Source organism: Dermacentor albipictus, chromosome 2 (assembly GCF_038994185.2).
Source record: "Dermacentor albipictus isolate Rhodes 1998 colony chromosome 2, USDA_Dalb.pri_finalv2, whole genome shotgun sequence".
NCBI classification, from domain to species: Eukaryota; Metazoa; Arthropoda; class Arachnida; order Ixodida; family Ixodidae; genus Dermacentor; species Dermacentor albipictus.
In genome coordinates, this window is record NC_091822.1 from 85360638 (window position 1) to 85432726 (window position 72089).

A 72089-nucleotide genomic window follows, 5' to 3' on the forward strand; every position below is an offset into this window, starting at 1 on the left:
GGAGCCAGGTTTTAAACCTTCGGTTGCCCCTCCCGAATCCCCTCACGGCAAATCACGACACCCCAGTGACCTGATTGGGTCAACTGGGCTGTCACTCATTGGGCATTCTCTCTCTCACCCTCTCCCTGCGTTCCTCGGAACATTCAGATAGATAGAGGGAGAGAAAGTAACCACCAAACAACAAATAATCAAATAACATCCCAACAGTTTCGCCTCCGCGACATACATGGAAAAGTCTCCCGACACCTTGAAAAACACTTACGGGGAAACGGCCATCTGCGTCGCCCCGTCCTCGCGCTTTCACTAATCCCATCGCGCACTGCGTGCCGCCGCAAAGGACAGCCCTGCCGACGTGCGCCCGCCGATTCGCAATGCCGTCTTGTGCATTGTTCGTCTCGTCCGGCGGGCCCGCAAAGCTAAGTGCACCGGTGGATTTGTCTCGGTGGCGCCAGCCTACCTTTCAAGAGACTGCGCGTCGGGTCACCGATCCCTCGGGTTATAAGCTGCCGCTTTGTACCCCCCCGGCATGACCATTGACATCCTAACGACGCTTTGCCCGCACGCGTGACAGGTTAAAATGTCCCGACGCGTCGGCGCGGGCTATCTGCCGTCAAGGAGCGTCTCCCGACTCATTAAGAAAGCGCCCGGCTGGCTTTACTCCCGGCTAAGCCCGAAAACGGCGACCTCCCCCAATTCTAGGAAGGGAAATGTCCTCTCAGCGTCCACGCCGTTTGGCAACATCCTTTACAGAGGCATTACGGAATCAGGGTGTAGAGAGCCGTATGTAAAAATACTGGAAGATATATATAGCGGCTCCACAGCCACCTTAGTCCTCCATAAAGAAAGCAACAAAATACCAATAAAGAAAGGCGTCAGGCAGTGAGATACGATCTCTCCAATGCTGTTCACAGCGTGTTTACAGGAGGTATTCAGAGACCTGGATTGGGAAGAATTGGGGATAAAATTTAGTGGAGAATACCTTAGTAACTTAATTGCGATTCGCTGATGACATTGCCTTGCTTAGTAACTCAGGGGACCAATTGAAAGGCATGCTCACTGGCCTGGAGAGGTAAAGCAGAAGCGTGGGTATAAAAATTAATCTGTAGAAAACAAAACTAATGTTTAATTGTCTCGGAAGAGAACAGCAGTTTACGATAGGTAGCGAGGCATTGGAAGTGGTAAGGGAATACATCTACTTAGGGCAGGTAGTGACCGCGGATCCGGATCATGAGTCTGAAATAATCAGAAAAATGGGCTGGGGTGCATTTGGCAGGCATTCTTAGATCATGAACAGCAGGTTGCCATTATCCGTCAAGAGAAAAGGGTGTCAATTTCCACATACTATTTGGGGCGGTTTCAGGGCACTTAACGAGGTCTGGGGCAGTTCACATACATTTGCTTGTGGTGCTAAACTGGTGAACCTTGTTGCAAGATACAATATAGAGCTGGTGAATGATGGCAGCACAAGATACCTAAAAACACGAAGACTGTTAGCTGCACTGACGTCACATTCGCATAAGAGAAGTTGCCTATATGTGCGTCTGGTGTCCAGATTTCGAGACTCACAGTAGCGATCCTACCCGATCCTAATCTCTGGCCTTCATTTTCGGACGTCGTCCGGAAAAGCGAAACTGAAGTCGTAGACTGGGAAGCTTGCACAGCAGCCGCAGACATCACAGCCTCGATTACGAATGCAGAAATAATACCGAGAACAGCTCACTGCTTCAAGGTATCCGCTCTGCCACTAAGCATCGTTATGTACCGGCTAACGACGAAGAATTGGAAAGGTTATGCGCCATTCGAAGGCGTGCCGAAAGGTTGGCTCTACGTGCTAATAATACGGAAGCCCTCAGAACTTGTCGACGGGCCGAAGACACATGCGGCGTTGCCTCGCCATACTGAACCAAAAAAGGTGGAGGAACTTTTTTGGGTACGATGGGCATACGGAAACCACTGAACAAAATCTGGCGAGTTGTAAGAGGTATTCGCAAAGAGCCACAACAGCTTTACCCTTTTATAGCGCTGTCATTACCTGAGCCCGCATTATTGAAAGAGGTGACAGAGCATTACTGTAGGTTGCTCCCAAGGGAGGTAAAGCTTTCTCTACAGATTGCAAGTCTTCAGCCTATCCCGCCTCCAGCGACCCTTACTGACTTAGAATTACCATGTAGAATGGAGTAAAAATTTGTAAACAGGGATAAGGTGCCACAGAAAAGCTGGCCAGTGTTTCGATTGGAGGACCTATCTTCGTCAAAGGCGGCCTCGCTGTCCTCGGCATGATAGTTTTAAAGGGTCAGTGCAGCGACGTCACTTGCCTTCATCGTCGGTGGCGGCTGGTTACAAAAGGGAGAGACTTCAGAGGTAATGACCGCTGTCGCTCGACATCTGTGAGCACCGTTCCCAAGACGAGGGGACAAGAGCAGGGGAGTGGGAAGGCGGTAATAAAAGACAAGAAAAAAAGGGGAGGGGGTAGAAAGAACACGAAAAGAAGGAAGGGGGCATGGGAGGGTGTTGGGGAAGCGAGAGGTTAGGGAGCATTAAGAGGTGTCGTTGGAGGCATGTTCTTGTGGCATTAGAAGAGCCGGTTAGGCGGTCAGTGCGCGACTAACCCAACTGGCAAAAAAAGAAACAGAGTTGAAAGCGTGACTCTAGTAGCATAGCAGCAATGCGTCGAGTAATATTGAAGTAATTAAGATGGCGACAAGGAGTCTGGGATGCAATGTATGGCGTATCTGGAAGGCAGCGGCAAGGTCTTTCAGGGCCGTTAGCCCCTGCTCAACGTAGGTGTCGTTACGGCAGTACACAGAAATGGCGATACGCTGTGCGGCTCAGGCGACGAGAAAGGTATAATGACCTCTAGGACTTCTAAACGTGTTGGTGAGGGCGTTTCAAAAACATATAATAGGAAATAGACAAAAAACAGAAATAAGTGGGGAGGAACCAAAACCGGAATAACAAATACGAGGGTGACGTGCGCAGAAGTGGGCGGAGGCCGCTGTACGTGGGAAAAGGGAGTCGTACAGTTGATGTAAACGTAAAAACATGAAAGAATATAATGAATTGAGTAGTAGGCAGGAAAATTTTTCGAAATGGAGGAATAGCTGATGTTAAGGATTAAGGCTAGCTGGTGGCATAATGTGTGCTGTGTCTTGCTTGATAATGGGAGAATTTAGGATTTAAGTTACCGCTTTTAATGATTCTGCACATATAGAATGGAAGATTTCATGGTAGCATGCGGCGACACAAACAAGCGATCATCACCTGGCCATAAAGATGTGAGTTATGAAGCGCTCGCAAATCCATGCCGGACATCTCGCCTACGTTTTCTGGAGTACTACAACGCTGCATGGACAGGTCATGGGGTTCCTACGGAATGGAATCTTGCAAAAGGTATTCCTATACTGAAGCCAGGCAAACCGCCAACAAATTAGGCGTCCTTGTGACTCATATATCTGCTTAGTTGCATAGGGAAGCTATTAGGGAAAAATGATTCACAAACAATTAACTTGGTTCCTGGAAACTATAAAAGTTTACCGGGACGAAGTCAATCGCTTCCGTCAAAATAGGTCCGCAAATGATGTCATTGCCTTGGTCTCATGAACTGAAAATAATTAGTTTGTGGGAACACGCATACTGCGGAATGTTTGCACATTAAGGCAGCATATGACTCTGCCTATCATAAACCAATAGTTGATGATATTAAAACCCTTGGTCTTGGAGGACGGCTCTACGCATGAATTGTTGGCTATCTTCAACGTCACCAACTTTTCATGTGTACTCCGGGTGGCCCGATGGCGCTTTATGCCATTGGAAACGGAGTACCAGAAAGAGCTGTGTTAAGCAAGCTATTATATAATTTAGTCCACACCCATATGAAATTACACCTGCCTCTTGGTGTCAGCATCACAATTTATGCGGTCATTTGCGTTTGGAGAGTGGCGCACTCCCGCAGTACCAATCAACATCTACAGTGAGCAGTGGCACATATATCGGCGTAGCTAAATTCAAAAGTTCTGAAATTGTCGCCAGACGAATGCGTTGCTGTGGCTTTCGCAGGGAGGCGCATGGAGTAATACCCATTAGCACGTTGCCTTTGGTTCTCATGCTCCATCGCGGCATATAGTACTTATAGTCAGCCCGCGAAAGCGGTTGCCAAGTAGATAATAATGTAGTGCTGTTGAAATCTAGCTAGTGCATCTTAGTCAACTGCAGTGTACATGCTTTGTGTGCGGTGGCTAAACCGCGTCACACTTGCCTGCTGCACCGCGGTCCGCACTTTAAATTGGCTCTGAAAGCTAGAACAGGAAATATGTGTTCAGCCTTTCTCTACTCAGCGTTGTGGACTGCAAACATATGGCTCGTGTTGGAGTACTCATTCGAGCACCCGACGGCCCCGCAACGCATCGGCATTCTTGCAAGAGCTCAAATCACAAGGGCAGCAGGGAGAACGCTCGCCCAGAGAGTCGCCCGTCGACTCGCAAATCATGGGCGAGCAATGCGCCTGGCTGCCTAGGCGCAAAGCGGTCCTTGCGCCACAAAACACACATTCGTCAACATGCCTAGGCGCAACATGGGGCAACTAAGAGATCAACACTTGCGCATGGTTCTTCAATATTCGCCATATCCTCATCGATACCGCTTTGTCGCCAGGTGCACGCGTCGTCTTCATAGGCGCTATTTATTAGCTGCTTATAAGAAAATTATGGAATTACCAGCCTTGCGAAATTACCAAGATCACTTTGATAGTATACACTCCGCATGTATAGTCATTGAAGCGCAAGTGAAATTTCGTAGCAGTCGGCCTTTAAGGAGGCTCTTGTGTATGTGCTTAGACAGCATCTGCTAAAGACATAGGTGAGATTCACGGATTCGAAAGAAGCCCTACAAAGTATTTGGAACAGGCACAAGTGACGTAATAATCAACCTCCAGCATTTCGCATTGCCTATCTTCGGTACAAAGCTAAGATCGCTGGCCAATGCATCACGTTCCGGTAGATACCTGGCCATGCCGGTATTTCGGGAAACGAAAAAGCGGATTGAACTGCCCGAAATGGAATCCAATACGGAAATTTCCGAAGAATATTTTTTACTAAAGCCGACGCTTTGCAGATAGCAAAAAAATATGAATATCAAGAAAAAGACCGCCTCCGGAATAGCTTTCTGGCTTATATTGATCCTCAAGTGAGACAAAAAATTCCACGACCACTTCCTCGACACTTAGGAACATCCCCGCAGGGGCGTCTGCGTAAGCAGGCGTTTGGTGTTTTGCGACACCACGTACCCGAGCACACGATGGTTGGACCCTCCCGCGTGTAGCCGTGCGCGGCTTAGCCGTGTCCGGGGAAAAGGGGATCCTGGGGGTTGAGCCGATGCCGGGTGTTTGGACCGTTAAGGCCCCCCGGCGGAGGCAACACACCTCTTTGGCCTCTGCTTCACGTAGACGGCACCCCCGGACTGACCCACCCGGGGGAAATCGGTAGTCACCTTTTCCTGTCTTCTCTCTCTAAACGCCTTTTCTTTACCCTCTTCTTTCACACCTGTCCTGTCTCCTTGTATCTTCTGTTCACTTCGATTTTTCGTAGGTGGCAAGGGTTAACCTTGTGTGGCTAAAGGCCGATCCACACGACGGACCGAATTGCTCTTTTGGACCGCGGTCCGCGCATCACGTGATAGGACGTCACCAGTTCGTGCGTACCACCGTTGGCCCGCGCAAGACCGCGGCCCTCGCGGTCCAACAAATCGCCGAGGCTTTTCCCGCTTCCGTTTTGGCGGCGGACCGCATGCAAACCGCAGTGATTTTGGCGTAGCCAACGAATGTTGTCCGGCAACAGAGGGTCTTCAGCCAAATTACAGTGTACTAGCCAAATCCAATCTAGTTTTCGGCTCAGCAAAAGCCAGTCAAGCCAGTCGTTTCATGTCCGCCGTTCCGCCTACATGTGCGTGCAGCGGATATATTTTTAAACACCGTGTCCTCTTGGAGTGACGAGGATGTTTTTTCATTTTGTATGCCTCGTTGAGCAGTTCCTGGCTTTGTGGGACTCGAGCCGGAATGATAATGGTAACACTCTGGCCGAGAGTGTAGCTGGTTGGTCTGCTCTGCCGTCTGCTATGGCGGTCCGCCGTGTGGATGTGCTCTGCGCCGGACCGGACCACGGCGGTCCGTGACGTCGCATCACGTGACCTAGCGGCCCGCGGACTTGGTCCGTCGTGTGGATCGGCCTTAACCTACCTTGGTTATGTCGTATTAGGTTATAGTCTCGATGTACAGCTGGCGTGTGCAAGACTTGTTCACATGTTCCTGTCGCGTCCCCTCGTTGGGCTCCATGGTGGGCGGCTGGCACCGTGGCTGAACAATACATTTTTTTCATATGGCTCCTCCTTTCCCCCAAAATGATCGCCCCTCTTATAAAAGAGGGCGGACCGAAGCAAGTGAATATTTCGAGAAAAGAAAAGTTACCTTCCCAAAATACCATGTAATACGTAGCGAAGTGCAAGAAAAGCCAGCAAGAATCTTGTCCCCATTCACAGTATCCAAGTCCTTGACAGAAGCCCTCGGCCCTGGCTACAAGCTTTCAAAAATGTCTAGTGGCGATTTGCTGCTCGAACTTCGAGACAATGTGCAACACACAAAACTGTCAAACCTCGCGTCCATTGGGGACACCCCTGTCTCCATTACATCCCACCGATCCCTCAACACTGTCCGCGGTGTTATATCAGAAATCGACTTCGTACACTTAACAGAACAAGAAATGCTCGAAGGGCTCACCGACCAAGATGTCATAGACGTTCACCGAATCAAAATCCGGAAAGACAACAAAGAAATCAACACAAAACAGCTGATCCTCACGTTCAACAGCAACACACTTCCTGAACAAATAGAAGTCGGCTACTTGAAAATACCTGTAAGGCACTACATCCCCAACCCCCGCAGATGCTTCAATTGTCAGAGGTTCGGCCATGGCTCACAGAGTTGCCGGGGCCGCAGAACTTGTGCAAAATGTGCTTCTAAAGAACATACTTCTGAAAACTGTGACGGTTCAGCGCGTTGCGTAAACTGTGAAGGAGAACATGCCGCGTACTCCAGGGCGTGTCCGTCCTGGAAAAAAGAGAAAGAAATCATCACGTTGAAAACTACAGAAAACATTTCATTCAAAGAAGCAAGAAGACGTATCACGCTAACAAACGCATTCTCCTTCAATGGAAGAAGCAACTTCGCCGATGTGGTGCGATGGGGCGTAGCGCCACACCAACCTTCGGCACCTGCTGAGGCCACGGTTATCGGGCCTCCGGCAGAGCCACCCACGCCCCAGGCAGAGACAGCACAAGCTGTCCTGCCACCTACTAAACAGAACCCGCCGGCCCTCAAGTCGGCCGCCCGCAAGGTTTCTCCGCAACGGGAGAGGCCTAAAACACACACACCCGCGGTGACGCGGAGCTCCAATGCCTCTGGAGAGGCCATGGAGACAACTTCTAGTCCGCCCCCGCAACCGTGGAGGCACAACTCACTTGAAAAAAAGAAAAAAGAAAGAACCCCAATAACAGGTCCTAAAACACGAGGGACCTAATTATTTATAGCCGCACCCCTACAAGAAATTAAACATGGCGTTCCTAGTTCATTGGAATTGTGGACTTATCAAAAACTATAGCGACGTAAAAGATATCTTAAACACTTTTTCTCCTGTGGCTTTATGTTTGCAAGAGACAAACTTAGGGCCACAACATAAGAATATTTTAAAAAACTACAAAGTATTTCGGTGTGATAGAGAGCAAGCGAGTAGGCTCTCTGGAGGTGTCGCGATAATAGTGAAAAATGGTGCTGCCACTCATGAAATCAGGCTTCAAACGAAATATGAAGCTGCAGCAGTGACCGTCCTGGATTTTAAAACAATTACCATATGTACTGTGTATCTAGAACCACATCTAAATGTTACACTTCATGATTTAGAAGCACTTTTTAAACAACTACCAGAGCCATATTTAGTAGTAGGGGATTTTAATGCACACTCGTCTTTTGGGGGGAGCGACCAAACAGACACTAGAGGCCGTATCCTAGAAGATTTTATTTTATCAAATAATGTCTGCCTGCTCAATACAGGAAAGCACACATACTGCTCTGCAAGCTCAGGAAAAATAAGCTGTTTAGATTTATCTTTTAGTTCTCCATCAGTTTTTACAGATTTTAAATGGGATGTTGTTGACAACCCCTACGGAAGTGATCACCTTCCTGTAAAAATTAACCTATCATCCGCACCACAAATAATCCCAAGCAAACCACGTCATTGGAAGCTACACTTAGCAAACTGGGCACTGTTTCAAGAACAGGCCAGCCTGGAAAAACTTTTTTCAAAGAATTTAAATGTCGATGATCAAAACGAATTATTCACAACCTGTATTATTAATGCCGCGCGGCTAGCTATTCCTCAGTCCTCAGGAGTGGTTCGACGTAATCATAAAATCTGGTACACGCAAGAATGTAAGGAAGCAAAAAAGAAACAAAACAAAGCGTGGGGCATATTCCGTAGATACCCAACCCATGATAATCTCGTAAACTTTAAAAAGGCAAAAGCCAACGCACGCCGCATCCGTCGAGATGCTGAGAAAACTTCCTGGAAGAACTACATATCATCTATTAACAGCTCAATCACATCAAAAAAAATGTGGGAAGAAGTCCATAAATTAAATGGCAGCTTCTCCCCTTTCACAATCCCGTTTTTAACAGCTCCTGGCACACAAACAAGTATAGAGGAACAGGCAGACGTACTAGGGGAACATTTTTCTAATGTTTCAAGTTCCTCACACTACACTCAATCGTTCCTGAAGCACAAACATACAACCGAAAAACAAAAACTTCCGACAAGTGGCTATACAAATGAGTCCTATAACACATTAATCACACTTCATGAAATCCAAACAGTACTGTCCGCAGGTAAACAGACGGCACCCGGCCCTGATGAAATACATTATGAAATGCTCGCTCACCTCTCAGACGCTGCTGTGAACGCACTTCTGCAATTCTTCAATAAAATATGGGTATCGGCAAAAATTCCGGAGGCTTGGAAAAAAGCCGTGATTGTACCGTTCCTGAAACCCGCAAAACCACCAACCACCCCTAGTAGTTATAGGCCTATAGCCCTCACAAGTTGTCTGGCAAAATCATTTGAAAGTATCCTGAACGTTAGGCTGACGTTCACTCTTCAATCACGTGAACTACTTGACATCCACCAGTGCGGATTTAGAAAAACGTGTTCAACGACTGATCATCTCGTCCGCCTAGAAAATACAATTCGAGAAGCATTCGTACACAAGCAACACTGTTTAGCAGTCTTTTTTGACATCGATAAGGCTTACGAGACCACCTGGAAGTTTGGTATTCTCCGCGACCTAGCAGAACTTGGTATTCGTGGTAGGATGCTGAACTGCCTGAAAGGTTTCATGTGCGACCGTTCATTTCATGTGCGCCTGGGTGCAACCCTTTCGAAGAAATTCGTCCAGGAGAATGGAGTGCCGCAGGGTTGTATTTTAAGTACAACACTTTTCATAGTAAAAATGAACTCCATAGCAAAAGTCATTCCTAGATCCATTATGTATTCTGTATATGTCGATGACCTTCAAATAGCATGCACATCCTCCAGCTTACCAACATGCGAGAGACAGATACAACTTACATTGAATAAACTAGCGATTTGGGCAGACAAAAATGGGTTTAAATTTTCACCCCAAAAAACAGTTGCTGTCCTCTTCTCACTCAAAAGAGGCCTACAGGTTGACCCCACCCTACACCTAAATGAAACCATACTTCCAGTAAAGAATGAACGAAAATTTCTAGGTGTAACTTTCGATAAAAAGCTCACATTCCTACCACACATAACCACTCTCAAAAAGAAAGCTTCGCAGTCACTAAATATACTCAAAGTACTGTCATATAAACATTGGGGGTCTGATAGAACATGCCTTCTACACATTTACCGTTACTTAGTACGTTCCTCCTTAGATTATGGCTGCATAGTGTATGGTTCAGCAAGACCGACATACCTAAAAAAACTAGACCCAGTACATAACTCAGGCTTGCGTATTTCATGCGGTGCATACCGAACGTCCCCTATAACTAGCCTTTATGTAGAAACAAACGAACCCCCACTAGAAACTAGAAGAACCGCTCTAACCTGTGCATATATCCTTAAAGTACAATCTCTACCAAAACACATTTGCTATCCCCTTGTAACAAAATGGCCTTCACGAGTACTCTTCAACAACAAACCACAAACTACAAGACCACTGCTCCTGCGATTTGAAGAGATGTGTCGGAATCTTGGCATAGCGGACACATTACCAGGCATTACCCACAGACAAAATCCACTACCCCCATGGTTCATCTTTCCCACAGTTTGCGATCTCACTTTAACACAGTTCCGTAAAGCACAAACTCCGCCACAACACATAATTCAGGAATTCCTTGCACTAGAAGAAAAATACAGCAGCTTCACAAACTTTTATACTGATGGTTCAAAAACGAATGAACATGTTGGAAGCGCAGTTATACAAGGGAACTGGGAAGAAACAGTAAGACTTCCGCAGTGCACATCCATTTTCACTGCTGAATGTTACGCCATTTCTGTAGCCATAGACAAAATAATAAAGGAGAACCTCGCAAACAGTGTCATATATACAGATTCTCTGAGTGCACTCACAGCTCTTCATGCCAGAAATGCAGTCACACCATTATTAGGAGGGATTATACACAATTTAATAAACGCCACCACACAAGGATTGAACATTCAATTATGCTGGGTTCCGAGCCACGTCGGAATTAGTGGCAATGAGAGAGCAGATGCATGCGCGGCACAAGCCCGGCACAAAGAAATCACAAAAGTAAAGATACCTCCTAACGACTGCATGAAGTTAATACATTATAAACTAAGGCAAAAATGGCAGTCTGCTTGGAACAATGAAGTGAACAACAAATTACACCTTTTAAAACCCGTGTTAGGTGAATGGAAATCTTGCACACACCACGAACGTTTCAAAGAAGTGATTCTGTGCCGTCTTCGCATAGGACACACACACCTAACACACAACTTCATTCTAACAAAGCAAGACAAACCCCAATGTGAACTATGTGGAGATGAACAAACAGTAAACCATATCCTATTTTCATGCAGATAACTTGAACCATTGAGGAAGACGTTTTTTACCATATTTTACAAAGAAAAGATCCCTTTTCACCCAGCTTTGATTTTAGGAGAAGATGCGCTCGTTGATGTATCATGTGTTTTTAGCTCTTTAAAAGAAGCAGCAGTTCTCATAAAACTTTAAAACTTCGCAGAGTGCTCACCTACATAATACAGAACACCTCATCCACCTTCTCATCCCTGAGAAGAAGGCCGAGGTCTTTAGCTAATTTGTTGGGACTCTCCGGGCTCTTGCCCAGACAAGGACACACTGAGGTGTCCCAACTTTTAAAAAAGAATCTATGCCTAGTTTTGGCGCATGATAGCCTCAGCTGCTTATGTGCCACTAAACTCAACTCAACTCAACTCAACTCAACCCAACTTAGGAACATCGTACCATGGTCTTGGACTGATCGTGCCATGCACGAACAATTATCTATACCGCATAGGGCGTACCACTAATGCCTACTGTGATAACTATGGCAGCTCAGAAACAGTGAAGCACGCGCAAGTTGAATGCCCCGCGTACCGCAAAGGGAGACAATAGACAGCTTTAGAATAGCGTTTGTCGCCTTACGTGCGTTAAACGTTGTTAGATATGGAGCTGTTTCCTGCGATTACTTCGAGTTCCCCAAACCACTTCGAAACGCAGCACAGCTAATTGAGGAATGCAGAAGCAGGAAAAGCACATTCCAGAGGAGCGGCCGAGCCAACAAGTTTAAGGCAACAAGTTCACGTGCCAACAAGTTCGTGCGCCGCCGGGATTAGCAGGTGGGCCTCCGACAATGGAGCATGAGCAGCCCTCCCCTTCTCCTCGTTAGAAGTGCATTGCCAGTCTGCGAGGCAAGACCGCAGCGAGCCGCCAGGTGTGACACCGCGACACGGGCGCCTACCATTGGCTGAAAGTGGCGTCATCGGAGCGGACTCTCCTATTGGTCAAACATGACGTGACTTACAGTGCTCGAAGGGTTTATAAGAAGCCTTCCAGAGAGACCTGAGGATTCTGGAGATGCCCTGATTCCCTGATTCACCTCTCTCGAACGTCTTGCCGCGGGCCGCAGCGTCCGAGTTGCTGCCGGCCCGTAATGACTGTACAACTGTTACTTGACGTCTCACCTCCTTGTATATAATGTAGAATAAATTCCTCCCAAGTTTGTGGTTTTCATCCCGAAGTCCCGTCCTACAACCCCTACATCTGGTTGGCAGCGGTAGGATCGCCTCCGAATGCATCAGCTGGTGGCAGCGCTACGGATCAACCTTCGTCGAGAAAGATCATAAGGAACCGGGCAGAACGAAGAAGAGAGAGCCTTCGTCGAAAGAGGTCCGAAGAAACTGGGAGTAGCGAAGAAGGAGCGAGCCTTCGACCCAGGGCGTCCGGAGGAACCAGGAACAGCGGACGAATGAACCGGATGGCAGGGTGCTGCAACCGTAAGTGAGCGCGTGGTTTTTTTCCTTATGATTCGCCAGACTCAAAGGTTGTGTGTTCAATTTTGATAGTTCTGGGAATCGGGAATTTGTGGCATTGTGTGTTTGCACAAATTAATTAAGGAAAACAGTTTTAACCACCTGTCGGGGCAGCTGCCATGGATCTTAGAAGGTTGACGAGGTTAGACTTGTTGTTGGTGTGCGACGATTTGGGCGTTGAGGCGGACGAACGGATGGAAACGCCAGCTATCATAAAGGCGATTCAAGATAGTGGCAATGATGACAAAAGCATTGAGCTTGCTTGGGAGGTGATACAGGAGCCACGGGAGCGGGAGCGTCGTGAACGTTTGCGAGAGCGTCGTGAAGTTAGGAGTAAGCGTCAGCGTGAAGAACGCGAGAATGAACGGAAGCATGAGCTTCAAGAACTTACTCTTAGGTGTCAGCGTCACGAACGTGAGAATGAACGCAAACGTGAGTATCAGGAACGTAAGCTTGAGCGTGAACAAAAGTATGAGAGAGAGAAGGCAGCACTGATCAAAGAGATACAGCATTGTGATCAGTTATTGGCACAGAGACAACGGCTTGCTGAGAATTCTGTAGGTAGTACAGAGAGAAAGAATGAGGCAGCATCGAGCGGATTTTCGCCAAGAGCCGACGAGAAGAGTAGTGCCTGTGAGATTAGCTGCAGAGTCATAAGTGAAGGGAAAACGCTAGCTGCTAACGATGCCTTAGTGGCAACAGAGGCCGTTAAAGGCCGCAGAGAGAGCGACGAGGTGCTGTGCCAACAGATGACTGTAGAGACAGCTAGGCCAGCTGCGAACAAATTGGCACAGTTACCGCGTGTGTGCGTCGCTGGTAATGTTAGCGAGGTTGCTAGCGAAGAAAAGGGTACTTCTGAACCGACAGAAGCGAGCACCCATGTAGAGCCAGATGTGCGTGCAGAAGTGAAGTGCGAGCTGGACGATGCAGTTGAGAATAGCTCTCGGGGTGGCGAGCTCCGTAGCTCACGAGAGAACAACTGCATTGTTCAGGGATCGGTGCGGCTCTCCGCCAGTCTAGATGGCCTAGATAGGGATGATTCAGTTGTTAATCATTCGGACTGTGCGCGTGAGGCAGCGATCGATACCGACGGGCTGTGTGCCGATGCACAGCGTGAGCTGGGCAATGTAGTAGAGGGCAGTTCGCAAGAGTGCGAGTTGTCTTACTCGAGTAAAGCCTGCTGCATTGTGCCAGAGTCGGTTGAGCTGTCCGCCAGTCGAGGCAGAGAGAGTGTTGATTTAAGTGAGAATCACACAGACTGTGCGGGTAAGAGACCGATCCGGGCCGACGAAATGTGTACCGGCCAGCACGAGGCACGAGAAGGCGACATGAAGGCGAGTGCAAAGAGAAAGCGCCGTAAAAAGAAGCGCGGTAAAGACCGAAAGTCGGTAATTAATGTAGCGCCGCCAAAAATGGCGAGAAACCCAAAAGGGCAGGGCGCGAGGAAGAAGGTGCGGTCGTCTAGGACGATGTTGACGCATCCAGAACGTTCGAGCCACCGGTCAAAGGGGGACCGCGAAGAATGTTCTGCACGGACGCGGACAGAGGGCACGAGGCTGTTAAACTCCTCGTCGTTCCGTAGTTCTTTTCATAACTCAGCGTGCAGTTCGAAGAAACGCAAGGTGGCAGGACGAGACCAGGTGGGGAGTAGCGACGCGGTCAATCGAGTTTGTGTTGAAAGCGGGGCGCGAGGACGCAAATTGGCAGGAGACCGTAACGTCTTGGGGGAGCTGATAGTGAATCAGCCCTTTTGTTGTCTCTCGGCAGCCAGAGTAGCTTTGAAACTTCGCCCACCGCGGGTCAGGCTGAAAGTATGAGTCAGTCGTAAGCAATCGGGAAAGGGAGGCCAGGAGCGCTTCCGTAGAAATGAAGCGTTTTGTTTTTTTATTTTGAGCATCGGAAAGTTTTCGCGAATTGAGACTAGGATTTCTTTCAATATGCAAGGTATGAGCTCTGTTTATGATTTGTTTGAGAAGCTCGATATTTGAAAGATGCGTTTTATGTAAACGTGTAGTCTCGCGAGATGCTCATTAATAAGTAGATAGGCTTTTTTTTGTGTATGTGTAAGTAACCTGAAGGTCAAGGTTATCGTCGAAAGGCCTACGGTAAAGCGCGTGTGTTATTTAACCTTCTTTCTTTTTAAGTGTTTTTTAATTTTCTAAGGTTAAGCGCGTAGATTTTCAGTGAGTGCATGATTTGCACGGAGAAACGTTCTTAGTTCCATTAGCGCGTGTCCTGTGTGGACGGAGGTAAGCAGACTTTATGACTGGGTTGCTAGTGTGTGTGGAGGGCAGCCGTATTCTGACTTCTCTGATAAGTACGCGTGGAACGAGTTATTAAAAGACGCATTATTTCAAGAGTTCTGCGGAGTGTGTAAGTCCCGCAAGTTTAATTGTTCGTTTATGTCACGGGTCCTGTAGGACTTTCAGGAAAGAAACGTGAGTAAGCGTAAATGAAAAGTTTGCCTACAACGCAAGTACGCGTTCTGTTTAGTGACCACAAGGCTAGTGCGCTTGTGATTACGTACTTGTGAGGTTGACCAGATTGTTCAGTGGCACCAATACATGAGATAGGTACGCCACTGCGATAGATTGGAAACATGCTGTTCGTGTAGTTAGACCACTTAAGTTATGTTCGGCTGTTTTCATTTGTTGTTCGCATCGTCAACGACCCTCTTGTTTTGCAACAACAATAGTACTCTGGTCTTGTCGGCAATCGAGGAGAAATGGATAGCTGTTTGGAAGGGTGGTTGGAACTGCTTTGTCAAAATTGGGGAACTAAAAGATCAGGGTTGATTTTGACTCAGTAATAGCCTGGCGAGTCAGGGGTGAAGAGCCTGCGCTTACGCGTGGTGCAGCGCTGTGTTGTTTGGTTTGTTTGACGTATGTTCTCCAGGGCCCAGGATCCCGAGGGTTGTCAAACGAGGCTCGACCCCAGTACCCTGCAGCTTCTTTCAGCGTTCCTCATGGCCAGCGAATTGAGTTCACCGGCCATTCAGAACAACCGGGGCGAGGACGAGCTGTTAGATATGGAGCTGTTTCCTGCGATTACTTCGAGTTCCCCAAACCACTTCGAAACGCAGCACAGCTAATTGAGGAATGCAGAAGCAGGAAAAGCACATTCCAGAGGAGCGGCCGAGCCAACAAGTTTAAGGCAACAAGTTCACGTGCCAACAAGTTCGTGCGCCGCCGGGATTAGCAGGTGGGCTCCGACAATGGAGCATGAGCAGCCCTCCCCTTCTCCTCGTTAGAAGTGCATTGCCAGTCTGCGAGGCAAGACCGCAGCGAGCCGCCAGGTGTGACACCGCAACACGGGCGCCTACCATTGGCTGAAAGTGGCGTCATCGGAGCGGACTCTCCTATTGGTCAAACATGACGTGACTTACAGTGCTCGAAGGGTTTATAAGAAGCCTTCCAGAGAGACCTGAGGATTCTGGAGATGCCCTGATTCCCTGATTCACCTCTCTCGAACGTCTTGCCGCGGGCCGCAGCGTCCGAGTTGCTGCCGGCCCGTAATGACTGTACAACTGTTACTTGACGTCTCACCTCCTTGTATATAATGTAGAATAAATTCCTCCCAAGTTTGTGGTTTTCATCCCGAAGTCCCGTCCTACAACCCCTACAACGTGAGCACCTTTACGGTACGTTACGGTGCGTGGCCTTTCAATTCATTTAGTTTACCTCACGGAAACACAAACGTAAAGAAAACGTTATAAAACAGGGCGCCGTCTGGCGCCTCGTGCCGAACGTATCCAAGCCAAGACGGTCCATTAGGAATGATCCTGCTGTTGCTATGTGGACGCGTCTCGCTACGCGTGCAGGCGCCAGAATCGCCGAACGATCTCAGAAATCGGACGCGCTATGCACTCAGAACTAACCTTTCAGGTGAGTTTAGAGAAAGCGAAAGCTCATTATAATAGTTACTGTCGATCAACACGAGCAAGAGCCTAGCCATCACGAGAATTCACGCTGAAGCGGGAGCCATGGGTGCCGCCATGTTCGACATTTTTTCTTAGCGTCGGTAAACGCTACGGACGTTAAACTAGCCAAATAGCATACGTTATCATAGCGCACGTAAACCGCAGAAACCCAAAAACGTTCCGTACTTGCGCAATGGGGACGACGCTATTGCTTTGCGTACGTAATGCTTTTACGTTCGGTTGCAAACGCTAAACTAAAAGTGTCAAATTATTTACGACGATCCGTTAACGCTACCCAGCAATCTTAGGTCCGATGCTCGGACCTTCCAAACAGCGGCGGGTTTTGGATTTATAGTTCGAATGCCTGTGGAAAATTCATCTAGCTGGAAAGCTTTAAAGATACTCAACATTTGATATACAAAAGCCTAAGTTTACCGTTTTTCGTTTATTCAAGCGAGAGCCTGCAAAATGCAAATGCAAGAAACCTTGCCGCTCTGCCTGTTTTTGGCCGCTTAGCTGTAGTCACACTGCCACGTGAGAAAGAAACGTTTACTTTCAGCACACTAGATTGCAACTACAGAAAGACAGAGCGAGAAACAACTTTATTTGCGGCAAAACGAGGTCGTTAAATTAGCTTGCCGGTGGTCCGAAAGGTAGTGGTTATTTACAGAATCATATTCATGGCGTTACACAAAGGAGAGTGCAGCGCACCTGTAACTGAGAATTATTCGTAAAGAAATTCTATTCTGCATTTAATAAAGTACCACGTGTTTTTGAACTATAATTTACTCCAAAATAATTTATATGCATTAGCACTCGCTTGCACAGTACAAATACGTGATAGAGTGTGGCATGAGATGACATACCTCCAGTCGCTCAAAGCGATGATTTCACTGTGGACTGCCTGGTGCTCTTTAGTAGTAAACCAGTCGAGGACAACAGCAACAGGCCTGTCTACTTAATGTCCTCAGTCTTTAATACCACACATTTGGTACCAATTTTGGTAACATTTCATTGCATAACCGCATGGCGGCGATACCTGCATGCAATAATAATTGGGATAACCTTGCGGGATTTGTTTTCCAGCGCTTGTTGTCTTTGATTCGCAGTGGTCTACTACGCAACCCAGATTGGACGAGCCACTCAACGCGCAGTGCGGGACTGTCTTCCGCTAATAAAAGATATTCAACCGAATCCGTCAAACGAACTAGTTATAAAGGCAAGTAACAGAATCATATTTAAACTGTTCTGGTCTAGCAATTCCAGTAGTAATTAAAAAGGCTGTAAGAAAAATATAGCAGAACAACTAAAGGCCAAAATTAACGTGAGAAATGAGAGTTCCGGCAACTCTAATGGTATCTTCGACTGGTCGCCTCCATCATCCCAAGCAGAGTCGGGCGGATCCGGTGTTCGCCGATCTCAGAGGTAGAGGACAAGCGCGCAAGCCAAACGTGCGACTCGCTCTCGTAGGTGGAAATGGCAGATGCGAAACCACGTGACTACTGCCAACGTGCGATGTTTCGCCTATCTAAACTTCCCGGCGCTACCGGGAAAACCGGTGGAGGCGCCTGTGGGACGAGCGTTCACCGAGACCCCAGCGTGCAGTGCAGTAGTGGCCTTGGTTGTTTAGGTTACGGAGGGCCGTCGCCAACAGCAGCGACGCTATTACACTATAGCGAAGCGGCGCTGTGATGACGTTTCAATCTCGACGACTGCTCCGACGACAGGGCTCGGAGCGCCTCAGAGCGCTCCAAGATGCGGGAGAGCAATCGAGAAGGACCGGCCGAACGCAGGGCGCGCCCCCTCTTTCAAGCAGGCGAAGACAAGGCTGCTCGCGAGAGCGCTCCAGAACGTTCACAAAGGACCAGCCGAAGACGGCATCAATCTTAGTGAAAGTCCCGTGTTGCGGAATATTCGTGTTCTCTGAAATTGAAAAAAAAAAAACCATACGTCACTGCATTCTGACATTGGATATCTAGGCTGCGCCATTTAACGTGCCGCCTAAAACGTTAAAAAGAAAAATTAGGCGTTGCAGAAAAACGATTTATGCCTACGTACAAAAGCAATATAATGTGTTACTCATTCGTCACCGCACTAATTGTGCATCATGCTTTTTTTCGCTTGCCAACCAGTTTCTCAAGAGCGTTTGTGACGACAGCCAAGCTTGCGCAAAAGAACTAAAAACTTTGGAGCTTCAGGTAAGCCCTGTCGAAAACGTAGAGCATAGAGATCAGTATTTGTTGAGTAACTGCAAATATGAAACGCTGGCGGAAGTACTGCAAGTGGTTCATATTTCAATATTTCCACTTGGTGCAGCTCCATGGAACTTCACCCTGTGCAGGAAACGCAATACCTGATTAGGCTCGGCTTTCTTTAGGCCAGATTATCACATAAATTAACCTTGACTTCTGAAAGAGCCTGTACGTGGTGAATGACAGCTACGAAGCAATGTAACAGATGTTTTCTAGAATTTTGACACAGAACCGAAAATCCGCTGCTGAAGATACCGCCATTGTACTACCTTGAGTAGATTACTCAATATACGGCCGTTATTTGCGTGACTAATCACTGCTTACGCTTTATGTTTGAGTCATTCTTTATTACCTTGCATTTTAGCTCATTACCTTAGGGCACGTCAGGAGAGTGCCCACTTGAGCTCGTTTGTACGGCATTACGGAAACTGAAACAGAGAACACAGTGAAGGGGACACACATGCAGCGTCGCGTGTGTCCCTTCACTGTGTCATCTGTTCGCACGCTGCTATGAGCTCATTTGGAAAAAAAAGGGCTGGTACACGTAGCAGTTGCAAACCTCATCCGGTCAGTTGACAGCCGCCAGGTCATATCATTTTGAAAATTTCATCAGTTTCGAACTAGGCACCGCTACAGTTGCGGCAAAAATGTTCTCTTTTTCCACATACGTACAAATTTAGGAGAACGCCCAATGTACCAGTGACCATATTTGACGTGTGACGTTGACCTTTTGCCGCTGTTTCGTTTAGTGCTTCACCGTGCTGTTCTTAGTAATATTGAAGCGTAGTCGCACAGATTCAGTGAACAAGTCGGAAGGAATCAGCGAAAGTTTCAGCGGAGAGGCTCATGCATACCACAGGTCATCGTGGGATGCATGAGCTATTCGGACCAGACGGTACCTTTTGTTGGCGTTTCTTGTTACAAGAAAAAAAATATCAACACCGCAACAGAAAAACTTTTATCAGATTGCGAACAACCGCTCATTATGTTCTCTCGTGTTATTGTCTAACGCTCTGTTGCAGGCAATCGTACCGTGCTGGCGCAAGAAGCATTGGGCCATCTGGGTAGGTTACTAGCGAAATTTTAATTTTTGTCGTCTGTCAGTGGCTAAAATGCTGCATGAACAGCTGCTGCTCTCGCACTAGGAGATGCATTGACTCACTTAACACCGAAAAAAGGAAATCAATAAATAGGCCGCGCTGGTTTGTGCAAGCCTGTTCACGTACGTTTAACCTGCCTTGAACTTCCTGTTATTGCATCATAATGCTGTCCTAGAGCTGAAAATGAGCCTGTGATAGTATTGTCAGGAAAAAGCCCCCCTTTATTATTGATTGAAGCATATTTGTGTTTACAAACACCCACAGACTCATCAAAGCGCTGCGGTAGTTTAGCGGCTATGACATTGCGCTGCTGAGCTCGACGGAGTCTTTCGATATTGGCAATATGCAAAAGCGCGCGTTGACTAAAGTGTAGTGCCGGTAAGGAACCCCCGGTATTCAAAATAACAACCGAATCCCTCGCTACTTTGTGCCTCGCTACGTGTACCACGTTTCGCCGCCTAACAAATGTAATCGCACAGCGCGGGATGCCCCTGTATGTATCCGAAGTTTCTGGAAAGTTATCGATGGTTCTACCCGGCTGTCTGTTGTCGCCGAACCTTGTGTTATCTGATTTCATCGCGTGACGCGAATGGTGTAGAACTTTGTGGAAGGCACGCGGGTCCGAACGATTAGTCTGCAACATTCGACGACTGCTGTATAAAAGCCGACGCGCTTGACCCGCTGATCAGATTTTCGACGATCGCCGACTGTGTTCGCCGCTCTCGTTGTGCTTTAAGTGTAGCCTGTTTTGCGGGCACAGGTTCGCCCAATAAAAGCTAGTTTTTGCCTTTCACAGTATTGCTACTGTGTTGTTTGACGTCACGACCACGTGACACTATTATGTGGCAACTTGCTAAGGAACAGCAAGGCGAAAACTGCGTTTCCCAGTGAACGAGAAGTAAGCATGCCTTTTCTATAGTCTTTATAGTGTAATCAAGAGCTATCCTTATGAAAACAGCTATAAGGAAGAAGAGATATTTCTTGACTTTTATCGTGGGAATATAGTTTTGGTTTGGGGCGGCGCATTTTGCTGCAGTGTTGAAAAGAACTGAAGCTACCTGCTGGCGATTGCTCATGAGCCGATTGAAGCTATCTCAGGAGCAGACAGAAATTTCGCGTCATTATTTGTTATATATATTATATAATATGTATTATATTATATGTTGGCGGTTGTTCGTCATTTTTCTCAGCAGAAAACTTCGGAATTTATTTTTACGGGAGATATTTTAATGATTGCTAACGAACTCGTTACACTGGAGAAGATTCCACTGGGTTTCATGTTGTGCCATTACCAGCTTTGAATGTTTATGAACAAGGCTGAAGCTAATAAAAATCAAAGACATAACAGTCACTGTTTGTGTTTAAACTAAAATAAGGTATGTGTGCAACCTGCACGACGATCGAGGCGCGCTTGACCTCTCAACCTGTGCTTAGAGAAGATATTTTTTATAGCTTCTTCGTACTCTCAAATTTGGTATAGCTTTTATGTGATCTTACACTTGACGTTCTTTAATCATCACCAAGCGGTATTTAGCCCATGTTCCAGTTTACACATATGGAAAAATTACGCTGAATGAGGGATCCTGGCGGGGCTCACACGGAAGCAGATGCAGAACGGGTTCCGCCTCTGCTCTGACTACTTCAGAGAAGGGCACATCGCCCACCGGACAAAAACAAGACTGTTGTGGTCTGAAGCATAACTGCGAGTCGGCCTAGTTGGAACAGATTAATTTTTAGAAAAACAATGTGTGCGAGAAACAAACAGGGACAAAGAAAAGGAACTTTTCTTTTTTCCTGTCTGTTTTGCGCTCAAAAATGTTTTTCTAAAAAATGTTGTAGTCTGCTGAGCCGAATGTTGGAGCGGAAGAGCGGTCCTTGGGGGGGATCGACGAACATAAGGAAAAGTAATCAGTCGTTAGGAATATTTGTGCTTCTGTATTTCATTATTTTTGTACAGATACAGCGTGACAGGGTAATGCGCAAGTGCTAAGAGTATGGCGACCACTGCCTATTCCACGTCGTGGGGTGCCATTCCACGTTACACAGCGAAAATTCTTCTGCGTGGGCCAAGAAACAGCGTGCTTGTCAGTTTCCCTTTATCGGCTGCTCTTCTGCGGTGCAGGGTGTTCCAGATTATAGGCTAAATTAAGAAGCCTAACAGTTTTCTTTGACAACGACTGAATTCACGTTGGTAAAAAGTCGCGCCGCGTTTGCTGCTACGGCAGATGACACGGCGAAGTCAGTGTCAGATAGTCAGATATTAGTCAGTCAGATAGAGTCAGTCAGATAGTCAGTCAGATATTGAGAAACCGGCAATGATTTTAACACGGTAAATGAATATACCGGGTGCTTCAGTGAACAATTTCAATTTTTTTTGTGAAGGTTGCCTTTGGCAGGTAGCCCAATTATAGTTCATAGGCTGGTCCACTGGAAGAGGCGGATCTTACTTACGAGAGATGTGAATGTACTAATCAGATAATTAACAAAACTTCAGCAATTAAACTTCTAGTAAGTTACTGTACGGCCCATATTACAATTTATAAATTCCAGCTGTGGACGTCGCAAGGTGGATTCGCTTGGAACGAATTCTCAGGGTGACACCAGTTTCAAGATAATTCCCCAACTTTGTGGAGAAATTAATTCGCGTTCCAGGTAATTATGTGCTTGAACGCATAAAACGACGTTTTGTTGATGAAGTAAATTGAATGCCAATGCTTTTGTCCGCAAAGATCGGGAATTAGTATCATGAAACTGGTGTAATGCTGAGAATCCGGTCTAATTGGATCGGACCTGATAATTCCATGGCACCAATTTGTAAATTGCAAAATGAGCCATAAGACATAATAAAGTTTTGTTAATTAATCGATTATGCATTTCAATTTCTTTTGCAAGTACTGTCCGCCGCTTCGAGTAGATAACCATACGATCTAGAATTGTGATAGTTGCCACAGAGAACTTTTAAGAATTTTTGAAAATGGTCGCAGGAACACCCTGTATCAAGCAGTACAGCTTGGAACTTTGCTTATTCAATTTTGGGGGTATAATTGTAGTTTAAATCTGGCAACATATACTGAGAACTAATCTGTATAGATTGAAAGCACTATTCTATGAAAGCAGTTCTGACATTTGTTCATGTAGTTGTGGAACATGCCAGCCTAAGTGTTGCTTATTTCCCCCATATATCCAGTAAGCGGCCCAAGCACCACATCCACCTTGTCTCCCCTGTATCGCTTTCTCGTGTGTGTCACAGACACAGTTATCAACCTGTGATATACAGCACGAAGTGCAAGTTTTGCAGCGTAAGCTGTTGTGGGCTCATTCTAATAGACGTTTAGGCTTGCGATGGTGTCTGCCGCCGGTGCCGGTGTCCATCGCAGGAAATTCCCGGTTCCCACCGGGATCCAACACAGGCCCGCTGCAGGGGAGTCAACTAGTCTACCTGCGAGCCAAGCCAGCACTCGCTTAATTGTAGCGGAAATATGGGCAACCAGTAGATAAGGTCACCCAAGAAACATAACACCTAATGAAGAAACGAGAAAGAATGAAAGTGTCCAATTCAAAAGATCAGATAGAATTCGCGGAACTGTCAAAACTGATCAACAAGGACAAAAGGAGTATTGGAGATTATACCCTGACACAGACTGATGAAGCAGTAAATAATATACGCAGCATGAAATCAATGAGAAGGAAACTTTGCATAGGGCAAACGAAGATTAACAGCTTGGGCTTGATGGTTTTCCATTCCGGTGTTAACAGGGCAAGACGTAGAAGGGACACGAGACGAGAAGACGACGCCACAAGCACTGACTTTCAACAACATTTATTTGAAAGATACAAGGCTTCTTATGCATTTGCCCATGCTTGTCACAGACAGGTCATTGCACACAAGGTGAAAGACGCACTTTTTCGCACTCAAGACAATGATTACACTTACAAAAGCTCAAGTTATTTATTTTTAGGAACAAGGACGCCGTGCTAACACAATTTCCAACAAGTCTGGCAATCTTGGCTGCCTCAATAAACTACCAAACCAATTAGTCATTGTGGTTTTCAGCAATTCACAGGTCTTAATTCTGCGGCACAAGCTTTAGAGGGCCAAAACATGATGTGAATACCTAAATTACTGTTCGCCTGCTCGCCGTTAAGTTTATGTTCTTTTAGTCCTTCGTTTGTCCATCTTCCAGTTTACCCTACATATTGAAAGAACATTCGCTCTCGTTCCTTACTTCGGACAAGGAGGAGGGCTTCGCTGTGATGCCAAAAGTCGTCTGCCAATATAAGGTGTTAGGTGCCGTCAGTTCCGTTCTTAACATGCATGAAAAATCGGTTCTCCAAAAAGCAAAGTCAGCTGTAAAGAAGCTATGTGGAAACCTCAAGGTCGACCGCCTAGTGGGTAGCATCGATAACTAGCCAAAAATCGTCCCTTAATATGTTTTTCACTGTAAAAACGCATAAACATGAATGGCCCATGCGCGTTATGGTGTCCAAGAAGGGCGCATGGCAGAAAACGATTGCCCAGTTCTTGCAGGAAAAACTAAACTACTAACTGTTGACGGCCCTTTCCAGGTGAAATTCTCAGATGATGCAATAAGGGTTTTAAGAGACAGTTCTCGCACTGACTTGCAGCATGCTCTGTGAACTATAAAGATCTATATTGTTCGATGCCCCTAGATGAGATAATGGTGTACGCGTAAAAATGTATGAATGGACACGGTGCTGTCGCTTTTGAAAATGCTTGCGGGGTTGCGACTGGTGTGTTCCTGGAACTCCTTTCTGTATATCTGAAGTCCATTCATGTCATGTGGGAGGGAAATGTGTGCCTGCAGAAACGCAACGTGTGTATAGGGTCCTGTATTGCGTAAGCACTTAGTGATTTGTACCTTGGCCACACTGATAGATTACTTTAGAATGTCCTAACCAGAACAAGCGTCAGAAAAGTCATTCGTTATGTTGATGATTATTTAGTTCACTGTGATGGGCGTAGCAGGAATTCGGATAACGCAGTTTTGGAGGCAGTAACGCGCTTTAGTCATGCGTTGCAGCCGCTTCATGTTACCCACCAGGACCCCACGCAAGGGCCTTCGAGATTCCTTGATCTCGGGCTCGAACTCGCTAGGGGTGAGGTCTGCTGGGCCTATGAAGCCAGAGGCGACAGGGCGGGGCTGTGATTCCATCAGCGCATTCGTAACTGCTGGAGAGAGCCACTGCAAACGTTTGTTTAGCAAATTCTCTTAAATATGGTGCATCCACCCGATGGAACAAAGTTTTTCCCACCAGGTTGACCACCTTAATAGGACTGGTCTCCCGTCGCACCTTCTTGTGTCTCTTGCAGAACGAATGAGCAAGAACGTAAAACTCGAGCATGTCAATGGCGAGAAAGGTGGCGAGAACACAAAAACTAACAAAAAGCGAAGGGCCCTGCCATACGCTCACGATATATCTCGCCGCTTAAAAAAGATAGACCGGAAAGCTGGAGTTAATCTTGTGCTCACTGCCCCGGAAAAACTGAAAAGCCTTTGACAACGCATCAGTGCAGAAGAGCTTATAAAGAAGCAAGGGTGCAAAACGAATCACTAGAGCCGCTTTGTGGATTGCGCAGAACCTGTGCTGTATTCTATGCCTTTGAAATGTGTGAAGTGTATAGGGCAAACTGGAAGGAGCACAAACGAAAGACCAAAAGGATATAAACTTAACGTCGAGCAGGCGAACACGAATCTAGGTATCCAGGTCAGGGATTGCCCCTCTAAACCTTGTGCCGCAGAATTCAAACACTGTGAAGTGCTGAAAAAAACACAATGGACACCTGAGTCGGGACATTATTGAGGCAGCCGAGATTGTCCGACTTCGTGAGCAATGCATTAGCACGCCGTCCCTGTTGCTAACAAAAAAAAAAGAAGTTGAGCTTTTGCAAGTGCAACTATTTTGTTTAGTGCGAAAGAGTGCGTGTTTCACATGATGTGCAATGACGTGTCTGTGACGTGTGACGTGTGGCGTGTGACGTGTGACGTGTGGGCAACTGTATAAGAAGCCGTGTATCTTTCAAATGAACGTAGCTGAAAGTCCGTCCTTGTGCTGTTATCGTCTCGTGTCCCTTCTACGTTTTGCGCTGTTACCACCAGAAACCACTATATATGCAGTGAAAAATAAGCAAGGCAATATCATAAATCTCGAAGATATAGTAAAAGCAGTGGAAGAATTTTATACTGACCTGTACAGTACCCAGAGCAGCCTCGGTACCTTCATTGGAAGTAGTAATAAACAGGATACAGAGGCTCCTTCAATAACTGGCGGTGAAGTTAGAAGGGCCTTGCAAGACAGGGAACCGGGAAAAGCGACAGCAGAAGATGGATTAGCAGTCAATTTAATCAAATATGGAGGAGACATAATGCTTGCAACACTGGTGGCTGTTTATACGAAGTGTCTATCGACTTGAAGGGGCCCACAGAACTGAAAGAATGTGAAGATTATACTAATCGACAAAAAGGGAGGCGGTAAAGAATCTAAAAATAATAGGCCCATTAGCTTACTTCCAGTATTATACAAGGTATTCACCAGCATAAGAGCGAAAAAAAGGTGAGCTACTTTGTAGGTATTCACAATGCAAAGAAGGGGTAAGGCGTGCAGACATGGACACAAGAAATGAGAAGTGGACAACACGAACGCCGACTATCAAGTGAAGGATGCACTAAGAGGAAAAAAATGTAGACACAACACTCATCTGTGCATGCTCTGGATTGGTAGCAAAAAGTGGCAATCTCGTACACGTGCTGGTCGAGATGGGCAGTATAGACCGGCACGTGTACCCGGATGACACCTGGTGCTACCAGGACATGCGCAGATTAGTCTTGTGCCTTCTTTCTTTTTTTGCCTCAGTGCTTCCTCCATTTGATAGACGGCGTTCGTGTTGTCCACTTCTCTTGTGTCCGTGTCTGCACGCCTCACCACTTGTTTGCACCAGGATAATGTCCAATAGAATGGGAGCAACACTGGACTCCAGTGATCCAAGGGAACAGGCTGTCTTCAGGAAGGGATTATCTACAATGCATCAAATCCATGCCATCAATCAGGCAATGAAGATATCGGCAAAATACAATCAGTCTCTCTATATGGCTTTCGTAGATTACGAATAGGCATTTGATTCAGTAGAGATACCAGCACTCGTAAAGGCATTGCGTAATCAAGGAGTACAGAAGGTTTACGTAAATATATACAGATTTCACAGGTACCTCAATGCTCCACAGAAGAGTAAGAATATATTTAAAAAGAAAGGGGTCGGACAAGGCGAGAGAATCTCTCTAATTCTATTCACTGCGTGCTAGGAATATGTATTCAAGCTATCAAACTGGGGATGCTTAATAGCAAATATTAACGGTGAATACGTCAGCACCCTTCGATTTACAGATGACATTGTCCAGCATAGCAACACTGGGGATGAGCTACAACAAGAGAGGGTGTAAGAGTGGGGTTGAAGAATAATATGCAGAAAACAAAGATCATGATCAATAGCCGTGCGAGGGAACGAAGAATTAACGAAGGAACGAAGAATATTAAGCGCAACCTTAAGAACAGGAAGAAAGCGGACTGGATCAGAGAGCTAGCGGGAATATCCGATATTCCAATTGACATTAAGAGAAAAAAACGGAGGTGGGCAGGTCATGTAATGCGTAGTTTAGATAACCCATGGACCAATAGGGTTATATAATGAATGCTAAAAGAAGTGACGCGCTGTTGAGGATGGCAGGAAACTAGCTGAAAGGAGGAAATATACACACCAGAGACCACGTGCGTCACCAAACGGCTGAGGAATTATAGAGAAAGGCATCGGAAGTTAGCGAAGGAATGTCAACCACGGGGGAAGGTATCAAGTTGAGGTACCTCGCTAGCCCATAGTTCTACCAACTCTTGTGGAGCTAGGCGGCACGCCATTTTTGCTGCAGGAAGGAAAGAATATGGAGAAATATTTTCTGGAGCACTTTCGCGTGTTCCGTCTCTTGTAGAGCGTGACCATTTTACTGCAAGACAAATGAAACTGCAGTTCACTCTACGAAATGTTTTGCGTTGAAAAGTTTTGCATAGACCTGACGCAGCAGTTCTGATGCGCAGGCCTTTCGCCGCACATAAATTGCATCAATTTGGCTCTGAAAAAAAAAAACGTCCGCTGCAGTGAGAAAGCTCTAGAAGCTTGAAAATTGCGAAAAAATTGCCTTACTGATATCTCATTCTTTTTGTGGCTCGAATAGCTGTTACACCGGTCTCGGGAGTAGTGTTTTTACGAAATACTTCGACATTTGAATTAACGGCGTGCAGCGTTGTCTTTGTGCAGACAATCATTGCTCATACGTTTGCGCACTCCTCTTTCAATTATTACATAGCTTAAATACATGGATCTTGAGACGCTTGAATCTCATTGAACTTACTTCGACAACGTTGTGCAAGTAGTAAGGTTATTTGCCACTCTTGCCTTCATTGGGTTGATTATTATGGACAAAGTGATAGGGCCCCCCTTTCCGCGAAGTCACCAATATTATTAGGTTTAAATACTTTCGCTTCTTAATTTCGTCAACCTTGAAAGTCTCGTGACACATAACCTCGAGCCAACGACTCAACTCGTATTGTAATTGTTGACACCTGTCCTATCTACTCTTCAGACGAGGTCGGAGGAAGCTGAGCCTATGGGATCTGTAAAAGAAAGTGCATTGTGTACGTTCAACGTATTAAAGGAAGTTTTCGAAATATTGAAAAAAAAAATCGTAGTGAACAGGTTGCCCCGATTGCATTGAATGCAGCCGATTTTATTTAGATTTAAAAATTTACTATTCCTCCTGATGAAACTCAGAGTTTTTTGTTGTTAGTTGACTTCCCAATGTTTCGTTTGGGCCTGGATGTTGATAGAAGAAACTGAAGTCCATTAAAATTTTAAAGATACATCTGGAATATTCTCACGCGGAATTTCAAAATTATGCATTGTTAGCAATGTTACAGCTCTGAATAAAGTTTTACTGCTCTTACATGTTGTATCGCGCAACCAAACCATACATGAAAAAAGAAGCTATATTCATTTTCAGTGTAATTTGCTAAATATTTATCGGCACATCAGCAGAACGCTGCGCAGAAATTTTACTCGGTAGAAAATGTGTTTTAGAGCAGCAAGTTTACCCGTTTTATGTAATACAAAAGCAAGTTGTTTTTACTGGTATGCGAAAGATGTTGATCTATGCTATTGATAATCTCTTTATTATTCATAGATAAGTGTTGCGACAAAAACTGCTTCCGAAGAGTTTTGTTGTGCACAGAAAATGAACTCGGCCTCTGTAGCAGTTTTCTGTCTATGAGGAATTGTAATGAACATTCTAATATACGTATGATCCTAGTACAGTATGCACCCATTTGTACTAAAAATTAAGACACTCAGCACTGCACTATACTGTTGCGTATTGAATGCCGTGCTACTGAATGGGTTGCTAACAAAATTGACCGCCCTTCCACTACTGCGAAGAGGAGTTTCAAGCGAAGCTCGGGATCCGCGGCTCTTCGCTGTCGTAACGCCTCGGCTTCGCGCTCTCTCACGGCGAGGTCAGCGCATGGACGAAGAGCGCTTTCTCGAGCGAGTTCCCGGCGACATTCATCAAACGCCGCGGGTTCTTTGGCCGAACGAAATACTCGTGGCCCCTCCAGCTGCCCTTCCTTCAACGCAGCCTGCTCTTCGGCAGGTCGAACCAAACGCGGCCTCCCCATTTGTCTGCCTGGCCTAAACTGGCGGAAATGGCGGATGTGAGGCGAGCGAACAGGCGATCGCACCCTTTCTCTCCTCCGGAGGGAGGGGAGGCCTGTGATTGCCTCGCGCCTTGAGCTGCGTCTAATTCTCCGCGCATATAAAACCCCGCTTTAAAGGGCGCGCATGATTAAGCGGAAGTGGCTGAAATGCTTAGCTTTGTGGTCACGCAGCCCGAGAGCACTGGTTCAAATCCGCAGCTTGACAAGTAATTTTTAGCCTCTCGTGGCTTGGGTTCTTTCGTACGGCAACCCCAACACTGACAGCGACACGAGTGAGATATTACAAGCGTCGCTTGGAAAAGCATTGAATAAAGCGCGTTTCTCTGCCTGCTCATGTTTTGCCGAAACAAAATCGCTGCGCGCCATGGCGTGCTAGCTCGTGCATCTTGAACAGAAAAATACAACTTTTCATACACATTGGTTGCGCACATGTTGGAAGTAGAAAAAAAAATAGAAAGCAGAAGGACGTTGCAAAGCAAATGTGCAAGAGCAAACCAATCTAAAAAAACAAATGCAAGCGGTGCTGGTTTCGTCTCGCAGCTGCAGAGGAAGACTTGCGCAGGCAACAAACAAGATGGCGTTTCACCCTCGCGCATTAAGAAAGTTTTCATTAGAGGATGCTTGCGTTTTTCATTGTTTTTTGTCTTTTGGCCTACGAAATTGGGGCTACCAAGCACCAGGGACGAAATAGGCGCTCGTGACAAAATTTTCGTTTACATGGGGGAGTACACCAGCTGACATAGCCGTTTCAAAGGTATATGTGTGGCACCAGCGCGTCGTTACAGCTCCATCGCCGCACGGTGACCGTCACTGAGCGGTGGCGTTCAGCGAGCGATGATGGAATTAGCGACGCACTCGCGCCACATGCGGAGTGATCGTTGCGTCGGATATACCCACGACGCCTGGTAGCCATCCGGTTGACGGGAGGCCTCTGTTTGCGCTGGGCCTCGTGTCCCCAGGGCTCCCGTACTTGCTGTTATGGCTTCGTCCTTTTAGCTAAACTGTAAACTATTTAAAAAGAATGCATATTTATGGACTTATATTTGCGAGTGTGGAACGAACCTACCACTCGTTCCTATATTGCACATAACATTTTCGCGTTCTGGTTAATTCCTTTGAAAGAGAGATCAATTTCTTTCACATTCAATAGCCAAAAGCGAAGCAGTGCAGAGTGTTCTAAATCAGAAAGGAACACACAAATAAGCTTGGACGCTGATGAGCAGCGAGTGACTCGAGTATGAAGCCTTGATGTCTTTGGCACCATATAAATTATTATTAGCAAGGTGCCTGCAACTAAGCCTAAGGAATGCCTGCAGTTTAATGCGTGGTGCACATACTTTGTTGCCGCTCATTTGGTGGAGCATCAAAGGTATCACGAAAATGATAGCTCCAATGCCAAATTGAGATTTTAATAGCTATTACATCGAGGTTGTTCTTTGGTACCAACGAATACTACTGTTCCGAAAATTTTAATTGTTCATTTTCGTTCATGTGTGCAACGAGAGAAAATTTCCTACGCATAGTGTGTGAGGCGCTGCTCAAAACGAAGGATTTAAGGTTCACCTTACAGTCCATTCAGAACTCAGGCGAACAGATGTAAGTGCCTTAGCTTCGGATTTTCTCTCTTTCTTTTCTCTTCCTATGAATGCCTGCTTGGTATGAAAGGATGTTCGGTGTTGCGGATAGCCGGTTTGTCCTGAAAAGCCAGCATTGTTTTTCCTATAATGGCAGTCGTGTGTTCGTTGGCTGACTGAGGCTCGCTCACCCTTGCAGGTGACGGCAATAGTAAGGCCGCGGGTAATTTTAGCGCTACTCAGTTTCTCAGAAGAAGGTTGTGACTTTGAATGCTAGACGTGTGTGTATAGGTTTCCGCAGCATTTTTTATTCGTGTTACATTGAAGGTGGTGCTGGCTTTATGTACATGCCTAACAGCCCCACAGAGACGAGCGCGTGGCTGTCTACGCCCACCACTTTGTCATCTTGAGATTGTAGTCTTTCTGTATAAAGTACGAGTGCCTCACTCTTATGTTGGCGATCGCTAAATTTGGAGTGCTTTTGGCTGCCCGTCTTTGGCATCGCGAATCACCATGGCCTCTGGGAGCTCTCGTCAACCACATATCCGACTGATCGCCTTTTTTCCTTGGCACCGTAACTTAAATAATGTTCTCTGGTTATGTAAAGGTCTGCCTGTAGGCCCTGTGACGTCAGTTGCCTGTCCCGTAACCCTGCCGATACACCTGTTATCAGCGGACGGGATTCCAGCGTATATCTCCCCAGACATATCTCATTTTCTCACAAATAATATAGAACAGCTAAAAGAAGAGTTCAGACATTTAATCATCGAGGGCTTGGTTATAGTCACCTGAATCGCGCATGGCGACGTTCGCGTCATGGGAGTACATTATGTACCGACGCAATATGGCTTCTTCTCGCTGTAATTTCCTGCTGGCCTTCCCATGTTCTCTCCAGTCCACTGTTAATGCGCAGCGCTTGATACACTTATCACAGGACACTTTGGTGCAAGTGGTACAGGTGTACTACCTGCTATGGTACAGGTCTACCTTAGCACAGGACACCGTGGTACCAATAATTTCTACGATCAAGTGCGACGTTTGAGTTACTGGTCAGGCCTGCACAGCTTTGTACAACGTTTTGTAGCTGCTCGTGATATCTGCCACTGCAGAAATAGACAGGCTGTTGGCCCGCTTCGCAGGCTGTCAAGATTGCCAACAGCCTACACAGGTTTTTGGGCTCCTCCATGCCATCGACAGAGATGCGCAAGCGTTCTTTTATGTTGGCGGGCAGCTTGATGACTCTTTCGCAAGATAAATGTTCCGAGCAAGTAGTTAGGCATTGCAACATACTACGTGAAGCGCTATGCAGTATAGCACACTACGTACATTCACTGCCCACCATATCCGCTGTAGATGTTGCAGTCTTATTACTCCAAGACGAGGTACCTTTCTATGACCCATCCTACTAGCTGGTCGAAACCGTAACCACTACTCAGTGTCGCAAGTCGGCGAATAAAATCTACATTCCTGCTCCACAGAATACCAGCACGCCACTCTCTATCGCTCGCAAACCGACTGACTTAACGAACAATCTTACTGTAACTTGTCAGGGATGATGATATCTATGCACAAAAGCATTCAATATGATCTGCAACATGGTTCCCGTGGTCAAAGGGGCTCAAAGTCTTCAAGATGGCGCCGAAGTAAAAGAAATAGTTTTATACGCACCAGTGCTTGAAATAGTGTTTAGTTAATAAATTTTCTTGCCTAACGGAGCCGCCGCGCAATCTTGAAACCCTTTCGAACTCGGGCACCGTTTTATAACTCATTTTGAACACAACTGTGCATTTTGGCCCATCATTGCAATTGGGACAGCCTAATGCCTTCTGTGCCAGTGACCCTTGCATAAAAATTTGCCGTCACTACAACACCTGTTTTCCCCCGTCTACCTTTTTCATCAACTATCCCATATGTTGTTTCGCACCCCTTTTTTTCCGGCACCGCGACACAACTCCGAATATTGTCACGTGGTCGTGACGTCAAAGAACACAGTAGCAGTACTGTGAAAGACAAAACTAGCTTTTATTGGGCGAACCTCTGCCCACAAAACAGGTTACACTTAAAGCACAATGATAGCGGCGAACACAGTCGGCGATCGTCGAAAATCTGATCAGCGGGTCAAGCGCGTCGGCTTTTATAGAGCAGTCGTCGAATGTTCCAGACTAATCGTTCGGACCCGCGTGCCTTCCACAAAGTTCTACACCATTCGCTTTACGCGATGAAATCAGATAACACAAGGTTCGGCGACAACAGATAGCCGGGTAGAAGCATCGATAAGTTTCCAGAAAGGTCGGATACATGCAGGCGCGCCCCTCGCTTTGCGATTACAGTTGTTAAGCGGCGAAACGTGGTCGCGCGATAAACATAAGTACACGTGTCAATACCCCCCTGTTAAAAAGCATCGACCCGATGCTACATACAAGCGAAATAAAAACATCCGTAGCAAAGAAAACAACAAGAAATAAGGAATTTCGTCAGCGTCCGTAAAAGGGTTTAAGGCGCACCACGTGGACCACTTCAGATCGTGCGCGGCGCCGCTGTGAATGCGAAATGCCGTCTGGCACGACCTCATAGTCCAGAGCGCCAATACGTCGGATGACATTGTAGGGTCCGAAATAGCGTCGGAGCAGTTTCTCACTGAGTCCTCGTCGGCGTATCGGGGTCCATACCTAAACAGGGTCGCCGGGCTGGTACTCGACGAAGCGTCGTCGGAGCTTGTAGTGTCGGCTTTCGGTCCTCTGCTGGCTCTTGATTCGCAGGCGGGCGAGCTGTCGGGCTTCTTCGGCGCGCTGAAGATAGGTAGCGACGTGAACGTTCTCCTCGTCAGTTCCTGCCGTAGACCAGCTTGAACGGCGTGATCTGTGTTGTTTCTTGCACCGCCGTGTTGTAAGCGAATGGTACGTACGGCAGGACGGCACCCCAGGTCTTGTGTTCGACGTCGACGTACATCGCTAGCATGTCGGCGAGGGTCTTATTCAGCCGCTCCGTAAGACCATTCGTCTGCGGATGGTAGGCCGTTGTCCTCCTGTGCCTTGTTTGACTGTATTTCAGTATGGCTTGGGTGAGCTCCGCTGTAAAGGCCGTTCCTCTGTCGATGATGAGGACTTCTGGGGAGCCATGTCGCAGCAGGATGTTTTCAACAAAGAATTTCGCCACTTCGGCTGCGCTACCTTTCGGCAGTGCTTTAGTTTCAGCGAAGCGGGTGAGGTAGTCCGTCGCCACGACGATCCACTTATTTCCGGATGTTGACGTCGGAAAGGGTCCCAGCAAGTCCATCCCGATCTGCTGGAATGGTCGGCAAGGAGGCTCGATTGGCTGTAGTAATCCGGCTGGCCTTGTAGGCGGTGTCTTGCGTCGCTGACAGTCTCGGCATGTTCTGACATAACGGGCGACGTCGGCGGTCAGACGCGGCCAATAATAGTTTTCTTGTATCCTCGATAGTGTCCGGGAAAATACATGCAGGCGCGTCCCTCGCTGTGCGATTACAGTTGTTAAGCGGCGAAACGTGGTCGCGCGATAAACATAAGTACACGTGTCAATATGCCACCACTGTCCGCGGTAGTACGCCTGCTGAGATCACCCACAATCGACTACAACCATCACAAATGTCGAAGAAGACAGTCACCACGGGAACTTTCAAATACCTCTTGCAACTCTAGCTCTTATGCAATGTCCTGATAGGCGTGGCGGAACCTCTGAGAAGCTGCTTTCACGCTACACCGCCCCTTACAAGGTTTTTCAAGGTTAAGCAAAGTGAACTACGAAACCAGGCCTGTTGAAAGAACATTATCCAGTGTTCTTCCATGTTGCAAGTGTTGTTTACCGTTCGAAACTGGCCACTTAGGGTATTTGCATGACATTCTAGCAAACTGCAGATGACGCTCCAGCAGTCCTAAGAAGAAGTTGTGATCCAATGGGACGCGCAGTCACCCGTGTGGAAGAAAGTGAAGAACTAGAACTTATGACGAGCCACTTGCCTGGACACTTGCGTACCACGTTGCGTGTCTGCCAGTTCAAATATATATGTATATAGGCTGTATATATGCTTCGGCCATAGTCTTGCATTCTACGTCAGCATACATGCAAAAGAACGCGTATTCAAGAGTGCACGATCACTGGAGAGTGTTTTGTTTTCTAAAAATTGCACAGACTTTTTATTCCACGTTTAAGCAAACATTATTTTGTGTCTTCTGTGTTTGCATTAAGGTGGGGCCTCGAGCTATAATATAAACCTTATACACCCTTTACCTGTAACACATTCCAATCTTCTTTTTTCTCATTCCTACAGCAAGATGCCTTACCTTACGACTTGAAAACACAAAAAGTTATAGAGAAGATTGTGGTAAGTACTGAGAAAGAGTCAATGTTTCTTCTTATTTTCATAAGTAGCATTATAGGTGAAGTTTTTACGCACTGAGTTCTCGCTCCATTTTTTTTTTAGAATTTATCAGTGATATTGGTACATGCCCAGCCGCTATCTAGACGAATTTCAACATGTGCCGGGAAAGAACTGTCGGCGACGAGAAGGGCCACGAGAGAAGTGGTGGACGCTGAGTTGTATTGACGTGTACAAGGAGTTGAGGGCGGTGTTCTCCAATTCCGGTCGGGCAAGGCCCTGAACCAAAGCAATCGTGGCAGGTGGTGGATTTGTAGGCGTGGCGGAGACGGACGGTGAATAGGCGGCCTGAACACCGTGGCGCACGATGTAGGCTACGCTGTAACAGGGGGTCGGCTGCCGCTATAGATCCTTACAAGACGTTATCGCAGTGGTATTGGGCCGACGCGCGATGGTCTGCGTGATATGACGCTCCTGTCCAAAGCGACGGCGTTCTATTATAATGGCTTGGATAGCAGATGCTTCGATGAAACAAGCAAGTGGAAAATGTCGCCCCTGATTTTTTTTAGTGTGTTAGCCAATTTGTTTTAGACATCTTGTCGTCTCCTTAGAAGCAAAGGACCGTGATTTCTTCTAATAATTAGACGTAGGGTTTTTTACCTCTCCGGACAAGTTTTGCAAAAGCCTTTCTCGAAACAACGCTGCGCCCAAGGAGGTTACCGAAATATCTCGTCTAGATAACTCGTCTTTATGCGTTTGGAACCACGTACGTAGGCATAATCGTTGCGTCTCACCAGTTATTAGTTCTGTCGCGTTCATCAAGCTTCATTCCTTCGTCGACGTCAGCCCTGTCCAGGCCAAAACACCTACCAGGCATTCTAGGAGAGCACGCGTGGCAATTGCAGCAATCTCACGAGTCTAGGCGTTGTCATTGATCATGGGGTCTATTTACGGGGAGGCATGGTGGCATGCTCACTGTAGTCACCCATGGAGAACTCGGCGGCGTGGATGAGGGTCACGTACCTCCACCAAAATGTTATACGTGGTGAAACATAGAGAAGAAGACTGTGTACGTTATATCCAGAAGAGCAGGCTCGCCAGAAACCACGGTAAAAATCACTCGCGCAAAGTGCCCAGAAGGATTTGGCGCAATCAAATACGCGATTATCGTAAGGCATCGGTGATGTAACGCTGGATATCTAAGTCTTGGTCAGGTCACCGTATCAAAGCGCAGTGGTTATTAGATTCGATTGGTGTCTGGCTGTGACACTGTCGCAGCCGCCGAACACAAGGTGCAAGTGGCTCCTTCGTACCTCGTTCTTAATAGCGCAATGCCACAGCCACGAAACCACTACGGCGGGTAATAGCCAACTAACCTCGCCCCCTTTCCCAATAAAGTTAGAAACACTCCAGGATCGCTTAGTGAAGCCCCCGCCAGAAGGGCGACACACACATTCACATATGTTGTTTGCAGTATGGCGGGCATCACAAGACGCGGTAAGTTAACGACGTGCGGCGATACTTCTTGAGTATCGCTGAACGACTGTGCGACCCGCCCTTTCACAGATGCGTTGTGCTTGTCTGAAACTTGGGGGGTTAGACCCCGGCGGCGACTAAAAACATTGCGGGGTAGTAGCCAGTAGAATGCAAGCAGAAAAAGCACCAACCCGCGATGTCACAGCAGCATCGGTAAAGCAGGAGTCGACGCTAACGCGAACAAAACGCCGGTGATAGAGACACGAGCCTGACAAGCACGGTTTCTGATGTCCTTGCAAGGTCATAATGAGTCTCTTCCTCTCCCCCAACCCCCCGTTCCGCAAGTGCATTAGAGACAACGTTGCATGCTCGAGGAAGTCGCCATGCCAGGCACGTTCAATGGATCCAGCCGGACCCGCCGCTGCAGCTGAGTGGTTATGGCGACCTATTCCTCAGCGCTCTCTTTCTGGCCCACTTAGATGGAGATAAATGGAAAACTGGTTCTTACCTAAAGCTCCGAAAGTGCGCAATACCAACCGCAAGTAGTCGAAATTAGTCCGGAGACCTCCATTAGGTGGTGTTTCTCATAGCCACAGTGTTGGTTTGGGCAGTTAAGCTTCACGGAGCAATGAATCAGAAATCGACTCTCTTTATCAAGCCAGCACCTAACACTACTAAAAAGTACGTTAGTCGGGAAACAGAGGTAAGCTCTCACAGCGTTCCTGACTTGCTTCGGTCACGCACGACGCCGCGGTGTATTGGTACAGCGTAGCAGAGGCGTTGTCGACAGGCACGAATACCCTCGACTCCCTCCAGTCGCAAAAGCAGGAATCATTCACGAAGTATAGCGCAGGCGCTTCAAAAACAAACTTTCTAAAGTGAATGATCAAGACCACGGAAACCTGTAGAGAAAACGGCGCATAACCTGCGCTGGCAAAGTTACGCGTCATTGATACTAACAAAATGGTGCAATAGCACAAGAGTGCGAAAAAATTATCCCTCAAAGAACGATGAACTTCATGAAATTTATCTTTATACATCTAGTCTGTTCATAGTCGTGACGTCGGAACTTGACGTAAGGCAAGACAATAGGGCATGAAATTTACTCTAATCAAGAACATCATCTTTTTATTTCAGGACTGCGGTATTTCCATCGTTCCCAACGCTAAAGTAGGATGGCATATCATAAAAATGGCACTGCGTGTGACAGGATAGATGTCAGACCTCCCCGAGAAACGTAAAATGGCGCAACAATAATTTGGATAATCTTACGTCAGCCAGACTTCCACAAATAAACTTTCAGGTGCCTTGTGGTTAAATGGAAAGGTGTATAGCATACACCGAAAACTCGTGTTCCCTCTGTCTTTTTTTTGGTGCATTAAAATGACTATGCAGAAGGTCATGCCTAAGAAAACTGGTTTGTTATCAACAATTATTCTTGCCTTGCTCAAAACTCTCTTGTGGCTGGATAGCGGCACCGATTGTTCAGCACCTCCTAAGCTGATCCTCAAGAAATCTTCAGAATATGTCAACTTCATTGAAGCACAGCGTGACGAACGACCAACCATTATGGGCCGAGAACTGGGCTTGTAATTTATTTTGCGCAATAAACCTACGTTTGCTAGACACAAAATCTAATGTGAGGTCTGCGGTACAATGTACCAAAAGCCAAATAGCACATGATCACCTTTACCAAAGGTGCACCGCAAATTCGCTCCCAGCACCGTTGGCGAGTGATTGAAATATCTGCAACAACGTGGTAGTGGTGTCGTTTCTGTCTGGAAAAAAAACGGCCTAGTTGCTGCTTCTCCGCATTTTCAGACTTAATTCTGTGAGGCCGCTCTCTACGCCTTTTACTCGAGTTAACGACACCAGTGAACGGGCATTGTTATTAAATAGTGCACCGCGTGCCGTTACTTGCTGTTATTTCTTTTTATCCGCATCATTCATATGTTCACACATTAACACAACGAGCTTTCAGGCTGTCCTAGTTCACTTGAAGACATCGATCATGAAAATTCCCTATTAAATTAGCTTGATGTATGTTCAACGGAAAGTATGACTCATGAATACCACTTGACTATGGTCGAGGTGCGGCAGCTTTGCCGGAGCAAGACGGATCGCACTTTTAAGCTACGGAAGATTGCGAAAGGCAGTAACCCGTCAATTTCTTTGAGTAGCGCAAGGAAGCTTATAGAATTTTATTGCACAATACCGTTGCTTTTTTCGAGGACGCCAGACCACATCACAGATGACTTGGCGATGTAGGGCGTTGCCGCTTGTTTAAATCCGGCTATATACAGCTAGCAAGAACAGCTAGCAAACGGTTGCCGAGGGGCACGAAGTTTCGTTAGTCGCCAGTTCACAACCATACCAAGAAACCAATAATGAGACCAGATGAAAAGTCATCCACTTTAATTTCCTTTCATTTCAATGCTGATGTCTTCAAACGAAACAGGGCAACTGATTGCGCATATGCTTTCACTGGATTCACTGTGGTTTTCATCGCATGCTTGGACTACATAATTGTGGCTCGTCGTCAGTGAGGCCAGCTTCATTTCATGAAATACTGTAGGTCACTGCAATCTTAATGTAGCAATTGATAGCACATCTAGCCTATGTTGCGAGTGCCAACGCAGTACTTCCTTAACACGCACTCACGAAATTTCCTATTTTTCTCGTACTGGTGCACAAGATCCCTTTATCTAGCAATAAACCGCCCCTTTCTCGCCATAACGGAATTTCCTCCAGATACTGCTGCCACAAACGTATGTTATTATGTGTGCAAACGACGTGCTGATGTATCGGAGCCGCCGCTTAACTTGTAGAGACGTCGGTCTCGTTGTTCTTCACGAAATTGAACATCCGATATTTACAGAATGCCTGCCAGTGACGCCTTATTGAAAGAGCTTAATCAGCTTGTGTGACTAGGGCTAATTCTAAGCGCGCCTGAGCGTTCTGGCAATCTGCCTGATGGTAATGCGCCTTTCCTGGACAGAAATCCTTTCCGCGGCCTCATAGCATGAGACGCATTCCGCCGCTAAGTTATTGCGGCGATTTAAGAAACGCACATATGGCTGCATGTTGTGGTGGCGTTGGTAATTCTGGCTCAGAATAACAGTGTTCATGCTTTGCTACTGGCACTACTCCAAGAACTTGCATTATCCTGCACTTTTTGCTTGTTAAATATTACGAACACGTCCCAGCATCAACCGCTAAGGGATTTTGCGTAACGAGACGGTAGGCGTGTTTAAACAACGCGCACCCGACCACATTGGGGTTCGACTTTCTCGCGTTTAACCGAGCCCGACTTAGCCTTCCTCGGGGAAAAGGGTGTCTAGGGGGTTGAATTGGCGGTGATTGTGTATAACTTAAAGGACCCTCGGCGGAGGCAGCACATAACATTGGCCTGGCCTCACGTAGACGGCCCCCCCCCCCCCCCCGGACTGACCGACCAGGCGGAAATCGGCAGTTGGCTTTTCCTCTCGCTCAACTCTCAAACATGTGTCTTTCTCTCTCACTTTCAATTCTTCCTGTCTTCTCTTCACTTCTTTTTTCTTCCTATCTTCTTGGCTGCAAGGGTTAACCTTGTGCACAACAAATAACCTTGGCTGTACATGTTTCGTTATAGCTGAAACGAATATTTAGCATCCGAATGACTTGTCCCCGTTTTGGACTGCACGGTGGGCGGCTGGCTTTACTGTCGTAAACTAAAGTTTTCCTATGGATAGTTCATTTCCAAGATCGGTATTTAAATATTTGGTCCTACACATTGAAAATATGCCCAGCTATCAAGCTATTCGTTCTGAGAAAGCAGGATAGAAAATGTGAATGATCTCGCCGTTTCTCATGTACAAATGTCCCACGAAAACAAAAACGTAAGCGATTGGCCCAGGCATAAAGCATCGACACTGGCAAGTGTCGACCTGTTTTTGAAACTTCATGATGAAAAACAATGTCAAAAACTAAGTAACTTAGTGTCTTTCGAGGACATACCAGTTTCAGTGGTCCCACACCACATCATGAAGACCACTCGGGTAATGATTTCCGCCGATGACTTGATGGAGGTGACCGAGATTTAACTTCTGGAAGAATGTAAAAAGCGAAATGTTATCAACGCAAACCGAATGAAAATACGACGTAACAGGAAAGAAATCGACATCAAGCACCTGACTCTCACATTTGGTTCTAGTATGCTGCCAGAAACTATGGAGGCAGTCTATTCTAAAATTCGAGTTAGGCCATACATGCCCAACCCTCTCCGTTGCTACAAATGCCAGATTCGGCCACAGTTCGCACAACTGCAAACGCAGATTCATCATCATCAGCAGCAGCAGCCTGGCTACGCCCACTGCAGCGGAAAGACCTCTCCCATGCTTCTCCATCTGCCCCGGTCATGTGCTAATCGGGGCCATGTTGTCCCTGCAAATTTCTTAATTTCAACCGGCCACCCAACTTTCTGCCGCCCCCTGCTACGCTTCCCGTCTTTTGCGATACAGTCGGTAACCATTAATGACCATCGGTTATCTTCCCTCCATATTACATGCCCTGCCCATTTCTTTTCTTGATTTCAACTAAGATGTCATTAACTCGCGTTTGTTCCCTCACCCAATCTGCTCTTTTCTTATCCCTTAACGTTACACCTATCATTCTTCTTTCCATAGCTCGTTGCGTCGTCCTCAATTTGAGTAGAACCCTTTTCGTAAGCCTCCAGGTTTATGCCCCGTAGGTGAGCACTGGTAAGACACAGCTATTATACACTTTTCTCCAGAGGGATAATGACAACCTGCTGTTCATGATCTGAAAATGTCTGCCGAATGCACCCCAGCCCATTTTTATTCTTGTGATTATTTCAGTTTCATGATCGGGATCCGCGGTCACTACCTGCCCTAAGTAGATGTATTCCCTTACCACTTCCAGTGCCTCGCTACCTATTGTAAACGGCTGTTCTCTTCCGATACTGTTAAACATTACTTTAGCTTTCTGCAGATTAATTTTTAGACCACCCCTTCTACTTTGCCTGTCCAGGCCAGTGAGGATGCATTGCAATTGGTCCCTTGAGTTACTAAGCAAGACAATATATCGGCGAATGGCGAGTTACTAAGGCATACTCCGTGAACTCTTATCCCCAATTCTTCCCAATATAGGTCTCTGAATACTTGCTGTAAACACGCTTTGAATACCATTGGAGTGATCGTGCCTCAGTGCCTGACTTCCTTCTTTATTGTGATTGTGTTGCTTATTCTATCGACGACTACGGTGGCTGTGCAGCCGCTATATTTCTGTAGTATATTTCGCTCCTGCACCCTGATTCCATAATGCCTCCATGGCTGCTGAGGTTTCGACTGAATCAAACGCTTTCTCGTAATCAATGAACGTCATATATTTTGCTTATATTCCGCATATTTCTCTATCGACTGATTGATAGCGTGAGTGTGGTCTATCGTCAAGTAGCCTTTACGAAATCTTCCCTGGTTCTTTGGTTGACAGAAGTGCAAGGTGTTGCTGAGACTATTTGCGATTACCTTAGTAAATACTTTGAAGGCAACGGACAGTAAGTTGATCGGCCTATAATTTTTCAAGTCTTTGGCATCCCCCTCATTGCGTATAAAGGGTGGCCAGTTTTTAAAGACCAATCTGCCCAGCAACGCACAACATATCTGCTGTTACCTGACTATTCCCTCTTCCATTATCGTCTTGGGTGCCACTGGTACTGTAGAAATCTCTATAGAACTCCTAGCCACTTGAAATATCTTATCCATATTAGTAATGATATTGCCGGCTTTGTCTCTTAACGCAGACATCTGATTCTTCCCCATTCCTAGTTTCTTCGTAACTGCTCTTAGGCTTCCTCCGTTCTTCAGAGCATGCTCAATTATATCCATATTATACTTCCTTATGTCACCTATCTTCCTCTTGTTGATTAACTTGGAAAGTTCTGCCAGTTCAATTCAAGCTGTAGGGTTAGGAGCTTTCATTCATATTCCAATAGCCGGACATGCCGCCATACAAATAGAAACCTGGCAACGTTTAACGCTAGAACGTTTTCTAGTTAGGTGAGTCTAGCAGTGCTATTGGAGGAATTAGAGGGCAGTAAATGGGATATAATAGGGCTCAGTGAAGTTAGGAGGCCAAAAGAAGCATATACAGTGCTAAAAAGCGGGCACGTCCTGTGCTACCGGGGCTTAGCGGAGAGAACTAGGAGTCGGATTCCTGATTAATAAGAATATAGCTGGTAACATACAAGAATTCTATAGCATTAACGAGAGGGTGGCAGGTCTTGTTGTGAAACTTAATAAGAGGTACAAAATGAAGATTGTACAGGTCTACGCCCCTACATCTAGTCATGATGACCAGGAAGTCGAAAGCTTCTATGAAGACGCGGAATCGGCGATGGGTAGAGTGAAAACTAAATACACTATACTAATGGGCGACTTTAATGCCAACGTAGGCAAGAAGCAGGCTGGAGACAAAGCAATGGGGGAATATGGCACAGCTCCTAGGAATAGCAGGGGAGAGATATTAGTAGAGTTTGCGGAACAGAATAATATGCGGATAATGAATACCTTTTCCGCAAGCAGCATACCCGAAAGTCGACGCGGAGGAGCCCGAACGGCGAGACTAGAAATGAAATAGACTTCGTTCTCTGCACTAACCCTGGCATCATACAAGATGTTGGCCGTGCACAGCAAGGTGCGCTCCAGTGACCATAGGATGGTAAGAACTCGAATTAGAGTAGACCTGGGGAGGGAACGGAAGAAACTGGTGCATAAGAAGCGGATCAATGAGTTAGCGGTAAGAGGGAAAATAGACGAATTCCAGATCAAGCTACAGAACAGGTATTCGGCTTTAACTCAGGAAGAGGACCTTAGTGTTGAAGCAATGAACGACAATCTTGTGGGCATCAGTAAGGAGTGTGCAATGGAAGCCGGTGGTAACTCCGTTAGGCAGGACACCAGTAAACTATCGCAGGAGACGAAAGATCTGATCAAGAAACGCCAATGTATGAAAGCCTCTAACGCTACAGCTAGAATAGAACTGGCAGAACTTTCGAAGTTAATCAACAAGCGTAAGACAGCTGACATAAGCAAGTATAATATGGACAGAATTGAACATGCCCTCAGGAACGGAGGAAGCCTGAAAACAGTAAAGAAGAAACTAGGAATTGGCAAGAATCATATGTATGCGTTAAGAGACAAAGCCGGCAATATCATTACTAATATGGATGAAATAGTTCAAGTGGCTGAGGAGTTCCACAGAGATTTTATAGTACCAGTGGCACCCACGACGATAATGGAAGAGAAAATAGTCTAGAAGAATTCGAAATCCCACAGGTAACACCGGAAGAAGTAAAGAAAGCCTTAGGAGATATGCAAAGGGGGAAGGCAGCTGGGGAGGATCAGGTAACAGCAGATTTGTTGAAGGATGGTGGGCAGATTGTTCTAGAGAAACTGGCCACCCTGTATACGCAATGCCTCATGCCCTCGAGCGTACCGGAATCTTGGAAGAACGCCAACATAATCCTGATCCATAAGAAAGGGGACGCCAAAGACTTGAAAAATTATAGACCGATCAGCTTACTGTCAGTTGCCTACAAACTATTTACTAAGGTAATCGCAAATAGAATCAGGAACACCCTAAACTTCTGTCAAGCAAAGGACCAGGCAGGATTCCGTAAAGGCTACTCAACCATAGACCATATTCACACTATGAATCAGGTGATAGAGAAATGTGCGGAATATAACCAACCCTTATATATAGCTTTCATTGATTACGAGAAAGCGTTTGATTCTCTCGAAACCTCAGCAGTCATGGAGGCTTTGCGGAATCAGGGTGTAGACGAGCCGTATGTAAAAATACTGAAAGATATCTATAGCGGCTCCACAGCCACCGTAGTCCTCCATAAAGAAAGCAACAAAATCCCAATAAGAAAGGCGTCAGGCAGGGAGATACGATCTCTCCAATGCTATTCACAGCCTGTTTACAGGAGTTATTCAGAGACCTGGATTGGGAAGAATTGGGGATAAAAGTTAATGGAGAATACCTTAGTAACTTGAGATTCGCTGATTATATTGCCTTGCTTAGTAACTCAGGGGACCAACTGCAATGCATGCTCACTGACCTGGAAAGGCAAAGCAGAAGAGTGGGTCTAAAAATTAATCTGCAGAAAACTAAAGTAATGCTTATCAGTCTCGGAAGAGAACAGCAATTTACAATAGGCAGCGAGGCACTGGAAGTCGTAAGGGAATACATCTACTTAGGGCAGGTAGTGACTGCTGATCCGGATCATGAGGCGGAAATAATCAGAAGAATAAGAATGGGCTGGGGTGCGTTTTGCAGGCATTCTCAGATCATGAACAGCAGGTTGCCATTATCCCTCAAGAGAAAAGTGTATAATAGCTGTGTCTTACCAGTGCTCACCTACGGGGCATAAACCTGGAGGCTTACGAAAAGGGTTCTACTCAAATTGAGGACGACGCAACGAGCTATGGAAAGAAGAATGATAGGTGTAACGTTAAGGGATAAGAAAAGAGCAGATTGGGTGAGGGAACAAACGCGAGTTAATGACATCTTAGTTGAAATCAAGAAGAAGAAATGGGCATGGGCAGGACATGTAATGAGGAGGGAAGATAACCGATGGTCATTAAGGGTTACGGACTGGATTCCAAGGGAAGGGAAGAGCAGCAGGGGGCGGCAGAAAGTTAGGTGGGCGGATGAGATTAAGAAGTTTGCAGGTGACGGCATGGCCACAATTAGTACATGACCGGGGTTGTTGGAGAAATATGGGAGAGGCCTTTGCCCTGCAGTGGGCGTAACCAGGCTGATGATGATGATGAACATCGGGCTTGTTTTCTTGCCCGTCAATGTTTAATAATAGTTGCGCTTCTTTGTTGCGAATCCCGCGGCTTTTCCATTGGTAAATTACGGTGGTATCCCCCCGGTTTTCTTCTTGTGCTTCTTACTTGGCTTCTGCATCATCCTTTCCGGGCGTTTCGAGTCGATTGCGCCTTTTCGCGATCGCGCCTTTGATTTTTTCGGACCACTCCTTTTTCAGGGACTTTCAGGGACAACCTCGAATGGGGCGTGCATTTTGCCTAGCCTTTCATTAATTTCGGAAATTGCGGCCGAAATGGCCGTGAGCTCTCCTTCTCACGGGATCTGCGTCGTTGCCGTGGTCGCGGTCTCTACGGTCACCGCTTCCTCTCCGCTCGCGGGGCACATTTCGGCGGCCATCGCCTCTTGATTACTTGATGCACGTTGCGTAACCGCAGCCTCTCCCGCCGCCCGCCCTAGGCGGGGCGAGGGGAGGTCCCTCTGCGGCAATAAGCGCAAGCCGGCGGCGTTGTTTGCCGCCGTACTGTTGTTTTGGGGGCTTGCATTTGCCGAGCTGCCGTTATTCGCCAGTGTTTCGATCTTATTCATAAGCGCCCGAATTAGGGCGTCCTGCTACTGGATCTGAGCGTTTTGGCGCTCTATGATCCTGTTAAGTTCCATCACTTCGCTACTGTCCTTTTTCGGATTAGCTTGTGAGTTAAGGGGTTGGGAGGGGGTGAGCGGTGGGAATTCGCTGTTCTTGGTTCGAGCGACGAGAGACCTGTTGGTCCAGCCCACCTTTTCCTCGGCGATCCCTCGGCGTCCGGTTGACTCACTCCGGGACCTTAAACTGCCCCCGTATCTCGAACTGGTCCGGGAGCGCGAGCAGCGGTTGCCGTCGCCGTTGCCGCCCCCGGATGGTGTCTTTGATCGGGAGCGACTCCGGCAGCCGTTTCCGCCGCCACTGTTGTTGCTGCTGCGGCCTGGCGTGTGTGACCGGCCCGGTTGTTTGGATGCGCTACGGCGGGGTCCGCCTGCAGGACCTCTCTTGTCTCGGTTTCTTCTCCCGGCATCTTCTTCCTCTGCTCGGCGCCGTTCCCAGTGTCGCTGGCGGACGACGTAGGACGTCTTGAAGCGGGCTTTGGAGGCCTTTTCCGCGACCAGGTGTTTGCCTCCGCACAGGCCACACTTCGGGACACATCTGTGGTCTTCGGCGGGGTTGGAGATTCTGCACCCTCGGCAGATCGTGTTCGAAGGATCCGGGCACACGTCCATTCTGTGGCCCGCTCTTCCGCACGCATAGCATACGTCAATTTGTTTTCTGTGCGACGTGCACTCCGTGAGCAGGTTACCGTATCTCACGTAATTGGGTACTTCGTGCCCTTCGAAAGCAATGACGACTGATCGGGTTTTACCGATTCGGTTTGCCTGTAGTAACATTGGGTTATGCTTGTGCACAACATTGTCCTGAATTTCCTGTGCCGTATCCTCGTGCGGGATGCCCCTTATGACGCCCTTCACCGTGCCGTGGGGGGCCGCTTCGTAGGTACTTATTTCGTGCGCCGTGCCGCGTATGTCGATCCTTCCTACTGCAGCGTATCGGTCGGCGTGCTCTCTCTTGGAGGTGCTCACCACTACGATATTTTGCTGTAGGTTGGGGCACACGACGTCTTCACTTGCTTCATTGGCGGGGATCTGTGCCACCGCCGCAATTGCACGACTTAGTTCAACCCGAGTCACGTCGCTCACGTGGAGCCCGCCTCGCGGTCGGAACACGATCTTTATGTCGCCACGCAGCAAGTCTGGCATGCGCGCGCCCTTCAACAATTTGCCCTTGTTTATCCGTTTCGCCCTTGAGTGACGTGTATCGCTGCCAGTGGCGCCACCGCCGAGCTTGTTGCTCCGGCTGTTGACATCAGCCGTGGCCTTGGCGCCATCTTGGCTCGTTTAAGTACGAGATTTAGGCCTATCTTGCCCGTGCCTTGGTGCTTGACTGTTTCACCGGCAGTTCTCCAGCCTTGCGATCTTGTGCACTGGTCCGGCGACATTTCGATGCCGTCCACCTCTACACGCATAGCGGTAATCATCTTAGGTTAATGCTCACTTGCGTAATCACCGATGGTTCGATGTTCCGCTGGCGGCTTCACCGAGGCTAGGGCTGGGCCTACCGCTCCCCCGGCCAAGGCCGAAGTCGACGTTAGGCCCAGCGGCGTGCGCTCCTCTCGGCACAGAAAAGTCTTCTAAATTCGGAAAAAGCGGCCCTCTACCTCAGAATTTGTGTTCCCGGTGGTCCCCACAACTTCATACATCTGGTCGATGCACTTTCCATAAGGTGCGACTCAAGAATCCGGCATTTCAAAGAAAAAACAGGGAACAAGTGAAATGCGTCCGCTCGCTCCCTTCGTCGTCTTCGTCTCCCCTCCAGGAATGGGCAAGGATCAGATGTATGCGTTCAGAGTCAAAGCCGGCGATATCATTACTAATATGGATGAGATAGTTCAAGTGGCTGAGGAGTTCTATTAGCGGCGAGAATTAGGAGTGGCGCCCTCTCGCGTGTGACGTCACGGCCAGGACGCCGCTCGCTCCGTCTCGCTCGGCGGCCGCGCGCGCTCGTTCCCTTCGTGTATGCTTGGGGTATGGTTGGCTCGAGCCGCACTTATTGAAGGGTATGTCGGCTTCTTTCTGCTGCCATGCCTGAACCACAGTTCCTTCTCCTAAAGCACGTGAGTCAATAAAATTTGGGGCTTGGATATCGCAAGCTATGTAGCGTTGAACGGGGCTACTGGTTTTACAAAGCACATATGCGCCGTCTCTGTCCATAAATTTTGCGTAAAAAGAATGTCTGCAAATTCAATACGCGAAGTTGTGTACGATGCTTGGCTAAACACTTAACATTCCCTTAGAATTTAGCTATGATAGACATTGCATTTTACATGAAAGAAAAATCTTGGTATTTGGCGTCAGCATGTTATCCGTGTTAGAAAGACATTGCCCAGCGAAGCTGTCATCATGATTCTTATTACTCTGGTGAGTTGTTCTAGCCAAATAGGGCCATTTATTAATACCTAAAAGAAAGAGTTAGGCGCCCATTTTTTATGAAAAAGTTTGCTGCTAGTTTCACCCCTCTCAGAAACAGGCCTCCAAAAAACGAATCGCTCATGGCTGCTAACACGACGGCGCGTCATGTAGAGTATTTACATAGTTAATTCACAAATACCATAGTAGAAATCACCTGAGAGAAAAGTTTAGTTGTTAAGATCGAGAGCCAATCAATTGCAAGCGATGAAATGTTTCATAGTGGCCCTCAGCAGCCTTTATCGACAATATGGCACACCCATCACGCAACGGTAGCAACCGACTGTCGGTATGGCGAGGCACGCTTTGTTCGTGAAACCCATCAGTTCACTACAATTTCGAATTGAAACCATAAAGCATTTTGCAGCTCCAATTGGAATGGCTAAAGTATTCTCGAGCTACTACAGCGCAGCTTAGATTGTCCAGAAAAGCAAAATTCAAGCACTTTCTGTCTCACCATGTCTAGATCCAGCGTTGTTTAATTGTGCAAACGGAGAACTATTCGCTTCGTCGGTACATAAAAGAGAACCTCGCCCAACTGCAGGCAAAATAAAGGTTGCTCCAATCCAATCGCAAACATTCATAATGAAAACACCACAAGACCACCATATATTCACTTGATTTTTGACCCTCCACAGGGGAATTATATCTTCAATATGTCCCATACTACCAATGATTGACACCCCGACTTCTTTCTGGCTGCAGCATGTGGTCCAACAGGCATATTTCACTAAAAAATTTAGGCCGAGTAGCCTGTGTCAGTTCGCCAAACAAATTCGCCATGTATATTCCTCAAGCAACAAACACCAGTAAATTTCTCAAGTGAGTTGAACGTGTAGCACAGAAAAGGGAATATATATTGGTGCATTCCATTTTGTATTCTGTAAATAGACGTAAGCCTTCATTAGCTTTACATCAAATTGCCGCCGCTTAATATAAGCACGTGAAGAACCGCCTAATTTTAAGAAGCAGTCAAAGAAGCAAGTTGTACTTGTATAACCTAACTGCAGTATTAGTTAAGTCCTCGTGTAACCGCCGAGCGGTTCTGTGGAGAAACGCAAAAATTCGATATTACACCATGAACTACTCGTCGTGAGCAAATCAGTTTTAGCGGATTGTAACTGTTGCAGAAGTCATATATAGCCAGCGTCTGCGACATACTTGTTGCATCGCGGCAGGTATCGTATCATACGTGAATTCTTATTTTCTATATTTTTGCGGTTGTCGATTGAAAAACCCGCAATGGGCTGGTCTGCGCTCCTTCGGCTGGCACTGTAGCGTTGCCTTCGAGAGCTGCATTGTCGTCTAAGAAATAAGCTCTTTGAATAAATTTTCGCAAATGAATACGTCGTAAAAATATATTTGAAACGACCGCCATAAGTATACAAGCAAAGAGAACGAGTGCGCGCAAACGACAACACCGCCGAAAGCGCCCGGACACCGCCCGAACGGTAGCAGACGACAGGTGCGAGTCCGTGCCCTGACGCTGCGCTCGCAGCGCCCCTGTAGTTCGTTCTCGGGGCTAATAAAGATTTATACAGTACCAGTGGCACCCACGACGATAATGGAAGAAGGAATAGTCTAGAGGAATCTAACGTCCCTCAAGTAATACCGGAAAAAGTAAAGAAAGAATTGGGAGCTCTGCAAAGGGGGAAAGTAGCTGGGGAGGATCAGGTAAGAGCAGATTTGTTGAAGCATGGTGGGCGGATTCTTCTAGAAAAACTGGCCACCCTGTATACGAAAAGCCTCATGACCTCGAGCGTACTGGAATTTTGGATGAACGCCAACATAATCCTAATCCATAAGAAAGGGGACGCCAAATACTTGAAAAATTATAGACCGATCAGCTTACTGTCCATTGCCTACAAAGTATTTACTAAGGTAATCCCAAATAGAATCAGGAACACCTTAGACTTCTGTCAACCAAAGGACCAGGCAGGATTTCGTAAAGACGACTCAACAACAGCCCATATTCACATGATCAATCAGGTGTTAGAGAAATGTGCGGAATATAGCCGGCCCTTATATATAGCTTTCATTGATAACGAGAAAGCGTTTGATTCAGTCGAACGCTTAGCAGTCATGCAGGCATTACGGAATCGGGGTGAAAACCAGCCGTATATAAAAATACTGAAAGATATTTACAGCGGCTCCACAGTCAGCGTAGTCCTTCATAAAGAGAACAACAAAATCCCAATAAAGAAGGGCATCAGGCAGGGAGATGCGATCTCTCCAATGCTATTCACAGTGTGTGTACAGGAGGTATTCAGAGACCGGGATGGGGAAGGATTGGGGATAAAAGTTAGTGGAGAATACCTTAGTAACTTGAGATTCGCTGATTATATTGCCTTGCTTAGTAACTCAGGCGACCAACTGCAATGCATGCTCACTGACCTGGAGAGGCAAAGCAGAAGAGTGCGTCTAAAAATTATTCTGCAGAAAACTAAAGTAATGTTTAGCAGTCTCGGAAGAGAACAGCAATTTACAATAGGTAGCGAGGCACTGGAAGTGGTAAGGGAATACATCTACTTAGGGCAGGTAGTGACGGTGGATCCGGATCTTGAGACGGAAATAATCAGAAGAATAAGAATGGGCTGAGGTGCGTTTGGCAGGCATTCTCAGATCATAAACACGAGGTTGCCATTATCCCTCAAGAGAAAAGTGTATAATAGCTGTGTCTTACCAGTGCTCACCTTGCTCACCTACGGGGCATAAACCTGGAGGCTTACGAAAAGGGTTCTACTCAAATTGAGGACGACGCAACGAGCTATGGAAAGAAGAATGATAGGTGTAACGTTAAGGGATAAGAAAAGAGCAGATTGGGTGAGGGAACAAACGCGAGTTAATGACATCTTAGTTGAAATCAAGAAGAAGAAATGGGCATGGGCAGGACATGTAATGAGGAGGGAAGATAACCGATGGTCATTAAGGGTTACGGACTGGATTCCAAGGGAAGGGAAGAGCAGCAGGGGGCGGCAGAAAGTTAGGTGGGCGGATGAGATTAAGAAGTTTGCAGGTGACGGCATGGCCACAATTAGTACATGACCGGGGTTGTTGGAGAAATATGGGAGAGGCCTTTGCCTTGCAGTGGGCTGATGATCGTAATGATACATATGCGTTTTTTAATCAGGTCCTTCGTCTCCTGCGATATCTTACCGGTAACCTGTGTAACCAAGTTACCACCGAATTCTATTGCGCATTCCTTAATGATGCCCATAATATTATCCTTCCTTGCTTCAACACTAAGATCTTCTTCCTGAGCTAAGGCCGAATACCTATTCTGTAGCTTGATCTGGAATGACTCTATTTTCCCACTTACGGCAAACTCATTGATCAGGCTCTTATGTACCAGTTTGTTACGTTGCCTCCTCAAGTCTAGGCTAATTCGAGATCTTACCATCCTATGGTCACTGCAGCGCACCCTGCCTGGCACGTACACATCTTTGTAGAAGGATCGACGTTTGGGCGAGTTGTTACTGGTTGAACATCATGAAAGGGCAGCGCAATATGACGAAAACAGAATGCAGGAGCACACACGTCATATAGACACTTGTATTCGTGTATGGCGGTGTCCAGCGCACCAACGTAACAAAGAGCACGGAAGGTTGCAAATTTTCTTGCGCGGTGCCGTGAGGACGGACAGCCGTGCGCCGGAGACCAACCGGTGTGGCTACGGCGTAAGAGCCGAGACCGGCCGGTTCCGAAAGGACCAGGATGTGTGAGGTGCGTTTGCCTTGTTTACACAAAGCAGTGTGTATCTCGAGTACGACTCCTGTACACGCGGAAATGCGTGCACCTGGCATAAAACCTTGTTCACTTGCACGATTTGGTATGTGCAACGCGACACAAACGCGGGTAAAGAATGAATGACACGTATTCATCGCGCTGCACATATACGAAAAGAATGTTAACTTGCCAACTTCCTCGATTTGCTGTGTTGCTTTAACGATTCTTCTGACTATGCGGGACTAGAACAGTGTGTTCAAAGCAGAGTAAAAACTAACAAATGCAATTGTCCTACTGCACCCTGGTTTTTCTCTCCCCTCTTTTTTTAATGTTTTCTTGGTGCTCTCATTTTTCCTGTAACGTTGACTGATGTACTAGTGTTCATTGTTCTGCAGTAAGCGAAACTATCGTGCGCTCACGCTTATGAGACAGCTGTGATAGCTTCAGTATTTACCACCTGCAATATCTTGCTTCTTCGATTGGCCTTATTCGACGTGAGGAATGTAAAATTCTTTTTGCATATTTATGTAGCGCTGTGTTATAGTAAATTTACCTATGTAGTGTGAAGAGATGAAGAAAAATGCGTTGTCATATTACAGTGTGCAATGTATGAATAATTACTTTGCAAGTTTGCCATGTTATCTGATTATTGCATAAAAATGCCCATTGTTACTCTTAATAGCTCGTTGCCTTTCCAGTGGCCTTTAATTCTGGCTTCCAAGGCTTCACAAACCAGCACTCTTCCCCTGCTGCCACCAGTCATTGCTCATCCATTCCCTTGTACGGAATAAATTTGATCTAGAGGCTCGTGCATCTTGAACCTTTTTTCACTTGCAGATTTGCTGCTACGAAACATCTGTTTAATTTGTGGTATGAGTGAATCGTAAAATTGAGCTTTGTATAAAATGTACGCGTATGAACATTTGAAATGCGTTTAAATCTACGTGGCTGTACCACATATATCGAAAACGTGCTGCTGCTGTGAACGGATCAGGTACTATAGGGGTCTTGGCAACGACAATTAATCGGCTGGTTTCGGAAGCCAAAATGCGCTCACATAAGTGTCCAGCGTACGTGTGGGAAGTTTTTTTTAAACACCCTTCAGAACATCTCTTGCCTTCCCGTCTCGGGGAGAAAACTTCATACGCACGCTAAAAACATTGTACCGCTTTCTGTTGGAAGGTAATGCCCGTTTGCTCGTGAACGTTTGAGATGTTCAAGCCGCGGGCGTAGCCAGAATATTATTTCGGAGGATCGATGGGGCATCCTACTTCATATATCTAGGTTCGTGCGTGTGTTTGTTTATGAGCGTATATATATGCACATAGAAACTAAAACTTTCCGGGGATTGGCACCCTAACCCTCCTCCGGCTACGCCAATCGTTCGAACGTAGCCTGCATTAAATAGTGTCATCTTGCTGAGCGCTTGCGAACAATTGCTGCATCTAGCTCCCGACAAGCAGACAAAAAAGGCAATTGAACTCCGCGTGGCTTTGCCACCTGCGCGCGCAAGGAGTGTCTTCCCTGCAGGGCTGGAAACAAAGCGGTCCTATGCGCCAACTCCGCTCCCTGCGGGAGCACGGATGGATGGATGTTATGAGCGTCTTCTTCGGAACGGGGCGGTGGGTTGTGCCACCAAGCTGTTGCTATTATACATTCCGTGCAGGACCTATAGGGGGCGCCTTGAAAGGCGCACGCAGCGCCACTTGCGGTGCGACTCGCGTGCAATATTGAGAATCGTAGCAGACGGTAGTGGCTCCTTGCATAGGAAGCTATGGCGGTGCAAGTGCCCGTGGCTGGCGCATTAGCCTTTCGAGCTGGATGGGTGGATGAAAAGTTTAATAAGGTCCTGAGGTACGCGACTCAGTGCGCTGCGGGCCGCGGCCACGTTGGGACAGCCAGGCCTTGACCGACCGCCGCATAGTGGGCCCTCTGGACAGCCCATAGTTGCGCCCCGGCGTCGGGGCTCTTGATAGCGGATAGCCACTTGTCCTCATTGATTTGTTCCGTGCCTCGTAACGAGGGGCAACGCCAGAGCATATGGTCTAGGCTAGGCTTAAAGATATTGTAGTGAGATCTTTCTTCCGCGATGCCATACGAAGAAATGCGAAAAACTGCATCAAAAAGGGCATTTTTTTTGTTCTTATTTAAAGGGGGTTTATCAAGGTTCGACGGCAGGCAGAATGACCGCACGACGAGCACAGCGGAATCAGTCTCAGCCAGCGTCCACAGCTCGCGATCTGGGCTGGCACCGGTCGCCTAGGCAGTGTCCCACTGCTGCGTGCGTTGCTTAATCCCCACTACAGTTACCGGGCGGCTGAAAGAAGCCATCCTGGCGACTGAAGGCGACATGAGAATACGGAGGTCACGATATTGTTTGAGGCTGCACATGTGGACCACCTGGGGGCCAAGACGACGCTTCTCGGATGGGGTGGTGGGTTCAGCAACATAGGTGGCAGTAGCTAGGCACTCAATGACGCGATACGGGCCTTCGTACTTGGGGGAAAACTGAGGAGTTAGGCCAGGGGTATGAAACGGCATCCGCAGACAGGCGAGGGAGCGGCGGCGAAAGCTTGCGCAGTCAGATTGCGTTCATGGCGATCTTTTTAGAGGGCTTGGTCGTCCGAAGTAAAGGAGCGGGACAGCTAGCGACACTCTTCAAAATACTGGGCCATTTCAGAAACGGGGCGTCCGGACGGTACGGCAAAATGGTGTCAATTGTGGTGCATGGTTCGCCGCAATACAAAAGAAAGAATGGAGGAAAGCCGGTTGTCGACTGTGTCGCGGTATTATACGCGTAAGTGACGAAGGGAAGAACGATATCTCAGTCAGAGTGGTCCTAAATAATGCCACGCCAGTAATACCGTTGTAGGAGCGGCTTATATGTTTTCGGCGCTCCAGCTTGGGTATATTGAGGGTCAGCATGAAAGTATGCGCAGATATTGGACCGCATCGCTAGGGATGACGTGCAGCAAATTACGGCCTACCGGATGATAGTTGCGACGCTATAATAGTTCGTCCCATATCGCAATATCCATGGCTTGACGGCGAAGTGCACATGTGTGTGCAGAAGTTGGCGGAGCGGAAAGAGCATTCAGGAGGGAGACGTTCCTTGAGACTTTTCGCTGTTCAGAAGGCACGTGTATGGTGGTAAGAGCAGCCAAAGGGAAAGGCACCAGTTGAATGCGGTACTGCAGTCGATTTCATGGAAGATAGGGAGAGCGCATCTGCGTCGTAGTGTTTTCCGGCCCCTATAGGTACAGCACGTGAATGTCAAATTCTTGCAGGCGAAGAGCCCAATGTCCAAGGCGACCAGAAGGATCCTTCAGGGATGCCCATCAACACAGTGCGTGATGGTCAGTCACCACGTCGAAAGTGTGGCATTATAAGTAGGGACTAAACATTCTTATTGCCACACAATCGCAAGAACTTCCTTTTCAGTTACCGAGTAGTTGGATTCCGCCTTCGTGAGGGCAGGGCCAGCATAGGCGACAACATACTCAGAAAAGCCAGGTTTGCGTTGCGCGAATACTGCAGCAAGACCGACGTCACTGGTGTCCGTGTGTACTTCTGTTGGTGCAGTCGGGTCGTAACGGTGCGGAATGGGTGGTGAGGTAAGCAAACGCCGTAATGTAGTGAAGGCGTCGTCGCAGGCTTGAGTCCTGTTGGATAGGTTACCAGGGCTAGCAAGGAGCTTCGTAAGCGGTGCTATTATGGAGGCAAAGTTCTGGAAAAATGACGAAAACACGAGCACAAGCCCACAAAGCTGCGCAGTTCTTTTACTGAGGTCGGCTTAGGAAACTCTGCGACGGCGCGAAGTTAAGTCAGGAAGAATCCCGTGTTCTGAGAATACACGACCTAGTATGGTGTGGTGACGAGCCCCGAAGTGACACTTCTCCAGGTTGTGTTGAACGCTTGCATTGGTAAGGCATTTGAGAATCGTGCGCGGACAGGCGAGGTGTGTAGCAAAATCGATGGCAAACACGACAAGGTCATCAAGATAACAGACGTATCTGCCATTTTTGACCGCATAAGGTGCTGTCCATCATTCGCTCGAATGCTGCACGCGTATTGCAAAGTCCAAATGTCATGATTGTGAATTCGTACACACCATCCGGCCTGACACACACCGTCTTCGGACGATCACACTCAGCCGTCGGGACTTGCCAATAACACGAACGCAGGTCGAGTGAAGAGAACCCGGCGCCCTGTGGACAATGGAGGGCGTCGTCTATGCGTGGAAGAGGGTAAACATCTTTGCTAGTAATGTTGCTGAGACACCGGTAATCCACACAGAACCTAATTGAACCTTCTTTTTTCTTGACCAGCACAACAGCGGATGACCAAAGACTACAGAAAAGTTGGATGACTCCGCGCTGAAGCATATGGTTAACTTGCTCCATAATTACACGACGCTCCGTAGGTGATACACGGTAGGGACGCTGTCGCAAAGGCGTGTTGGTTCCGGTGTCAATTCTGTGAGCAACGGTGCTGGTTTGGCCTAACGATGCTTGGTGGAACTCAAACGAACTCCTGAACTCGTTCAGAAGTGTAAGAAGCTGCGCACGTTTATGCGGAGCGAGGTTGATGTTAATGGAAGCGAAAAATACGTCCGAGGACACCTCAGCGGATGGAAGATGCGGTGTCAACGTGTACAGCTAAGGCTTCGATATTGGCTCGGTGGAATCAATAGGAAAGAGAAGATCATCGACGACTAGCTGAACGTACCCAAGCGTCTCACGGCGGCGTAACGTAAGAGGGCATGAGGTAGTGTTGGAAATAAGTATTCCTGAGGCATCCTGTTGAACTGCTAGATGGGCAAATGTAAGCGACGCATAGTGGCGGCGACACAATACGCTAGACAGAGTGAACAGAAGTGTAGTTTCAGAAAAGGTAGCACAGTAAACAGGAACTACGTCGGGCACTGAGGGGGGAGAGGGTAGTGTCAGCAGCCACGACAAGCTTGTCAACACCAGGCACGGGCACATGGGCAGAAGGTGCATCGCCAAACACCGACAGTTCCACCTGAGCGCGAGCCCAGTCTATAACGGCGTGATGGCGCGATAACAAACCGACTCAAGGATAATATCATGTGAACACGAAGTCAACACAATAAACTTAACGTCGTAGAGTACGTCTCCAGTGATGACTTTGTCTGTGAAGGCTGGAACCGGATGAATTCGCTGTGGGCTTGCAGTACTCAGGGAAAACGCTGTATGTGGCGTTGTCAATTTACGAAGAGACTGGCAAATTTTCTGACTAATGACGGATATAGTGGCACTGGTATCGACGAGCGTAAGAATTCGAACATCTTCAATAAAAACATCGATGTAATTGGCTGGGAAAAGCGAGGATATACACAGTTCGACGACGACGCAGCTCGTGCCTCCCGAGCTGCGGCTGTCACTTTCCCGCCTCAGCGCTGCGTCGGCGACGCATAGCTGAGCGCCGGGTAGCGAAGAGTTGAAAGGCGGAGCCAGGCTGGGGGTCTCACGCGTACACATCAGGTGGCGCGTCCTGTGGCGTATAGCACTGGGGCCGGAAAGAATAGTCGTGTATTCGTGGTGCACCCGGGGCTGCCGTGAAGCGCCAGTGACAGAAGCGTGCAACGTGACCTGGAAGTCCACAAGCGTAGCATATTGGTCGGTTGTCAGCAGTGAGCCACGGATTTACGATGGGCTGCTGTGCACCAAGGAATGGCACCGGTGACTGTCGGAGATGTTGAGGTGCGAAAGCTAGCAGTCGACGCGGTGGCTCTGCAGCAGCATCGCATAAGTGAGTGGGGCGGCAACAGGTGTCGGCTGGGATGCGGGCGGCAGCACTTCGGAGACTTGCTCGTGAATAACTATTGTGATAGATGGCGCTAGATTGTGCGTAGTCCGGAGCCTGCAAAAAACGACAAACACGAGAGCTTCCGTGCCACTTCCTCAGGCACATATTCTTTGATTTGCGACAGTATCGTATTGTTCTCCCCACCTGTGTTTATAGCTGCGAGAGAATCGTCTGGTGTTGTGGGCCGCCGAACTAAGACGCGTTATTTGCGTAGCTCATCAAAGCTCTGGCACAAGGTCGTAAGCTGAACGATGGTGTTTGAGTCCTTGGCCATCAACATTTGAAAGGCATCGTCGTCAATGCCAATCAGGATGTGTTTAATCTTCTCCATCGGTCATGGAAGGATTCAAGCGCTTACATAGATCGATAACGTCTTCTATGTAGCTAATAAAATTTTCGCCTTGCCGCTGCGCCCGTCCGCGGAGGCGCTGTTCGGCGGGGAGTTTGTGCACGGCGGGACGGTCGAACATGTCTGTGAAGCGTTTCTTGAACGCACTCCATGTAGCGAAGTCGGACTGGTAGTTGTGGTACCACAGGATTGCCACGTCTTTGAGATAAAACGAGACAATCTGGAGTTTCGACGGGTCGTCCCATTTAGTGCGGGCGCTCAGCTTTTTCTAATGCCGCCAACCAATATTCCACATCGTGGTCATCTGTTCCACTAAAGAAGGGAGGATCGGGCTGTCGCAGCGCGCCGGTTACCAAAACCTGCGTGGATTGGGCAACGAGCTGCTGCGTGGTTTCGTGAGGCATTGTCGGGGCAGTTGATAGCGTCCGACTTCGGAGTTGCAACTTTGAATACGCCGTACCTCCACCACTTTGAAAGCGGGTTTATTAAGGTTGCGCGGCAGGCGGGAGGGCCACACGACGGGTACTGCAAAGACAGTCTCAGCCGGCGTCAACAGCTCGAAATCTGCGCTCGCACCTGCCGCTTAGACAGTGTCCCAATGCTGCGTGCGTTGCTTCATCCCCGCTACATTATATTCAATTTGTTCCTGCAACCGATGCCTTGTATATAGTTGTTTATTATTCGTGCATAGTTTTACAAACGATTCTTCATTGCTATTTATCGAGGTATTTTAACAGGGGTCCCACCACTGATATTTTCTGTTCTGTTCGTCCATGGGATAACGGCTGCCTTAGACCCTGCAGATATGGCTGGCACCGTATACCGTAAATAGATAAAAAATAATATAAGCTACGGGGACGTCTAATAATAAATGTGACCTATTGAAATGAATTGCTGAAGAAGTCGTACAGATTTGAAGTAAGAATTTGCTTATTGACAAGCAAGCAAACGCTGTGCGCAGGTCAAGAATTAAAGGTACTGTATAGAATTGTTTTTCAATATTTTGTAGAAGTTTGTATTTTATGTGACGGAATCGTGTTGTGATGTCCCTCTTATGTCATTTTTTTCGCATCCCTGTTTTGTTTGGTTCTTGCTATTTTATTGCTAAGAATGTAGCCACTCTCCCGCGATCTCCCGTCTTGGGCCTTTTGGGTAATCAAAAATAAATACGTTAATGATATCTCGCTACAGATGCCGCTATCATGGCCTGATTGATTTATACTTTCTCCCAGTTTATGAGAACGTCCTCACAATCTACGTAAGCTAAACTCGAAGCTATTTATTTGCAACTATGATATTTGATTGGATAATCAGCGCACATGCTAAGAGGGATACGACACATGAAGTGGAACATGAAGAAGATGTGGCCTCGCTGCTGCCTATTTCATATAAAGGGTGGCGTAGTCGTCATAAGTTCTATTAACGATTCGCCAAACGAGCTGTTAACCTTTGTTTTGTTTGCAAGAAGCGAAAAATAAGAACAGCACAATGTTTAACTGGTGGGTAGGGCGTTAGCTAAGAAAATGGTAGCCACTTATGTTAGAAAAAGGTAGACGTGCAGAGACAACAAGTGTAGAATAAAGTAAATACACAAACTCCGTACAGTACATATGGCGTATGTGTTGTCTGTCTCCCTCTACTTGTGTCCGTGTCCGAAGCTTTGCCTTGTTATAACATTATTTAATTATATTTGATCTTTTCAGCGTTTCTTTCGAAGGCGGTACTGCTTCAGCAGTAACTACCTCCAGTACGGGTCCAGGACAAGTGTATACTCACATTCATCAAAGTCAGAGCTATTATATAGAGTGCCTTAGATGGGCAGCAGTCTATAATTGTCTTTCATTAGTGTGTTCCTACGACCGGAATATCGCACTGCTGAGGCGCACATTATATTGGGTTTTCAAGCGAAGTATTTGTAGCCTTTTTCTCCTAATGTGCGGATCCCGCCTGCTAGCTGTCTCTCCATGAATACAACTTTGACCACTGGGTGCGTGATACTGTACACGTGCAGATTGGTATACGCCCAAACACACTACAAATCCGAGTGCTTGGAGGGAGCGACTCTCTAGAGAGAGTTAAGCGTTAGAAAGGTGAAAGGACTCTGGGTATGTGTACCTGGGCTTATGCCTTTGTCTTCCGAGAACAGGTACGTGAACTAGGCTACAGAAGCAGCTGAATGTACAGAAAGAATTGTGGAGAACAAAATTGGACCAGAGTGTGCAGTGAGTGAGCTTCGTTCATTTACAGAGAAGTGCTTAGCTTGCTTTTGAATATTTAAGTCGGCTACAGAGAAGCTAAGGAGTCGGCATCAGACACAGCCGAACGCGTCTTCATAAAATCGAACCAGAGCATGCATAGAGGAAAAGCGATTGGCTGCGTTGAAATGAAGGAGAAGTGCAGTCGCTTGAGTCCATATGAAAGAAAGCTTCGCGCGGGACCAATTCCGGCACATGTGTGGGATAAGTCATTTTTTCCATGTTGTCTCGTGTCTGTTTTGTGTGTTTGAATCTGTGGGTTTACCAGTTTGGCTTTTCTTTCTGTTATTTTTATGGGGATGGCAATTAAATTGATATTCCAAGCGCATGCTTGCTTCGCCGTCGGCGTCGGCTGGTGTCCGCGTTGCCGTGATGGCGCGTATTAAATCCGAAAGCGATAACACCATCGCCGCGGGTCGTATGCTGTATGCCCAAGTGAAAGCACGCGAGGGAAGCCGATGAACGCGGCTCAATCTGGCGTGCGCGCAGGAGGAAATTGGAGAGTAAAGGCGCTTGCTTCCGTCGCGCGAAAGGCCCTAGGGGAATGAGAAGGAAGGAAAGAGGGAAAGACGGAGGCGGAGTCGCGCTTCGGCAGCAACTGCGTATTTCGCGACCGGGCGCAAGGGGAACTGACGATCGTGGCTCAATCTAGCGCGCGAAACAGAAGAAAGTATGGAGGCAGCGTGGGAGAGAGGGGAGGAGTGACTTCGACGCACAAGTGCCTACATTGCACGGCCGCGCGCGGTAGCACGCGCCCTATCGTGAAAGGGATCCATAGACGGCTGATACCTTTGTACACGCTGTTTTCTTGCCGCTCTTACGTTGGAGCGATAGGCCGCACGAAGGTCAATTCGCTCACTGCAGCTGCCGCGCTTGCTCACACCAGCGTTTTGACAGCGCGTCTTCGCGCTCATCGAGTCTGAGTTCTTCGTGTTGTCTTGTGCGCACTCACACCATGCTTGTTAATTCGCGTATAAGCGAATATTTCCAAGTTTTCAAGGCCAATAAAACTACTCTGCTATATTTGGTTAACTAATTTGCTATCGCTATCGAGGCGAACTATGACTTGTTTAAAAAAATGATGTGTAATGCTTCGTGGTATAGGAAGGGACATTTAAGAACAATGGTGCACAGGGTACTCTGATGCTTGGAAAACTTTTCAACTGACAAAGCTGAAATCATAAAATTAAGCTCGTTACCAAAGCCAGCTAATGAAGAACATGCTCAACGATAAATGGAACAAAGAATGAATGATGGATTTGGGAAGAAAAACAAAACGCGATGGCTTGAGATAGTTGCGAAGATTGGCGTGTTCAGAAGATAAACAGCGTAAAGGAACACAGCCAAGTCCTCGCCAGAAGAAATTCGATAGATTCGGGTGTGGCTAATTTGCTTCGCTTTGAGCTGGCAGTCATCTGACAAAATATACCGTCAGTTCTAAGAGCGAAGATTTTCTTTGCGAACCTCGACGGGTTTCGGGACAGTGGTTTTGGCCTGTCCCCTTTCTGAATAGGTTAGCCATTCAGAGCGGAGTCCGCCTGCCGCTGGGTTCTGTGGCAGCGGCGGTGCCAGTCGTGCCGGGCAAGGAAGAAAGAGCCAGAAAGCTCGCCTACTTGCATCCGTAGCTTCGCGCTGATGAGGAAGTCAGGGCTTCATGCGGCTTGAACGGATTCGAGTGGCGCTACGTATGCGCGCGCACGCTGCTCCTGAAACCATGATACGTTCTAGGTGTCCGCCGTACTCTCAAGTCAGCTGCTCCAACTAAGAAAATACCAGGCATAATTTATGTACGCACGCGCGTGAGTGTGTTTGTTGATGTGTACGCGTGCACGCGTGTGCCTGTGCGCCTGCGTGTGCTCGGGTTTCGACTTTTCATGGATTCACACACAGCTTCGCGTTATATCGAATGCAACTGTTTAGATGTGCTGCATTCTTTTCTGCAAAGATCGGGTCCTGGCAAAGAGCCTCTTGTATTCAGCCGTCAAAGTATCGTTGACAAATGCTCGTGAGTTAGCTAGTTAGTTATGTAGGGTTTTAGGACGCCAAAGCAACTACGGCTGTAATTCGCCATGCACAAGATGAGAATATATAATTCGATGGAAGTGCTTCATGCAACAAAAATTATTACCTTAGAGTTTGTTTATGAAACTTGTTTCTTCTAGAAACTTAAAAATATCGTCTAGAGTTACAAGTGCGTTTTCAGCTAGGATAAGGGAGGGATAAAGTTGTGTTAGTGTTTTATATATTTCATGAAAATATTCTTGTCTTTGTCCATCCAACGCCGGCCATATGCTTAAAATGTGATGAATAGAGTTTCTTGGCATTGATTACAAACCGCTTGTGCCTTATTCAATAAAATGTTATGGGTGAGATGGTGTGTGTCCCATAGAAACGCGACAGAGCACAACTTCCATAAAACGTTCCTCGTGGTATGATGTCTTCTACTCTTGCAGTATGGGCTTTACAATTTGTAGTATGTTGTTAACTTGGCAGTCCCAATCCTTTTGTCACTTTGCGGTGATTGTAGCGCGCGCGAACCGAACACAGTCCTTGGATGGAAGATTTATTTCTGCTAGTCTTTCATGGGCTGTCATTGCTGCATATTGGTCCGCATTTTCATTTCCCGTGATTCCGACGTGGCTTGGAACCCAAAAGAGACGAATTAATTTACCACGATTTTCACTTTCGCTAAGCATTCTCAGGTTGCAGGCGAGAAGAGGTTCGCATTCTGATCTGCTATGGAGGAGGGTAAGTTAACTGAGAGAATCTGTGTTGACCACTGCTCTTTTATTATTTCCAGTTACAATTTAAAAAAAAATCCATAAGCAAGGCGTACACTTCGGTTGTAAAAGCGTAAGCAAACTGTGGCAACCTAAGACAATTTTCCCAGTGTTTCAATACGACTGCACTTCCGACATGTTCATTTGGCTTGGGCCTGTCAGGGTAAAACTCGGAGTGGTTATTGTGTTTTTTGTAATTCTGAGAAATCTTCTGTTATGTGTTCACGCGTCGATTATTTTTTCTTGTGGCGTGTAAGAGCAAAATCACACAACAATGTGCAAAATCATACCACGGGGGCAGTCTGTTCGGTCTTTCGGCGACTCTGGCAGCGTCGCTCCGAACATTGTAGTTTCGGCACACTTCTTCGAAACGAAAGATAAGTAGTTTCATGCTATGTGGTTTGTTGATATAGTGTGTTCTGTTCGTGGTGTAAGTGAACAGAGTGCGGCATATATTATTAGGTAGAGCTATGAGTATGAGTACGTATGAAATTGTCAGGAAGGCTCTTCGGTCTTCGGAACAGGGTACGTTGCTCTCGGCATATAGGCTTTCCACTGGCGAGGTCCTGTACGCACTAGTTGCTAAGCGCAGTCCGTGATTGTGCGTGGGTCAAAAATGCTTGCTGTATGACTTCTTTGCTCATCCGTAAACTATGCAGCCATAGTCAAAAATGCTGCGCACGACAGAGCGGTAAATGCGAACAGGCATGTGCGGTCGGCGCCCAAGTGCTTACGCAATAGGGCCTTGACGACGTTAAGTGCTTTGTTTGCATTAGTTTTTATGCTGTTGATGTGGGCGTTGAAATTTAGTTTATTATCAAAACCTATTCAAAACCTATTCCTAAAAGCTTTCGTTCGTGATTAACTGGTAGTGGGCTCCCATGTCACATGAGAGCTGGATCCAGGTGTAACCTCGTATTTTGTGAAAGCACGCCTGTAACAATTTTGTTTTGTGTAGAAAAATGGAATCCATATTTATCGGTCCATTGTGACAACCTGTACTTTGTTATCTGGTTTTGCCTTTCGTTTGTAGACATAATCGAGGCACGGAATGCAATTTGGAGGTGGTCGGCGTATAAAGAGTGCATAATGTCGGACGGTATAATTGAATTTATGCAGTTCATCTTCTCCACGAAAACCGTAGTGCTTAATACGCAACCCTGTAGGACGCCATTTTCTTGTAGAAAGACTCAGGCCAATGTCGCACCCAACGAACTTGGAATGTCCGGTTTGATAGACAATCGGCCAAACAGTTGAGCATTCTTCTAGTGTTGCCAAATCTCGTGAAATGCCATACCTGCATGTGGTGTCGTATGCTTATTCTAGGTGGAAAAAAACTGCTAGGCAGTGTTGTTTGTAAAGGAACGCCTCACGTATGGTATGTTCAAGACGAACCAGGTGGTCAATTGTTGAGTAGGTTTTCTCGTAACCCCACGTGTAGTGTATCTAGTAGTAGTGAGTATCTAGTTTGGAGAACATATGTTATTCTTATATTTAATATGCCTTCATATGATTTTGCCGGGCAACTTACTAATTCTGCAGGCCTGTAGCTGCTGGGGGTGTTTGGTGATTTTCCCGCTTTCAGGAAGGGAACAATAACTGCTTTTTTCCACTCTGCAGACGTCTTAGCTGTTTCCCAGACAGCGTTCAGGAAACACAACAAGGCCTCCAACGCTTTCTGGGGAAGGTGGACCAGCATAGTGTAATGTATTTTGTGAGGAATAGGTGCTGTCTTCTTACCTGAAGAGATTACTCTGTTTCTTTCATGGAGCGTTAAAGGGGAATTAAGTGATCCATATTAACTTCCCGTTGTCTGAAGCTTTTGTTTTTCTGTGGACTGTTTTTGTTTTATGAAGGTTGCGGAATAGCTTGCTGAGCTAGATATGGCGTAGAAGGGCTAGCTTAATATGTCTGCTTGTTCGTGTAGACATGTTTGCGTGCTTGGAGCTGATAGTATGGGAACACTGCTTTTTTATTATCTCCTCTTACTATTTTTTAAAAGCCATAGGCAGGGTCTATACTTCGGCTACTCACTTGATCACTAAACCAAGGTACTTGTGTTGCCTGGCTTTAGTTAGTTGCGAGTCACCAATGGCGTAGGAAATATCTGATATATTTTGTTTGCGTGTTATTCTTAGGAAAGATTTTCATACATTTAAAGTCATCTGCCGTTTCGCTCACCATTGTGATACTGCTATTAAGGCATTGTTGAGGACAATGTGATCGCAGGGAGAGTTAATTTTTTTATAAGTAATGCAATAATTAGCGAAAAGCTTTATGTTCTGATATGTGAGGGTAGATCGATAATAAAAGTTAGGAATAGGATAGGAGCCAGGACACTGCCCTGCGGTACTCCTTATGTAACTTCTGCTATTTCGGATTTCCGCTGACTCATGTTTGGAAACTGTGTCCTGTTGGTTAAGTACGCGCTAATCCACTCTGCAATTGGTCCTTTAGGTATTGTCACCTGTAAATATTATATTAGTTATTGATGTGATACGCCGTCGAATGCTTTTCAAAAGTCAAGTGAGATAAGGTCGATCTGCTTTTGTTCGTCGATGGTCAAAGATATACTGTGTAAACAAATAATTGTGTAAATGTGCAAATACTTTTATGAAACCCGTTTTGAGACAGTGACAAAGGGGTTCTTTTTCAAGGTAAGTAGTTATATGGTTAAAAACAAAGTGCTCGAGTAATTTGGATATTCTGCTCAGTAATGACACTGAGCGATAGTTGGCGACATCAGCTTCACTGCCCGACTTGTGAATTGGTATCACTTGTGTCACCTTTAACTTAAACGGTAAGGTAAATGAAGTTAATGACATATTGAACGTTATGTGTCGATATATGGCTACCCATTTGGCGTAGCGGGTGAGAAACTCATTCGGTATGTTATCAGGCCCTGGTCGTTTTTTGATCTTTATTATTAGCAAAAAGTTAAAAATACCTGCTTCGTCTGTGTTAAGAGGTTCTATGTAATTGGCACAACTAATCTCAACATGCGGTTAGATGTCGTTGTGGGTAGCAAAAAGTGAGTTAATCATTAAATAAGTTAGCACTGTCTCTGGTTTCTTTGGAGAACGTTGTACTGTCTTTCCTATTTTTTAGGATTTAAGCAGTTCCAATATTCTATATGGCATCATTTAGAAAATTAGGTAGTTAGCGAGAAAACTAGTGAAAAGTTATTTTAGACCTCACTGAACTGATAACTTCCGCGAGGATACTTATCTGAGGCGCTTTACTTCGTGTTTTGCGTGAATTATGTCGCGATTTATCCTTGAATTGAACTTTTTTCCTTGGTTTTGGATGGTATGTAGTAACAACTGGAATGTGCTACAATTTCTTTAAATTTCTGCCACAACGATTGCATATCAGCATCTGGATGGTAAGCGAAATGCTCAAACGAAATAAATTCGTGCTATAGTTTGTAGACTATGCTAATGTCATCAGCATTCTTGAAGCCGAGGAAAACTAAAACTGATTTCGAGGGCCTTATACGGTCACGCACTGGAATTAAACACAATATTATCTTGTGCTCGGATATACCGTCTACTAACTCAACGTCGGCTTTATGAGAGGGAAAACGATCACCAACAGACACCAGGTCATGTATATTTGAGGAACACACCTGCACACGAGTAAGCTGCTTAATAAATTGAGAGAGGTTAAATGTTAGCATAGTATAAAAAATTATATCGGAACAGAGTGACTGATGCATCGTCAGCCAGTCAACAACACGGAGGTTAGAATTGCAACGAGTATAATCCTACTTTTAACAACATGAAAGCGCAGGCAAGTGTACAAGCAACGCAGATCATCGATGTTTGACGAAGGACTCTGATAGACGCAGCCAGCATCAACTGTAAAGAAAGTGAAATGCATTTTACGAAAAATACCTTCCGCTCCTTCAACGTCGGGAAGTGCCGTGAAAGCAATATCTTTTCTTATTAGAATGGCTACGCCTCCCGGACGCGTAGTTCTGTCTTTACGTAAGACTGCGTAACTAGGCGGAGTTATCTCGAAGTCCCTGACGTCACTTGACAGCCATGTTTCGATGAGCACAACAAAGTTAGGTTCAGGGCTGAGTAAAAATGACTCTAGCCCTGTTATCTTTTGAAGTATGCTGCGAGCTTTAATGTTGGCAAATTTTGTGAACGTGTGAGTGTTGCGTGGACGCAACGTGATTGAATAGTAGATTGAAATGATTTAATAGGTACGTGGTCCAGCGAAGCCGATGTCCTTCGGGCTCACTTTTGCCTGATGGGCTTTACTAAGGAATTCCTGCTTATTTTACTTGACCAGCAAAAAGAAAGGATGCGTTTCTGCTCTCCTGCTGTTGCTAGGACGCAGTGAACGATATCCAGATCAGCATGGGTAACATGACATGCTACTTTAGTACCTGTAGTTTTCACAATGGAAGTGTAAACTTTATCTTAGGAACACGGTATCTCGTTCAAATCTAAATAATTTATCCGGGAGTATTCTTCCATCTCGGAAAGGCGCTTTGTCAGAGACTCAGTTCGTTTTTTTAGCGTCTTGTTAGTAGACGTAAGACTTGCATCTTCTGCTCCGACTTCTTCAACAATGGCATTCAATGCATCGACACCTGTCGCCAGGTCAGAAATGTCAGCCTTCAGTGTCATCGCCTCTGGAGCTGACCTTTTAACAAGCCAACAGCAAGCTCTTCTAACCTCTTTTCGAACCATGCTTCTACTGGGCAACACCTTTCGTCAGTTCAGCGAGAGTAGGCATGGTGACAGGCTTTCGACAGTACAAAATACACCACTTGAAGCAGCAGCCAAGGTAGAACTAGATCCCCGAAACCGAGAACAAGGCAGTGCAAATTAACTCACTTGCAAGGCAATCAAAAGCGTTTATCTGCAGAAAGAGTATGCCGAAACTGCTGCTGTCAATTGGTGTAGCTCAATCTTCCGCAGAAAGCCATTGCACACAAGAATGCTTCATTTTTTCCTTGAAACAGACGATGCATGGAAAATTTCCACACAGTTTTTGCAAGCGTTGCTCTTCTAGAACAAGCTTATTAGGTTAGTAAGCATAATCTTGAGCAACATATATAATCGGGACGTAGCATTGCGGATTTATGTCGCCTTTTCAGGACTATTTCATAACTTGAGTCGTAAAATCCTCGTGAATAAATTACTTTCTTACAGTGTGACTGCCAGTGTTCATAAGCAGCCTACTGAAGGTTTATGTAAAATACCGAACATCATGTTTTCACAGGTGCATTCACCTCTGATTTGCAAAGTATTAAATTTTGTCGACATCAGGGTAATCAAGTTGCATGCGGGGGAGGGGGGTCATTCCGCGCGAGACGTTCCCAGATTCTACAAGTGACCGTGGGGCCATTCTCCTGAGAAAAATTGGGTTCGTAGGTGATTGCTGGAATGAGCTTCCAGCAAAATATTTTGCTCGTAAAGATCTTTTGGTGACAAAGTGCAATATGAAGTTTACGTGAAGTAAAAATTGGTTGGAGGAAAAGTTTTTTTAATCAACTGCGAAACTATTTACAATCCCAAATTTTATTTTGTAATATTCTACTGGCGTCGTTTGTTCATGCGACGTCAGAGGGAAACACACGTATTTATTTTCCGTGTTTATTTCGCAGGTTAAAAAGCGAAAACTTGTTCCTTTTCTAGACATTCCTTGCATACATATACTTAACATTCAAACCCGGAAAGCTTTTTTTACTACTTCACGCCGTTGCTCTAAATTATGGTAGAAATGCCGTTCGGTTATGAAATGAAGTACTTTTCCAAAATATTACTCCCGAATTCTGCAACAAGTCACCCTTTGACGATGTTCACTCCCAAATTGGGCGTTAAGGCTCTCCATATAAAAATGTGTGAGATTTCTCGTTAAGCGCAAGAGCTTTTCAACTGGTAGTGTACATATTACGATTCAATTAAATCTTGTTTACAGTCTCTTAGCATAAGCTATTGCAAGGAGCAATCATAATAAAAAGATTTTTTGGCTGGAACGATAACGATTGTTATGCCAAAGATTTCTGAAAGCGCAGAACTTTTTTGCTTTTTACTTGAACCAAATTATTGAGGAACAATAATAAATGTGTTCAGCTATGACGTTGCATGAAGTGAATACAGAAGTAGAATATTCTAAAATAAAATTTTCCTCGTGCATAATATAAGGCCATTGTAGATCCTACATAATAAGGTTACACCTGATGCAAACCAGTTTTGCTATTTAGCGGAAACTTCACATAACGTTTACATCAGCAAAGTATCTTTCACAAGGAAAATAATTTGGTCAAACTTCATTCGCAGGATCACTAAGAAGCCCATTTTTTTTTCAAAATGAATCGGCGATGGTCACTTTAGGGGTCTGGGACCCTTCGCGTGGAATCACCCAAGCAGGATCCAAAGGAGATTGAGATAGCTTTTGTTTCGTGTTCACATCAATGATTTATAGAGTGTTATTTCAAGTGATCAAGATTAGGTTCCCTGTTACACCGAAGACACAAGATTGCAGATTGCACGGAGAGAAACAAAAGGAATCGAAAAAATGCGTTAATGTATTATCTCACTTTTTTTCACCGGAGAAAACACATTTCTTGACAATCGACACGCAAAAGCCGAAAGCTGTGCTCTCCGAACCTGCATGAAAAATTACCACATTTCCTCACATTACCTCGGATCATATAAACTATAGATAGTGAATTCTGCAAAGCTGTTAAGTATGTACACATCTAGTACTATAACCTGAGATTTTGGACATACACATGGATTATTACCACCGAAAGTTGTGCAATGTTATTGTCTTATTACATACCAATCAATACATTTGAGCTGAACCGACATTTTCTAGTACAAAATAATATGTTATTAATTTTACTGAAGAAATAATAATAGTAGTCTTTATTATTCTCACGCGCGAGACATCCTATTATCACTACCGAGTAATGAAAATTTTTAAGCTCAGTAGCCATGACCTCTCCAAATTTTAATCTATAGGCAATAAAGACAATGCTCCACTAATATGAACCTGTCATTGTTCGATAAAAATATACTACATCTTTAATACACCATGTACACAGAGATGACTTCTCCGTCGACCTTTATAAGATTATATTTTATGAATCGATGACGCATTTCCGCGCTTGTAAGACAAATTATTGAAAGAGTATATTGACCTGCTCCGCCTACCACAGATAAGAGAAAGTGCTATCTTCTTCGTATGCAATCGTAGTATTTACTCTCTCTGATAATGACTGTTTGCTGAAATGATATAGATGTTGTTGTTCTTTCTTTTTGTGCTTGCTGTCCCAGTTTGTGATTTTGTACCCCTGTATCTCACAGTGCTGAGTAGGTGCTCTTTCGGTTCTTCGCTTGTTGATGAAATGCCCAGTGATTCTATATGTTCGTCGATTTTTTCTGTAACTTTTGCTGTGACCCAATGTAGGGACAGTTCCTTTGTAACGTTGCTTGACAAAGTAGCCTTTAGTGGCTGCCCCATCCCTTCCGTTTCAAGAGGGAAAATTCATGATTTCAGCGATTGATTTCAACACGGGGACGTTTAACACAGATAGGACCCTCTTTGCAAGATAGATGTTTATTCGTATGCATCCAGCTATGCAATAACTGTGAAGCGATGTCTTGGTTCTACTCTTTTATTGTTCACCGTATGATGATCGCGCCACGATGTCATGTTTCCCAGTAATGAGAGGCAAGCTTCAAGTGTGGGTACCCGGCGTCGGGATTTGCCCAGGAAATGTTAAGTGCCATATGCGAGATAATGCTTCAATAGCGGAAATTCTAGAACCGCAGCAGGAGTGGTGACGTATGAGAACTTCTTGGCGTCATTCCGTATATTCACGGCGTGAGTCACAGTCCTGAAATGATTACCTGCAGAGAGAGCTTAAAAACTGTTTTTTAGCTGAAACTAAGGCATCGACCATGTGCAGACGCGTGAACACTGACAAGGATCGGGGAATCTGCAAAATGAGCGAGAATAAAAACGGGCACTGCAAACAAACTGTCGCGTATCACATCACTGTATCATGCGGCCGTAATTATTCCCTCACTGAAGAAACAGTACAACGTGTGTACATAGTGGCTCAATGCAGAGACTTCGCGTGCCTATGGCATTTTCATCGAGTCAGAGTTTCAAGAAAAGCACCACGTCAATAGCTCTGACAGCTAGAGAAAGACCACACGTTT

At 46.4% G+C, this 72089-nt stretch overlaps 1 protein-coding gene across 1 annotated transcript; it reads right to left on the reverse strand.

Moving 5' to 3' along the window:
- Positions 1–46510: 46510 nt before the first annotated feature.
- LOC139055733 (serine/arginine-rich splicing factor 6-like) lies at positions 46511–47152 on the reverse strand. Its single transcript, XM_070533265.1, has one exon. The coding sequence runs from the start codon at positions 47150–47152 to the stop codon at positions 46511–46513; it is 642 nt and encodes a 213-aa protein (XP_070389366.1).
- Between the last annotated feature and the right edge of the window lie 24937 nt (positions 47153–72089).

Coding starts and splice junctions, on each gene's coding strand:
- LOC139055733 (XM_070533265.1), bottom strand. CDS start 47,152: ATGGACGTGTGCCCGGATCCTTCGAACACGATCTGCCGAGGGTGCAGA.